Source organism: Sarcophilus harrisii, chromosome 2, assembly GCF_902635505.1.
Source record: "Sarcophilus harrisii chromosome 2, mSarHar1.11, whole genome shotgun sequence".
Taxonomy (NCBI): Eukaryota; Metazoa; Chordata; class Mammalia; order Dasyuromorphia; family Dasyuridae; genus Sarcophilus; species Sarcophilus harrisii.
In genome coordinates, this window is record NC_045427.1 from 409,724,344 (window position 1) to 409,796,432 (window position 72,089).

Consider the following 72,089-nt stretch of genomic DNA (forward strand, 5'->3'; position numbering starts at 1 on the left):
TGCTTACCTCTGTATTTTACTTGCACTGTTCCTAATATATGGAATGTCCTTTTTCTATATATTTTAAAACCCAATTCAGATGCTCCCCCATTCATGAAACTTTCTCTGATTCTTTTGAAAATAAATTCTCTTATTCAGATCTTAAACATTCCTTTGCTTTTCAGTCATCTGCAGATTTATCGGACAAAATTGAATATTGTGGTTACCCCAGCTTGTGCTGTAATGGATAAGGGAGAAATAGAAAGGGAAAAAATGTTTATTAACCCCTGCTATGTGAAAGCTTTTCCTTGTGTGCATCACTCATCCTCTATGGCAGATTGATTGAAAATTGACTTGACTTTTTCCTGAGTTTCCACCTTAGAAGTGATCAAAGCTTGATTCAGCTAAGCTACAAAGTCTATAGAAGAAGGCAGACCGATAGATAGGACACAGCATTGGACTCAGAGTCAGTTCTTACTGTTCAGTCATTTCATTTGTGTCTGACTTTGTGTGATCCCATTTGGGATTCATAGCAAAGATATTGAAGTGATGTGTCATTTCCTTCTTTGGCTCATTTTACAGATGAGGAAACTAAGGCAACCAAAATTAAGTGACTTGCCCAGTGTCACACAACTTGTAAGTATTTGAGACAAGATTTGAACTCAGATATTCTGATTCCAAATCCAGCTCCTCTCAAGCTCTAGGGTAGTGCTTCTATGAAAGACTGACAAGCAAGGAGGACTATAATTGCAGGATCAGAATTTCCTTCTAGAAAACATCTTAGGAAAGCACTGTTCCTTTGTCATATCCTCAGAATTTGTTGGTTTTCTTGAAATATTTTAAATCCATAATAAATTTATTATCAGAGGTAGTGCATCATAGTGTATAACATGATAGACTTGGAGTCATAAAGGTTTCAATTGCAACTAAGATAATAAGACAACATTGACAAATGTTTTCCTTATTTTTAAAGTGGGATGCAAATATTTGGTGGTTATTCTTGTTATTATTCTATTAATCTTTCACCAGGATGGAAGCACAAGACAACTCACAGATTTTTTTTAAGAGGGACTGAACTCTGAAAAGGTGTACTTAAATCTAGATCAGCAAGGTACTTATAGTTAAACATATACTTAGTACTTAGTATGGTGATGTAATGGTTGCACACATTCAGTGTGTTGTAGTGATATAATCATACTGAGGTATTTAAGGGAGCCTCAGACACAGAAGATTCTCTCAGCCACAGCTCTCAGCCACACACAAGAGGATGCCAGATCTCCATCTTTGACCAGCCATGTAGCCCTCCTGCCTCCTTCACTCCTCCACTAAGACCAAGGACTCAAGCTGATCCCAAGGTCCTCCAGAAAGCTAGATCGGACTTTACAGATTTCAATAAAAATAGTAACTTTACCTGACCTGTAAGATTTCTATAATCAAAGAAAGCTATGCAAATAGATGTAAATAGTTACATATAAACTATTTAGAAAAGTCACAAAATGATAGAATCTCAAAGTCAGAAAAGATCTCGAGACCATTAATCTCAACCCATACCTGAACATGAATCTCCTCTATTAAAAATAGTTCTTAACAAACAGTCATGTCTGATAGTGGCCATTTTTAGGGCAGAGAGTAGTTTGGGTAATGGGGAAGAAAAGAGGAAAGAAAAAAGAAAGGGAGAGAAAAGTTCCATGATATATTTATTGCATATTTAAAAGGAATAGCAAATTGGAAGAAAAAGATTTACAGTTTCATGTGCAATCATCTTTTTTTTTGTTCGTGTTATGAAAATGCTTGTTTTATTTCATAAAAATAAAATAAAATAAACAACAAAATTTTGAAATAAAAATGAAATAATTTTGATTAAAGTTGTTTATTTTCAAAACATATGCATAGATAATTTTCAACATTCATCTTTGCAAAACTTTGTGTTCCAATTTTTTTCACTTCCTTTCTCACATCCCTTCCCCAAGACAGCAAGTTATCCAATAATTAAACATATGCAATTCTTCTATACATATTTCCACAATTATCATGGTATACAAGAAAAATCAGGTCAAAAAGAAAAAAAAAACCAGGAGTGGGAGGTGGGGCAGAACATGGGGATGGGTTTCTATTAAGAGGGAGGTTCAGGAGTTTGAGCTGGCAGCTTGGGGATGGCAGATGCTTTCCATAGCCTAGTTTTAGCATCTCATCTATCTTCCTATGGAGAGAACAATGCATTATGGGCCATGTGAATGAAGGAGAATACCTGAAAGAAGGCAACACCTGGTATTACCTGGGAGATCCCCCTGGACTTGCTTGCCATGCTAAGACTGCCCTTTGACTGCCAAGGCACCTTTACTAAATATTTAATATTTATTGGAACCAAATAATGGAAAGGAGCCTAGCGTATGTGCAAACAAAAACTGGTCTAGACTTGGCAGAGAGGAGTTTATGGAAGGAGTGAATGGAAAGGTACAGGAAAGACTAGTTAGAGTTGGCAAATAAAATGTAGATTTACCACCTTTGGTGTTTGGTCCTAATTTCCTTCCTTTTTTGTCAATATCATGTTGAGTGGAGGTGTTCATAGGAACACCTATGTCATGTGTCTTATGAGTCTAGTGTCATGGCTTATACTACCAAAGGTCACACAAAGTATGCAACAGAATCTGATTTAACAAACTTAGTTTAAGCGTTCACTAAGTACTAGTTGTTTTGCAAAAATTTAGTGGTATTGTTTTCAGTCATGTCTGACTCTTTGTCACCAACCCCATTGGGGTTTTTTTGGGCAAATATCCTGGAGTAGTCGTCATTTTCTTCTCCAGCTCATTTTACAGATGAAAAAACTGACCAAGCAGGGTTACTCGACTTGCCCAAGGTCACACAGCTAGGAAGTGACTGAGGCTGGATTTGAAAGCAGGAAGATGAGCCTTCCTGATTTCAGGCCTGGAGCTCTATTCACTACATCACCTAGGACATGTATATACATATATACATATTTATATTTGCAAGTACATGTATGTATATACATGTATCCACACATAAAACATATCTAGACATATATTTAGAGATATAGATATATTATTAAAAAACAAATGATATATAACAACTTGTAGTTTCTTTTTTATTTTATTTATTTTTTTATTACTATAACTTTTATTGACAGAACATATGCAGGGGTAATTTTTCAACACTGATCTTACACTCACTTCTGTTCCAACTTTTCCCTTCCCTTCACCCTCTCCCCTAGATGGCAGGCAGTCCTATGCATCTTAAACATGTTAAAATAGATCTTAAATACAATATAGGTGTACATATTTATACAGTTCTTTTGTTGCACAAGAAAAATCGAATTTAGAAAGACAAAAAATAATCTGGGAAGTAAAACAAAAATGCAAGCAATCCACATTCATTTCCCAATGTTCTTTCGCTGAGTGTAGCTGGTTCTGTTCATCACTGATCAATTGAAACTGAATTGGATTCTCTCATTGCTGAAGATCAACTTGTAATTTCTTATATCTCTTTCTTATTCATTTTCATATGAATTGTTTGTTGACAATTACAATTAAAAAGAAAACTTTAAAAATGATCACCAGCAAGCGTTGGACATTCATAATACCCCAATGATGTGCCCTTGACTTGAAACCCTTAAAGCAAATGTTAGAGCCTCTTAGCCCAACTATTTTCTCAAAAATAGAGAGCCTCCAACACATTCCCACCCACACTTTCCATCCCCGCCTTACCCAGAGCTTTCTTGGAATATGAAGGTATGCAGAAAAGCTTTCCCAGAGTCAGTCTCACTGCAGGGGATCCCATTAGTCCACATTATGTACATGGAGAAGTCATTATTAACTGCACTAAGGATACCCAGTTATTTCTGTATCTTTTAGGGTAGGTCTTTTGCTGTTGGCAATCTTGGCTTCTTCCTCTTCTGATTTCCTAAGGTCAAGGACACTACCATGTTTTGCACAGCTTCCCTTTTATAGTGAGGGATGACTGCAGGCTATGAAGAGGGCAGCATGAAAAAATGAAGTTTAAAGCTCTCAGCCTTCAAAATTCAGCTAACTTTGTATTGGAAGGTGAAAAATGTCCTTCTGGAGCACAGCTTGTAAACTTTAACTCTAACAAAAATATTGCTGCATAGATGATAGAAATGCTTCTTGGTACCCAGCAATAATGCACAATAAAAAAATAGAGGCTTAATTTTATGTATATGTAAAAGGGGAGTATCTCACATGGTTGTTGTGGGGAAAACACTCTGTAAAACTTAAAAGTGTTTTATAAAATTTATTCATTAGTTTATATATTTATGTGCCAGGCGCTGTGGTAGATCAGGCTTCTTTAACTTTTTACACTCACAACCCTTTTTTGCTCAAGAAAATGTTATGAAAAAAATTTGACTCCAGTCATATAGGTTTATAAAACAGTTACACAAATCACACATTAACTGATAATAAATGACCCCCACATTCAGTTTTGCAATTCCCACATGAGTTTAAAACCCACAGTTTTAGAAGCTTTGTGCTAGATGATTAGGGATATAAAGGCAAAAACTAAACAGTACTTTTTCCTATGGACTGTATGTTCTATTGGAGGGAGGTACCATGTACCCAGATAAGTAAACATCAAATATATGCTCATCTGCTTTGATTATTTAATAATCGATCACCTAAAGCACCCATTCAAGAAATAATCTGGTATAATGGATGATTGTTGTCCTTTGTCCTTGAGAGAATCAAAATGACATGAAAAGTACATTGTACTTGGAGTCAGGGGCCTTACTATCTGTAACCTGTGTGATGATTGGAAATGAACTTCCATTCTCAGGCCTCATTTCTAAAAAGAAGCATTCAGATGAGGATGACCTCAGAAAGCCTTTTCAACCCTAAAACTTAGGATTCATACTTCTAAGTGCTTGGTGTCAAGTGCCAATGGCCCCTGTTATTACACTCATAGTATTGATAAAAAAGGAAAAAAATTAAAATAAAATAAAATAAAAAAGACTTGCAAAGTACACTGCTAATATTATTGCATTTAATCCTCAAAACAATCCTGGGACTTGAGGGAGGGGTATTATTCTTTCCATTTGATAGATAAGAAAAAGGTAAAAAAAATAAAATAAAAGGTAAACAGACTTGCACAGCTAGTTTGTGTCTGTGGCAGAATTTGAATTCAAATTTTCATAATTCCAAACCTAGAGACCTACCCATTGTGTCTACTGCCTTTTTTAAGGTGATGCTCTTATTTAGTGAAATAGATATTCCTATTAAAGGTTTTTTGAATATCAGAGCTGGGAGAACTTCTAACTCCCTCACTGAAGATGGGAAAACTAAAGCCTAGAATGGAAACCTGATTTATGGTCACCTAGGCCATTTGTTGCAGAGCTAGAACCAGAATCTAGATTTTCTGGAACCTAGAACTGGAATCTAGGTCCCTATTTTGGAGATCTTTATATTATATCATGCCTTGTTTCCTTTGGTTTCTTTTCAAGCTGAAATTGTAATCTGAGATGTAATACTGATCAGCTATGACCTCAAAAAATTATTTTCTTTCTGGGACTTATTTTTCTAATCTATAAAATGGAGAGTTTGGATTAGTTGTTCTCTTAGATCCCTTCCAACTCTTTGACTGTGAGACACAATCAGGAAAGACTCATCGATAGCTAAGAAAGAAAAAGAATCTGATAGTTTGCTTCACGTATTTCATTAAGCAAATGTCAGTCTTGAAATTTAAAAGGCTCTTTAAATAAGTTGCAGAAGCAGACCCTTTTAAGTGCCAGGAAATTCTTCCAAGTGACTTCAGATCCATGGGAACCTCTGAAAATTAGATGGACCAGACGCCATTGTTTTGACTTCACAAAGTGCCCTCCTAGTGAATAATGTCTCTGTTTGCCTAAAAGAAAAAGATTTACATTGGATCGATTTATGTTTAATATGAACAAAAGTCACTGAGGCTGAAATTAATCCAGGAATCTGAGTGAAGCATTGACCTTTTCCCTTTAAAAACACCTTAACCTAGAATTTGGTTCCTAGTCCTGAGTGTGCTTTGACATATAATGGTATGAAGCAAATCTATGCATTAGAATCCCTATCTGCAAAATAGAAGAAATAAAAATATAATAACCCTCATCATTTCTGCCATGAAGTTCCTTTTGCTACTGAATTACTATATGACCTTAGGTAAATTTTCTAGGCTTCATTTGCAAAAGACAAAGATTGATTGAAGTTCCCTGCTGGCCCTAAAAGTCTCTGATTCTTAAAACTACAGATCATGAGTTTATAGTCACAAGATGAGAACTATAAGGTTTTCCTTAGAATAGTGCTGATTTTGGACAATAAATACCCAGCTGGAAGTTCCAAAGAATACAGGTCAATGACACATTGATGTGGAAAGAGCGCAGCAGGCCTGGCTTTTGGCCCCTGTAAAGCTGAGTGACTGTGGGTAAAGACACTTTATCTCTCTGGGCCTCAGTTCTCTCCTCAGTAAAAAGTGATAACAATTATATCTGTCTACTTTTACCACCCTGGATTGTCATAAAGAACAAATGTGGTAATGGATGTGCAAGGAGGCCTCAGAACACTGTAAAATGATGGGAGAAATGTAGGGAACTATTATTATTATTACTACTCTCAGGTGGTTTCTTAATGATCCATATAGCCCTTAAATACTGGCTGTATTATTGGCAGCTTTTGCCAGTGCAGAAAATGTGTTGTGGGCCATGGGGATGTAATTATTGTCTTTGACCCTGAGAACCCAGCAATGAGACAGTTGAGCAAGACAGATCTTGCAATTCTTTCCAAATATACCTCCTGTTGTGTCCCAGCAACGGATATGACTTTTAACCTCACCTAACCCTGGCCAGATGTACTTAGTTTCAAAGATGCTCAACAGATTTTTCCCTGTTCCAGTTAGCATCAGTTTCTGGGGATGAGTAAACTCTCTTTGCCTTTTGAACTATGAGTTCCTGAAGAAAAAACATGTTTTAATCTAAGAACACTAGGCTCTCCCTTCTACCCCCAGTGCCAAGCACAGTGTGCTGCATGAAATAGTATCCCAACAGATCTCCTTGGAGGGAGGGAGGATAAGTATTATTAATTGTTCCATTTTTAAATTGTAATTTCTGCAGGTTTCTTTTCCCCCTATTCCTCTCTCTTTTGTGTTATTATTTCTTTACTCAGAGTAGAAGCTCCTAGAGTGTGTATACAAATTATCTTTGTATTCCCAGGACCTAACTCCACCTCTAATAGGCAGTTAGGATGTGTAAGTTAAATTGAACCCCTCACTAGTTCCCAACATACAATCCATACACCATTTGATGGGTCTTCTACAAGTCCCCTGAATGTCACTTACTCATGGTCTAGAGTAAATTCTACCTGTCCTTCAAGGACCATCTCAACTCCCACCTCCTCCAAGAAACCTTTCCAGATCTACCCAGACTATTATAATTATTTCCTCTAGACTCCTTTTGTACTAATTGTGCCACTCCTTTTAATTCACTTCAATTTAGATAAGGTCAACAAATATTTATTAATCATCTACTGAATAGACCCATTTCTCAGGTGCAACCCTGGAGATATATAGGTAAAAGCAACATAATCTTTGGCCTTGGAGAGCTGAAAATAAAATAGGAAGGTTACAACATGTATAGAAATAATTATGATATGAAATAGAATGTGATAAGAACAAAAGAGAGATCCAGAAAAAAATTCTCTAAGGAAATATTGGACAGAAATTTTGTTAGAAAAATATGGATAGACTTGCATTAATGAATGAAGAATAAATGAAAATAATGAAGAGAATATTGTATACAGCATGAACAATATTATTTTTAGAACAATTTGAGCAACTAAGTCATTTTGATTATTTTATATATATATATATATATATATATATATATATATACCCAAATTAACCACAAGGATTTATGAAAAAAGTTGCTATCTGCACCCAAAGACATGATAAGTAGAAGTAGATGGACTATGATATATATATATATATATATATATATATATTTATGTATGTGTGTGTGTGTGTGTACACACATGGATTTTTGTCTAGTGATAGCCATCTCTAGGGAAGGAGAGATGAAAGAAAAAAAGGGGGAAAATTTACATGATATATATTTGTCATACATTTAAAAGGAATAACAAGTTATACAAAATAAATTTGCAGTTTCCTGTGCAAAAATCGTTTTTAAAAATTCTGCTATACTATAGAAATGTTTATCTTATTTCATGAATTAAAAAAAGAAAATAAATTAAATTATATAAAAAAGAAAATATGGGGTAGAAAAGATGTCTCTCATCTATAGGAGATGGAATCAAGGAAGGCTCATTTGCTGCCTATTATTCTATAATGTCTTAATTTCCCATAATGTATGCTTCCTATCTCAGTAAGAGCAGCTATAAGCCCATTGGGAACAGAAACTGTCTGCCTTTTGGGGGCATACTGCAGTGCCTAATACAGTGCTATGCATGTAGAAGATGGTCAGTAAATATCTGATGAGTAAATGGCTATTAGTTAACTGTTTCCTATTGTGTCCCCAGAAATAATAATAATTGTATTCTCATGTGATTTGTAGTTTTTAAGTAGTTTCCTTATAACAAATTGATGAGTTAGGGAGAACATGTACAACCTCCAATTTTCTGGTGAGAAAACAAGGACTGAGGAAAATGAAGTGCCCTACCCATGCACCATAACAAGTAATGTTGGAGCCAACATTAAATCTCAGGTCTCCTGACCCTGAGGTTGGTGCTTTTTTTCTATTTTTTAAAATACCTAACACTTTATTACTTTTTTTAAATATTATTTTTGTTAAAGAATAGAGTAAGATACTTCCCTTGCCTTGTTTCTTCCCTCTTCAATCCTATCCTCCATTCAACTGTTAAAATGATTTTATAAAAGCAGAAGTCTGACCATGTCACTTTTCTGCTCAATAAACTCGAATAGTTTCCTATTACTTCTACTATCAAATATAAACTCTGTTTGGCATTTAAAATTCTTTTCAATCTAGTTCCAACCTACCCTATCCAGACTTAAGCAATATTCCCCTTCACACACGATGGCTCAGCCAAACTTGCCTTTTGACTTATTTACACAGTGCTAGAGGTCCCATACCCATACCTCTGCCTAGGCTGTTTGTCCCTCTGCCAAGAATGAATGCCATCCTTTCTTATGTCCACCTCCCAGAATCCTTACTTTCCTTCAAACCTCAGATCAGGTACTGCTTTCAACATGAGGAATTAAATGACTCCCCCAACTACTCTTTATAAATAAGTATATATTTGGTATATATTTTGAATATTTTTATACCTATTTTTCTGTGAACATTTTGTCTTATCCTATAGAATAGAAGCTCTTTTAGGACAGTAACTTTCATTTAGAAATTTATGTCCTTAATGCTTGAAGAGTTCTTGGAACATAGGAGGAATCTGATCTACTTGTCTTGATTGATTGATTGATTGCTAAAAATGAGCTTTCTGCCTCTTTGGTATCCACCTAGACAATGACCCACAATTCTTTGCACAGTAGGAGCTCACTACTTATTAGCTCAAATTGACCTAGTCCTCTCCAGAGATTTGGTTCATGTCATATATGCTTTTAGAAGGGGAAGTTGCTAATTGTACTCTATGATCTCAGTGGAGAGCTCCCCCCACACCCACCCCACCCCCATCTTCCCTGTCATGATGTTCTTGTTTTGCTCTGGGCCTTCTGACTCATCCTGCATCTCCAGATGGCTTCCTGAATTTTCAGCCTGCTGGCTGGGATGCAGCAAGAATCCTTGATATGGGACACTAACAGAAAATGATGTGAAACAGAGTCAAAATCCCACGATGTGCCTATTGTTGATTGTCAATGGCAAGGTTCAAAAGTGGCTGTAACTTTCAGTGAATCATCCCTTCTGCTTGGCTGACCTTGTTGCCTTGTCTCTCCACCTGCTCTCCTTTCTGTCCTTCTGCATTCCAATTCTTAGCTGATTTAGCAGCAGCACAGCTAAAGTAAGGAGATGCTGCTTTTTCCTTTTTGGACCCATCTTATGACGAGGTCCTAACTTATGAAGAGATAAGAGATATTTCCATAACCAAAAAATGACTAACTGTATCTTGCTGACATTGAGCTAGAGAGTAGGAAATGTACTGAACTAAGTCACGAGCATGCTGGAGCCAACTTGAATCAGCAGGCAAAAGAAGGTTAATAAATTTTCAGTGTGAGAATCATACCTCAGAAATCAGTGAATGCTACAAATCATGACTTGATATGTGGTTGTGTAAATTGCCTTGATTTAAGAAAATAATGTCAATAATGCAGATTAAATCGAAAATTATAATTGTGTACATTATTCCCCCCCAACCCCCAGAATAGGTTGTTAAATATTTATCAAGACACAGGGTGCTTCTAATCCATTTCTACTATTTTCGACCATTAGGCAAGATTTTTAACCTAAGCCTCAAATTCCTTATCTGTAGAATGGAGATAATGCCATACTTAGAGAATATAAGACAATAACAATTTGTGTTAATATTGCACTTAACACTTTGCAAAATGCCTTCTTCACAGCAGTACCATGACTGAGGAAGAGCTGGTAGTTCTAATCTTCATTTTATAGATGAGAAGACTAAGTAAGCTTCAGATAAGAGAGATGATTTTTTTTCCCCCATGGTCACACAACTAGTAATGTATGAGAAGAGGTTTTGAAGGCAGTTAAGTGCTAGACAATACTCTTTTGCGCTTCATGAAAGATCTGTAAGTTTGTCAGTATGGCCTGGAAAGATAATAATCACCACAACAAGTAAGGCACGGTATCCATTGTTCAGAATATTGATTTGGAATCTGAAGGCTTCTTTTCAAATTTATTCATGATAATATCCCTGACTGTGGGCATTTAATTGTTCTGGGCTTCATCTTGTAATTTTGACTTTGACATACACTGGGATAAGAAGTGCTATAGATCAAATGTTCCCAGTGTCACAATTATTGATCTACTGATTTGTGCTCAATATCATTTAGTTTGAAAACTATTGCTAGAGAAATAAGAACTTTAAAGCTGAAAATTATAACAAATAAAACACCCACAGTTATACCATTTCCCTAGCCTGTATTTGTCCTTGATGTTCGTCCAAAAGGGCAGGTTTGATTTACTTCCAAGGTTCTAGTTGTCATACTAAAGGTGGGTTCCAGTATTACTGCTTATAAGCCCCCACTAATGATCTTCTGATGATTACTGGCTTGTCAGATTGAATTAAGATTTAGCAGTATTTACTGAGAAGCTACAGTGAGATTAGTATTCACAGAAATATGTGCCCTCCCTTCCCCAAACTGGAGGCCTATTATCCTTCTATATACAAGAAATCCCTATACAACAAGAAGTTGGGTCAAACTTAAGATACAATGGCAGTGAGGCACACTGTCTTTCTGAACCTGAATTCCCTCATCTCTAATACAGAAATTATAAAAACCAGCTTTATTTCCCTTGTGGTGGTGGTGTGAGAAAAATGCTTTGTAAACAATTAAGTGAAATATTAATATGAATTGTTCTTCTGATCTGATCTTCCTGACAATACCAAGAGTTTGGTAGGGAAGACATTATTTCCATTTTACAAATAAAGAAACTGAGGTTCAGGAAGTTGGGTGCTTTTTTGGTGGGTCACATGGTTAGAAAATGGAATAAAAAAAGGATGAGTAGAGAACATATTGGCCAAAGGGATACCTCACAAGTGCTAGTAACTAGCAGTCATTTTCTCCTTTCCTAGAACCCACTTGAAATCTTGCCAGTTGTCTAAAGCTCCCAAGGAGATGGTCAGTATGTACAGTTAACCAGTCGTACTCTCTCTTCTTGGCCCATTTAAAGAGCAATCTTAGAGGCTACACGATGTAGGTAGTCTTGTTTACACATTCTAAAAACCTAATCATATCTGTTGATGGATTGAGTGAAGGGGGAATGACAAGCTTCCTCCTTTACACAGGTATAGCCCTGTGTGCTTCTGTCATCAGATAACAAAAGAATGTTCTCATTAGAATTTGTGTAGTCTCTTCTAACCTTGGCCCCCTAGGAACAAAAGTTCTTCCAGACCTGTATGTGAGATCACAGATTTAGAGCTGAAATAGTATTTTGAGAACATTTACTTCAACCCTCTTATTTTACAGGTGAAGAAACTAAGGTCCAGAATTAGCTTATGTATCCAATGACCTGTAAGTAAGTAGTGGAGGCAGGACTTGAATCCAGGACATCTGACTCCAAATCTAGTATTCCTTCCATTGTACTTATATTCTAAGAGCATCTTATAGCAACAACAACATCAACAGTACTTATAAATATAGTAATTAAAATTTTATAAGAGATTTCTTTTATAAAAACATGTAAGCTAAGTTGTATTATTATCTCTATTTTATAGTTAAGAAACTAAGATACAGAAAAGAACATTACTTATTCTGGACTCTTGACATATAGAATACACCTATAAAATAAATTTTAAAACATCAAGTTCTTTCCTCCCAGAGAATTTTTAGATCTTAAAAAACCTGGACAGAACAGTGGTCCATTCATTAATCTTCCTATCTTTCCAAAGCAATTCTTCCTTCAAGTAATCAAGATTTAGTAAAGGCTTATTATGCACCAAATCCTTTGCTAGATTCAGGGAACTAAATATAATAGGGAGAGAGCTCCTGCCCTCATTGAGCTTACATTCTACTGTGAGGATACCATATATTTACAGATAATAAGAACAGGTTACATACAAAATAAATACATAGTAATGATCATGGGCAGAGGACAGGGGGAATAACCATGGAGAATCAAGAAAAAACTGTTGAAAAAGTTGTATTTGAGCCTTGAAAAGAATTAGGACTTCTCAGAGAAAGAGGTAAGGAGAGGAGCATTCTAGAAAAGTATCAATGAAGAGAGAACATTATCAGTGGAACAGATTAGGGACTCAAAATCCAGAAGTAAATAAATATGGTAGTGTAGTATTTGATAAATACCAAGATCCCTGTTACTCAAGGAAGGCTTCACTCTTCAATAAAAGCTGCTGAGAAAACTAGAAAATGATGTGACAGAAATTAGGTTTAAACCAAGGTATCACAGTATATATTATAATAAAAGGATATATGACTCATATATTAAAAAATCATATCACATTCTAGATAAACAGAGAAGCAGAAAAGATAAGGGAAAAGTTCTTGGCCAAGGAAAGATTAGAGAAGACTCTAGAAGATTAACTCAATAATCTTAATTACAGAATTAATTACATTTTTTCGCTTGTTTTATGAAAAAAAGTTTTTTTTTTGTTTTGTAACACAAATTAATGCAGCTAAAATTCGAGAGCAAACAGTAAACTAGTGGGGAGAAGGGGAGTCCTTGCAGCAAATTTCTCTGATCAAGATCTGGTATCCAAGATATAGAAAAAACCAATCCAAATGTATAAGAACAAAAGTCATTCTGTAATTGACAAGTTGTGAAAGGATATGAAGAGACAGGTTACAAGAGAAGAAATCCAAGCTACAAATAACCACATGAAAGAATATTCCAAGTCACAATAATGATCAAAGAGCAAGCAAGTTAAGAAAACACTAAATTTCTAATTAATACAAAAATGATTTTTTTAAAAAAAGAAAATGACAATTGTTGGAAGTCATGTGGAAGGAAAGGCACATTAATGAACTGTTGGCAGAGCTGGGAATGGCAACTATTCTGGAAAGCAATTTGGACCTATTCTTGAAGATTCAATAAACTGTCTCATCTAGTATATCACAAAGAGATTTAAGACAGAGGGAAAGGATTCATGTGTAGAAAAAATCTTTTCACAACATTTCTTGTAGTAAAGAGTGGGAAATGAAGTGAATTCCCATAAGCTGGAGAATTGCTAAAATATTATGGAATATGAATATAATGAAATTTATCGAGCTTAAGAAATGACAAGAGGGATGAATTCATGGAAATCTGGGAAGATTTATAAGGAATAATATTATGGGAATTGAGCAGAAACAGAAGAATCACATATATAGAACTATATAATACTTATCAAAAACATCTTTGAAATACTTAAGGATTCTGATTATTCAATGATCAGCCCTGACTTCAGATGACTGAGGAATTATAGCCTTTCAGACTGAGAAATACATTTTTGGATATGGTTAATGTGATTTATTATGCTGGACTATACTGACTTATTGAAAGGAAGGTTTTTTTTAGGGAGTAGTGATAAGAGTGCCAAAAAGGGATGACATCTCTAAAAATCATTTAAAGAAAATGCCCAGAAAAGACCAGAAAGCAGTTGAAAGGACATGACCAACGGAGACAAATTTAGACCCCAGGTGTTTAACTGAGCATATATTTAAAACCCAAAACAAAACAAATTGTACATAATAAGCTTCACACTTTCATATACAATACTCTTCTTCCTCTCCTTCTTTGCATATGTAAATGTTCACATTTATTGGTTTTTATGAAGTTCTGGACCACAAGACATTTAAGATTAAAAAGAAAGAGCCCACAACAAAGTTCTGGAGTACACCCAGAGGTACATTGGTAAATATTTAACAACTGACTCTTTGGGGGGAAATGTACTCCAATACACACTTTTAGATTTAATTTACATCATTAACACTTTTACCATCACTTTATTAAGTCTAAACAATTAGCAAGCCAATCAGTCCAGCCCTGACTTGTAGCATTTGCCAATTTTCAAGCCATAAACACTCATGTTGAAAATTTAAATAATTAGCTCTCATGAAACAGTTTGATGTGACTTCATCATATTATCTCTGTACACCCGTATATGGGGACAAGACATGAAAGAGAATCCTGATATCAAGACTGAGAAGAAACAGTCAGGTAGATAGGAAGAAAACCATGAAAGCACAATGTCATGAAAATTCAGGGAGGACAGAGCATTCAGAAACAAAATTGATATTACAATATTAAAAAATATTACAAAGAGGGAAATAATAACAATGGTTAGCATCTACATAGTGCTTAAAAGTATACAATATGTTTTACAAATATTGTTTATATTCCTATTCCTCATAGCAATGCTAAAGGATAGGTGCTTTTATTGTCCACTTTACAGATGAGGAAAATGAGGCACACAGAGGTTATGTTATTTGTCTATTTAGCAAATATCTGAAGCAGAATTTGAACTCGGGTCTTCCTGATTCCAGAGCCAGAGCTCTATCCACTGAACTGTTTAACACAGAAGGAGAAAAAGATGAGAAAATCACTGAATTTAGCAGTTAAGAAATCACTGGACCTTGAAGAGGGAAGTTCCAACTGAGTGGTGGAAAAAGAAGCCAGATTTCAAGAAGTTAGGAAGTGAGTAGGAGGTTCAAAAAGTGGAATAGCTTTGTTTTTGAGGAGTTTATGAAAGGGAGGAGAGATATAGGACATTAATTGGTGGGGGTAGTAAAGTTCACTGAAAGTTCCCCCCCCAACCCCAGTATGGGTAATTCTGTTCCTTAATAATAGAATTTTAGAACCAAATAAGATAATTTTAGAAATCAGCCCTCTAACCCATTCATTTTAAGAGTTCCAGGAAAGTGAATTAACTTCTTAAGCTGCTCAGTGATAATGCCTCCTAACATTATCCTCCTAGCATGGAAGTCTTTTGACTTCAAGACCTATGTTGTTACACCCAGAGTAAAGTCTATACATTTAGTTAGTTAAGCATAGGTGAATTGTATTTAAAAAATGCCAGTCATAAACTACAGGAAAGCAACCTTGCAAGACTGTTTGCTAAATCTAATCAGCCTGTTTTTCCTAGCTGAGGACATGATGATGTTTACAGCTATGATTGGTTTAGCACAATATGTACAAAGCCCCAGCGGGTTCCTTATCCATCAATAATTAACTCAAAAGTCACCAAACAGAGAGACCTAGGACTCAGGCCCATTCTGTAACCTAGGTCCATTACCCCATGGGTTTGGAAGTGTTCCAGAGATTTACTAGAGTTCTTTCCGTTATCACAGATTCACCATTGGCTTAACCAGCTGGTTAATTAGTATAGAATGGTCTATTTTTAGAGAATGCTTTCTCCTATAGAATAAGGGTCAGTCTTGGAGACTTCTTAGCATTAACAGAGTCCAACAAGAGCAAAATCTTTGACTTTATAGTATAAGAGATAACATTTATTAGTGATAAATGGGAAGGATTTGATCTCCATCTCTTGACAACATTTATACTCTGACCACGTCATTTTTTTTCCAACAAGATACTTATTTTGTATTTAAACAACAAAACCTGATAAGTACACAGTTGATACTATTTTCAACCAAAAAAGCTTAGAAGTTTTCTTCTTGTCTTAGAGGTAGCTAGGCAGGACAGTGGTTTAGGGTCAGGGAAGACTTGAATTCAAGTCCAATCCCAGACACTTACTGTGAACCCAGACAAGTCACTCTATTTACCTGTTTTGTTAACTGTAAAATATGAATACCACTAACCTTGTAGGGTTGTTGTGAAAATCAAATAAGATGATATTTGTCAAGTGCCTGGTATGAAAGGGTGCTAAATACATGCTTATTCCTTTCTTCTTCCTTAATGTTCTCATTTTGTCCCATTCATCTATTTATTTACAGATTATAAAATCTGTAAACAACAATCTCTTAATACTCATAATTGGTGGGTTACAATGACACTGACTAGGAAATTATTAAAGAAATATAAAGTTGTGGGTCACCAAAACAACAAGGGAAAGTCCCATAGTGGGTGCTAGGAAGATATAAAAAACACAAAGTTGTTTTTGACTTTTGTTCTTGGAGATTATCAAAGAAATGAATGCTTAGAAAACAATGGGGGGTAGGAGATAGCCTGTGAACTTCTTTGTAGAGTGGATCCTTAATAGAAGACATCTTTCCTAATACTTTATCCTCCTTATCCCTCAATCTATTCTACTTCCATGACCTATTCCTCTTCTTTAGCTCATCTATATACAATCTTAACATGTTTACTCCTAAATGAATCACTTCAGCTCTTATCCTCTACCCTTATATTTCTTAGTCCCTAGTCCTACCATTGCTCATGTCTGCCAAACTCCAATGCTGAATTATTCCCACCACTTGTCCCACTTGAACATAGCTGGAAGAAATCCAAAACCTTTTGGGTTGGGTCCACCTCCCTAATTGATTCTCTCCTTTAAAAATAATATTTTATTTTTCTCTAATTGATTTTCTATTCAATTTACTACAGGGACTGTTCCAAACTTTCTCAGCACCCTTCAAGCATCCCACAGCATTAATTTTCCCTACCCCTCAGCTGAAAACTTAGCCTCCTACTTCACCAAAAACAAAAAGATCAAAACAATTTACAAAAAGTTCCCTCCTCCTCTCCTTTTCATTTTACATCCCTTGTGATCACTCCCCACTATTTCCTCATTCATTATAGTCTCTGATGAAGAGGTGACCCTTTCTGTCATTGCCAATCCCTTTGTCTGTGTGTGTGTGTGTGTGTGTGTATGTGTGTGTATAAATATATATATTTATATATATTATATATATATATATATCCTTCATGTCAATTCCTCCTGTCTTTTTCAAGAGATTGCTCCCATTATCACCCACTCTTTCTAAAATCTTCTGTATCTTCATAACTGCTAGTTCCTTTTCTGTTTCCAGCAAACACAACCAAGTATCCTCTATCCTTAAAAATAAAACAAACTACCTTTTCTAGATCTTACCATCTCCATTAATTATAATCTTACATCTCTCCTCTCCCTTTTTAGTGAAACTTGAAAAAACTATCTATACTCATAGTGTCTATTCTTACGCTCTTCTAAATTTTCTACAAACTGGCTTCTAGTTCAACAGAGACTGTTCTAAATGAACAACAATCTCTTAATTGCCAAAGTAAATGGTCTTTTCTTAGACCTATCTTTCTGTATAGCATTGACACATGGCTCTCTCCTTCTAGGCATCTGACTATACTTGCTACTCAGTCTTCTGAGCTTGATCAGAGCTACAATGGATGTACCACAAGACTCTCCTAAGCCTTCTCTTTTTGCTCGGTACTCTCTTGGAGATCTCAATCATTTTAATTATTGTCTCTATACAGATGGTTCTCAGATCTATGTCTAATTTTAATTTCTCTCCTGAGCTCCTCAAATGAGACACAAAATGCCTAATGGACATTTGAAACTGGATGTCCTGTAAGCACCTCAAACTCACTATGTTTCACATATAACTTATTATCTTTCTCCTCAAACCTACTCCTCTTCTTAATTTTCCTATTGTTGTAGAAAGAATGACCATCCTTTATGTCACTTATTTTCACTTCACTATCATTCTTGATTCCTCATTTTCCATATATTTAATATCTACTCATTCCACCTATCCATCCAGTTGCCAAATCCTGTCATTTCTTTCTTCAATCTCTCAAACTTTTTCTCTCTACTCACATTGTCCCCACCTTAATTTAGGCCTTCACCACTTCCCAGCTGGGCAGCTAGGTGGTACAGGTGGATAGAATGTATGTCCTAGAGTCAGAAAGACTCCTCTTCCTGAGTTCAAATCTGAAGGATGCTACTTACTAGCTGTGTGATCCTGGGCAAGTCACTTAACTATGTGTGCCTCAGTTCCTTCATATGTAAAATGAACTGGAGCAGGAAATGGCAAACCACTTCAGTATCTTTGCTAAAAGACCCATTATCTTGCCATAATTAGCCAAAAAACCCCCAAAAACCCAGAATCTGGAAAAAACAAACAACTGAAGAACAACACATTACAGCTGGACTACTACAAAAGACTTAAAATTGATCTTCCTGCTTCAAGTCTTTCTTCATTCTAATCCATTCTATACTCAGCTATGAAAATGAATTTTCTAAAGTATAGATCTGAATATGTCACCACCTGTCTACTCAATAAACTTTAGTGACTTCCTATCATATTTAGGATTAATTATAAACCCTCTGGCATTTAAAGTTTTTCACATCCTGCTGCTTTGATATCCTTGCAATCTTCTAACATATTACTGCCTTCCACACATAGCCTAGGGAAAGGAATAAGCATTTATTTAGTACCTATTATGTGCCAGGCATTGCATGAAGCAATTTAAAATATTTTATGTGATCCTCACAGACAAATCTGCAAGGTAAATGCTATTATCATCCCCATTTTACAGTTGAGAAAACAGGTTGTGACTGGCACTGGCTTATACAACTGGTAAGTTTCTGAGTTTACATTTGAAGCCATGTTTTCCCAATTCTAGACCCAGCAGTCTATTTACTGTACTAACTTAATAGCCCAGTCACATGAGCCTGCTTGCTATTTTTCACACAATGCAAATTTTCCAATTTTTTATCTTTGCATTGGATGTTCCTCTATTGTCTCCCTCTTTACCTCTACCTCTTAGAATATCTGATTTCCTTTAAGAATCAGCCCGTGTTACCTTCTATAGGAGGTCCCACTAATGCCTGTCCTTTAAAGTTACATTATGTGCACTTTGTATATATCCCATGATAACCCACACATCATATGTTTTGTGTGTGCATGTGATACATATTTCCCCACATTACAATGCAAGTTTCACAAAGATAGAGATAATTTGGTGTGGGTTTTATTTTTGGCATTCCCATCTCTTCGCACAGAGCCTGGGATACTATAAGCATTTAAAAAATACTTGTTGATTGATTAATTGATATGGATAAATGGATAATAGTCACACACAATGAGAAAACGTATGTTCTGGTCCATGTCATTGGTAGACCTCCCCTCAGTGATGAGATCATAGTTCTCATGTAATCTCAAAGTATAATCATAACCCAAGTAAACACTTCCCTAGGACTTAGAACCAGAAAAAGATCTCAGATATCAATTAGTAGTACCCCACCTTAATTTTATAGATTAAGAAGTTAAAACCCTGGAACATTAACAGACTTTTCCCAAGGCCACCCGGGTAGAAAATACCAGGGACTGGTGTGGATTCAAGGACCTTTGACTTCAAAACCAATGATCTTTCCACTACTTCTGGCTTGACTTTCTTTACTTCTGGTTACTCCATATGCATCTTTCCAAATTTCTTTATATCCTGAAGTTATTTTAATAGCTTTATCATATTCCATTTTATTAATGTAAGTTAGTTTATTAAGCCATTTACCATCTATTAGAGATTTAAGATATTTCTGGAGCTTTTATAACTGCAAAAAATGTTGAAAAACAATATTTTCCAGAGATAAATAGTTTAATTTTTCTATTATTCATATGCATGTGTACTTCTATGCACAGATATAGTTATTTGCATACAAACTATATATGAATATATATTTGGGGGACAAATTCCTAATAATGTGATTGTTGTTCAAAGTAGGTGATGATTTGGGGTTTCTTTCTATAACTTTTCCAACAATGCTTAGTCATCTTTCATTTTTATTTCTACTTTGGTAGCTGTGAAGTAGCATCTAATATAGCCCTTGGTTATTATCTGTTTTGTTGTTATTCTTAATATATTCTCTAAGGCCTGTCTTCTCAACTGGATTGTAGACTCCTTGAAGGCAGAGTCGCTGCATGTGCAGAACTGTATTTGCTCTATGTAGTCTTGTGAAAGGGACTCTTGTGATCTGAGTTGGAGTCTTGGTCTCTCATCTGCCAGCTCTGTGACCACAAGTAAATGTATTCACCTCTATTTTCTTACTGGTGAGACAGAAATAATAGTACTTGTTTTGCTTTCTTCATAAGAGTGTTGTGAGAACCAAATGAAATGAGATGTATAAATGCTTTAATTTAAATACAAGTTTAAATTATTTTTATCTACATCATCATCTTACACTATCCAAGACTTTTTACATAGTAAGAATTTGACTTTGCACATAGTAGTAGCCCTTCTAAAACTTATTAGTTGGCACTTCTCCAGGACTCTGCTGAAATCAGCTCAAATCTCTTGAGAATTAATGTTTACATCTTTGGTGTGAATCTTTACACCCCAGAAATCACTACAAATCAGAACTTGATTTATTACTTTATTGATGGTCTAAACTTAAGAAAATGATTGAAAAATATTTTTAAAAAACAGATTAAATTTTAAAATGTCCCGTTGGAACTTTTTTCCCTTGTATTCTCTGGCACTATTGTTCTTCAACAACTAAAAATCGATGATTTCATCCACATGAGTATTCTCCTCTGACATGGATCACAGCCACTTTATAGTTTACTGATTCCAATGTACCTTCCTATTTTCTCATTTTTATATTACTCTCCATAATGCATTTTATTTGGGTTAAGGTGTTCCAAGAGCTGGGCATTTTATCTTCCACCATTATACACTAGCACAGGCTGCACTTCATACTTGGAATGGGAATACATTCCCTTTTCTCCACCTGTAAGTATTCCCACCTCCCTTCGAGGGTCAGTTCAGATATTACCTTCTAAAATCTTTCATCCAGTTATTAAGAATGCCCTTTTCCTCCACAAATGACTTTGTATTTATTTTTCTGTCTGAATATTTTTCCTTTTAGCAGAATGTAAGCTCCTTGATGGCAGGGACTCGTTTCATTTTTGATTTTATATTCCCAGCACCCAGCATACTGCCTTAAAAAAGATAGTGCTAATAAATATTAAACTGATGCTATTCTTCAGTTTTATTTAAGTGGTTTTTGTTTTTACAAGGAAGTATACTATGGAATTTTGAGTGTGGGTGGGTGAGTAGGTGGTACATATTGGGAAACAACTATGCATAAATAAAAGGCAAAAAATCAATAAACTATTTTTAAAAAATAAATATTTGTTCAATTGAATTTAACAGACTTTTCATGAATTGTATGTAGTGACTGAAAACCACCATTGTCTGGTGGACCTCTTTGAGGAGATGGGCTTTTAAGTTCTCATACATTGCCTCATTGAAAGATGCACAGGCTGTTGTTGGACCAATACTTGAAAGTTTTGTTTTTCTAGCTTAGTAGGACATGGAAGTAGTTATAATAATCTTCAGGCATAGTCTGGGACAGCCTGGAGTACACCATAACAAGACATGGGAGAAGAAATTTAGTGGAGAGTCAAACCATCACTAAAAATGATAAATACACTTCTTTATACCCTCATTTGGGTTTAAAGTGGCTGGAGGGAAAAAAGAGAGAGGTTTGCTAGAGTTTCTCAAGGCAAGAGTTTACATTCCAGTCCAGGGGGCACTTGTATCTTTCAGGAAGTTAGAATTCCAATTCTGAACCTTTGAAAAATGTTTTCCCATCATCTAAGGGTTTGTGAGACACCCCTAAGGAATGCTTTCCAAGATCACTTAGCATAGATAGGCCTTCCAGAGATGCATATAAATGACCCTTAGAGAAAAAACAGCTATCCCTGGGTACAGGCTGGTCAGAAAATGGGTACTCTCAAAGTAGAGGTTATAAGTGATAATGTGAAGAAATTATCATAGAGCAGGGATACACACTGCATGCCTGCATTTTTAAAAAATCTAATTTAGCCAAATAACTACAGCCAGCATCAGAATGAGCCACAGGCATATGGGAACTACCTGAGACAGCTTCTGTGCTATGTGGGAGAAAAGAAAATTAACTATTTTCTAGGATCCCAGAATCCTTTCCTTTGTTTTTGTCTTTTCTCTCTTTCAACAAGATCCAGCCTCCTTTGCCCAAGTTGTAACCTATCTGGATATCTCTAATTCAAGGGATGTGCCCCTGAGGATCATGATGTCATAGATTTTGATTTGCAACATACCTCAGAGGCCATCTCATGCAATCCCCTCATTTAACAGATGAGGAAACTGAGACCCAGGAAGATTATGTGGCTTTTGGGAGTTCACATATGTATCAGAGGTAGAATTTGGGACCTGGCCTTCTGACTACAAAATCAGTCCTCTGTCCACTATATCAATCTTCTGGCAAATTTTTGGTTGTTCTGGGTTTTTTTATTTTTGTTTGTTTGTTTGTTTTGTAAAATCTCTTCCTTTAAGAGCCTCCTATTTATTTCCCTGTGAGAGTAAATACCACCTCACAAATTTAAGTCTCTAACATCTTATTGATTATTCAACTGAATTACTCAGTGCCAACTCTAAATCAACACATCTCAAACTGAACCCATTTCCTGCTCCCCTAAACCCACCACCTCTCCTAATTTCCCACCTTCTGCTGACATCACCACCATACTCCCAATTATCCAGGTTTAGAACCTGAATCGTCTTGGTCTCTTTTCATTCTCTGTCTAGCACTCTCCCCTGCCCCCAATTTAATCAGTTGCTGAGTCCTGTTGTTCCAACCCCCACAATTGTTTTTTTTAATGTATCTCCTCCTTTCCATTCCCATGGCAACCAACCTAGTTCAGGACCTCCCTTGTTCTCACATAGATTACTGTAATAGCATTTTAACTGCTCTGCCCAGGATCTTTGCATCCCACTCTCTACACTGATGCCCCACTAATCTTCCTCACAAACCCCATTGATCTTATCACTGCTATATTTGAAATGTTTCAGTAGCTTCCTGATGCTTACTTCGGCCAAAAAACATTTTCCTAAAGTGCAGGTCAAACCATGCGGGCTCTCTTATGCAATAATACAGTGTCCCTATTCCCACTAGGATTCAATACAAGCTCCTTTATATACTCCACTGTCTAGACATACTGGCTTTCTTCCTGTTTCTTATATATAGCATTCCATCTCTCCTATCTCTACCTTTGCACAAGTAAATATGCCCTTAGCTGGAATGTGCTTCCTCCTTACCTCTCCCTCGTAGTATCCTTAATAATCCTATCTAGGTCTTTCCTGATTCCCTCATCCATTAGCATCACCTCCTAAAAGAAATCTCACATTAATATTATATATATTTTGAATATGCTGATTTATTCCTATAGTTTCCTCCCTATGGAATATAATTTCCTTGAGGGCAGGATTGTTTTACTTTTTGTTTTTATATCCCTAACATCTAGTAAAGTATCTGGGACATAGGATATGAATAATGAATTCTTGTGGATTGATTGCTAAGGGTAAAAGCATGAGTTCTTGATGCTAGCATTTAAGGCCCTCTGCAATCTGACTCTATGGATAACTATCCATCTAGCATTATTTTATTTTACTCCCCTTCACACTCAAATTTCTTGAGAGAAGGAACTTAAAAAAATCATCTTGATTCTTCCTTCATAGAACATAGCACCTTTTACTAAGTATGAACTCAATGTTGCCTGAATTTCTTTTTATTTTGCTCCTTCTCCTCATCAAAATCACACTTCCTAATGAGTTCCTGAGCACAGCAGATGTTCTGAAAAACATATTTTCCATTCTCTGTTCTTGAATGAATGAAAGAAAAAGCATTTATTAACCACTTTCAATGTGTAAATCACTGACTTATGGAGTAAGGATACTGAGAAAAAATGAGATGGTCTGTTTTCAGGGACCCTCATACTTTAGATGGGGGGAACAATAGATAAAAGGAAATTCAGCTGCAAAACTCATTGGAAGAATTGTGATAGGGTAAAAGGCAAGGCCCAGAGATTGTTAGCTTACTTCAACAGATCAGACATGACAGTGTCAGAGGTCTGGAGAGTATACAGGCAGGGCAGATGGTATGGTTTGAAAGACCTTAGAAGGCAGGAGCAAGGAATGTGTAAGTTCTGGGAAGATCTTTCTTCTCATCAGAAGTGATAACAGTTGGTTACTCCTATCTCTCTAAACAATGCAAGCAGTTGTGCAGACCTAATGGGTACTGGGGCAGCCTCAGACCTTGGAAGAAAGCAAGGAGGAAATTCTAAGAGGGCAAATATTCTTTCGGTGGTGGCCTTTGTTCACTTCTACCCAGGCCTACAAGGAGCTTCCCTTTAAAAAAAAAAAAAAAAAAGCTCTTTTTAAAAATAATAATATATTTTCTGTTCAATGCATATTTCCCAATTACATTTTTACCATTCATTTTTTTAAAATTTGGGGTTCCAAATTCTTTCACTCCCTCTTGCCCCTTCCCCACCCCAAATGAAAACAATATGATGCCAATTATATATGTGGAGTCATATAAAACATATTTCCACATTAACCATGTTTCAAAGTAAAACACACACACACACACACACACACCCCCAAGAAAAATAAAAGTATTCTTCAAGCTGCATTCAGAATTCATCAGTTCACTCTCTGGAGGTGGATAACATTTTTCATTATGGGTCCTTTGGATTTAGCTTGGTTCATTATATTGTTGAGAGGAGACAAGTCTTTTACAGTTAATAATCATTATAATACTGCTGTTATTTTGCATAGTGTTCTCTTTTCTTTGCTCACTTTACTCTGTATCAGTTCATATAAGTCTTCCCAAGTTTTTCTGAAATCATCCTAATTATCATTTCTAAGAGGAAACAATATTCATTACAGTCATAAATCATAATCTGTTCACCCTTTCCCCAATTCATAGATATCCTTTCAATGTTAAATTCTTTGTCAACATAAGAATAACTGCTATTCATATTTTTGTACACAAAAGTTCTTTCCTCTTTTCTTTGATCTTTTTGGGATACAACCCACATCTATCTCTTGAAAGCTCTCTCTTCTTTCAAAGCCAGATCAAGTTCCCTTTTTCTGTAATTCCCTTCTTGATACTTATGAGATGTAAAGTGATTTCTCCTCTTCAAATTTCCCATAGTATTTTGCCTGAACCTTTCCTGTCCAGTTGTCTCATAAAGGCTCATAATTTTGTTAACTAAATTATAAGCCGTCTTGAAAGAAGTAAGTAACCCATTTATCTTTATGTTGAGGAAGCAAAGTACCACAATGGACAGAGTACTGGGACTAATGTCATGAAGATATGAATTTAAATCTGGCCTCAAACACATGTTAACTGTGTAACCCTGAGCATGTCACTTAAACTATTAGTTTCAGTTTCCTCATCTAAAATAGGAATAATAATAGCATTTACCTCTCAAGGTTGTTGTGAGAATCGAATAATTGTAACATGCTTTGCACATTACCTAACATAGAGTGAGTTCTATATAAATGTTATCCAAGAGGTGAAAATGAGTTTTCATACATTATACTTTGTTTAGCATACACTGTTGTTATTGTTGATATTGTTTCATCATATATGACTCTTTGATACCTCATTAAGGGTTTTCTTGGTAAAGATACTTGAATGATTTGCCATTTTCTCCTCCAATACTTTTTACAAATGAGGAACTAGGACAATCAGGGTTAAGTGACTTGCCCAAGTTCACACAATTTATATGTAATCTCAGAAAACTGAGATTAGTATCCAAGTCCTCTGATTATAAATCCAGTTTTCATTCTATAAAAGAGTCATCATGATGTATTCTAAGCCTTTTCCCATATTCTATATCCCATAATTCTTTTTTCCATGAAAAGAATGAGGCAAATTCTTTACTTGAATGCCAAGGTTGAAATAGATCATAGATGTCATCTGCTTCAATCTCCTAAATTTTCAGATAGGTAAATCAAGGCACAAATTGAAAAAGTGATTTGTCTAGGCCCAATCAAATGCCTCTAAGGAAAGAAAAAAATTATACGTACATATGTGTGTATATGTATATATACACACATGTGCATATATGTTTGTATACAAACACACACACATATATATATTAGCTCAAATGAAAAGGGCATGTTTCTCTACTAGCAATTAATAACAGAGGGAAGAATTGAACTCATTGTCCTCTGACTTCAAGTCCATATTTTTAAAATTAAAATTATTTGTGTCTTTCTCTTTTCTTCTTTACTAGATTGTAAACATTTGAGAACAGGAACTTTCCTTTTATTCATATTGGCTCCTCCTCCACAAAACATAGCACCTTCCACAGAATATGTCCTTGGTCAGTACTGTCTGCGTTTCTTTTTGTTTTCATTCCCTCCCCTTGTCAAAGTCACCCTTCCTAGTGAGTCTCTGAGCACAGCAGATGTTCAGAAAACAAACGCTCCCATGCAGGTCAGCATTTCAGATGAAATCTCTGTAACTTATTTCTCTGCTCCTTTTCTCACAGTCAGAGTGAGAGAGGCCAAGTCTTTGGGGAACCTAAAACCTTGTTTCAAAGTACATATGGAGAGGAAGTGTGACTGGTGGCTTGGTTTCAAAGATACTAGGAATCCTGCTTGGCTCTGCTATGCATTAGTTGTGTGAATTTGTATGAGATGTTTCTCCTGCTTACTCATCTTTAAAGACAGAAAGCATAGGTATTATTATTTCCATTTAATAGATAAGAAAACTGAGGCTCAGAGAGATGTGTATATGTATGTATACACATATACACATTATATATATATATATATATATATATATATATATATATATCCACTCACACACACACTGATTAGGTACAGCCTCAGTCAAGCTGAGACCTGTTGAAGACCTTAGCTTAAAAAGGCTGAGGTCTCCCACTGCATCTGGGGCCCTCTCCAGTCCTCTTGATCTATATCTGGCCACCGGACTCAGATGGCTCTGGAAGGGAAAGTGACTTTGCCCATACCTGTCTCTCTTAAATTCAATTCACTTACCTGTCATGGCCCTCTTGGAGAATGAAGGACAAGCAATAATATACATACTTATCTTAAGTGTCAAAACAATTAGGAATCCAACAGTTTTAAATTTTGGTTCTGATACCTAAATTAATGACCTTTGTGAGCCTCAATTTATTTATCCATATGATGGATATAATAATACCTTCATTAACAGTTTTCCAAAGTTTTAGTGAAGAAAGCACCTTTAAAAACGTTGAAGTACTTTAAAAAGGTGAGTTCCTCTTATTATTAGTGTTATCTTTGCAACTGTTACAGACTCCAGGAATACTCATGGAGGTAGGAAATACAATAAGCCTAGGTTCTCCTAAAGAATTGCTTTATGACCTTGTAGAGAAACTTTTGTGTTTCATCTTCCATATCAATAAAATGGGTGTAATATTATCTGTCACATTCCTCTTAGGTAAGCTATATAATCAAGGAATGCATTAAGCACTGAGGAGTCCTTTGAACTCCTTGGCAAGGAATCAAGAGGGACAAGATAGTAATTGTGTTAATACTTAGTTCTGAAAAAAAGTGTTCTAAAATAAAAGATAAAGAAGATGGGGCACAGCCAGGAGAGGGGTCCCCTTTGTGAGAAGGAGCCACTGAATGAGGAAGGCTCTGGAGGAATGGAAAATGGAGACAGTTTTTTTTTTCAGGAAAATTCCATCTTGACTTCTAATTTGGTAATGAGGTCATTTCTGTGCACAAAGGAAACTGGGCCAGATAAAGGGACGAATGCCTTTTCATAGGTGCAGGAGCTGCCAGCGTTCAGAATTTTTTGTTCCTTATATTATCACTGCTCTGAAACCAAAGTACTTCCAAGAAAATAAGTATTTTGGCTCAGGTAAGAAAAGGAATGTTTCTCGACCAGGGTAGAGACACAGCTGGATTTGGAGTCAGGAGAAACCATTTGGAATCTAGCCTCAGACATTTATTAGCTTTGTGTCTTTGGCTAGCTGATTAACTTCCCAGTTTCTTCATATATAAGAAAGAGTTAATGATGACCATAGTGTCCACCCTCAGCAAAATTTCTATGAAAAATGAATGGGATAATGTATTTAAAGTTCTTGATATACTTTAATCTCCTTGGTAAATGTCAGTCACTAATAGTGCCAGTGAGACTTGGGGTCCCCTAGCACTGTGGCTCTCACACCCTGACAAGGCATTTGATTATAAGGAAGCCATTAAAAACCCAGATTTTTAATCAATAGAAGACTCTGAAAGGTACCAGCAACCACAATCTCCAAATCCTGACCCAAAGATACATTGTCCAAAAGTTCCAAATTTTAATGATAACCCTCCTTCTTTCTCCATTCTTTCTGAGTCAGGAAACTAGGATTCTAGAATCAGCCTCCCATAGATTGTCTGATGACTTGGAGCAAGGTAAGTCTGTGGGCCTCTGTTGCCTCACCTGTAAAATGATGTCTAAGTCTTATTCCAGTTCTTATTTTCTCTTGATGTCATCTAGTCTCTTCCATCTCTAATATTTTATGCTTTATATTCTCAGATCTCTTATAATACTGATGTTCTATGTTCAAAGCCCTGTTCCCGATTTGTCTATCTTCTCACGTCCCATTTAGCTCATATTTTATATTCTAAAGTATCTTCTAGCTCTTCTATTCCATGTTCTTTTTTTCCCCAAGTATCTACTGACACTAACATTCTATGCTTTCTGATATCTTCTAGTACTGAAATTTCCTTTTTCCAAGGACCCTTCTAGCCCTAACATTCTACATTCTATGTTCAAGTCCCTTCCAGCTTGAAAGTTTTTGTTGTATGTATGAAGAGGCTTTCTGAGTTCTGAGATTCTGTGTTATTGCTTTGAATTAATATTAGCTTCTGACAATGGTGTGGCCATTGTGAATGCCCAGCTTTTAAAAAATTTATATTGGCTCCTTGGAGAAGTTTGTTAGGTGACAGTACCTATGGAGCTGTGATTATCTAAAAAGATTAGTATTTCTGTTTCATTATACAGAGATTGTTAAAGTTTTTATTTGTAACTTGGGCTTTTAAAAGTAATCAAATCCTGAACAAGTTGGCAGAATACAGGTTTGCTGGTCTGGCAAGCCCTTCATTATCTGCCTTAGGCTGTCCTCATTTACACCTTTGCAAGATTTGAAAATGCTTGGCCTGCAATCAGGAGCTCTAAAAAATAAGTAACTAAACAAAAGCACACTAGCACTGGGCCTCACAGTCCCATCTGACCTCTTCATAGGCTGTTCTGGGCTTGTCAGTTCTGCAGGGGCCAAAAGAGTCCTAACCAGAGCAATTCCAGCCAGCAAAGATAAAGCTCTGGTCTTGCCACTTCTGTCCCCTTTCCCCTGGAGCTTTTTGTGTGGTGGTTAAAATAACAGCTTTGGTGTCAGGTTAAACCTGATTTCTTTTTCCTCTTTGCCTCCTTCCCCTCCCCCTTCTCTCAGGCTGATGGCACACACAGTTCCGGCTGGGAGCCCAAGCCAATGGGAACCCCGAGGGCCAGTGGGTGAGGCTGCAGACTTTGCCCAGGGAGCTAAATGGGCTATTAGCTTCCAGTTCTCCTCTTGTGAATCCCTCTCATGGAGTTTGCCCTTCTTTGGAATCTATTCCATATTTCCAGGGCAAGGAAACAGGGGCTGAAGGTGGGTGGGTTCCCATCCCATATTTTTTTTTGAAAGAGGACTTAAATCCATATAGTTGTCTGTACCTGAGAAGCATTCTAGAATGTCACTTTTTCTTACACTTTACTCCTTTATCCCCTCTTATCAAAGAATCATAGGAATTGAGCTCAATAGGACATTAATGATTATCTGGTTAAACCTGATTTTAAAGTGCAAGAAACGGATGGTAAGATTATAGGAAGTGACTTGTCCAAGTTCATAGGAGTTGTCAGGATTGTTTCTTAATTCCTTCCTTCTCCCACTCATCTCCTCTCTTCGCAAGGGTCAGAACATGGGGATTAAGGCTTATCATCCTCCTGTCCACCCACAGTATTTCACCCATAGTTGTTGCTTAATACATTCTTCTTGAGCTAAGTTAAATTAATACAAAAAATAGATAAAGTTATAACCGGTGGCAGAAGCAAAGAATAATAGAATCATGGAGTTGGAAAGAATTGCAAGATCATAGATTTGAATCAGGAGGGTGGAAGAAGAAGAAGAACAAAAGGGGATAAAATTGAAATTTATATGGTAACATTATTTATTTAAAAATAAGTTGTACATGATAGATTTGCATCTTCATGTACAATCATCTTTTTAAATTATACTGTGTTATGGAAATGTTTGTTATATTCTATAAATCAAAAATTAAACAAAATTAAAATTTAAAGTCATTTAGTTCAATCTTCCATTTTATAGAATCTGAAATACCCAAAGAGATGAAATTATCAAAAAGGTAGCAAGCAGAAGAATCAGGATTGAAACCCAGTTCCAAACAGTAGCTTGGAAATATAATGCTTTTTCCAACAAGAATCAATTCTACAATATTCCCAACCCAATTCCAGCCTCAGTTTGAAGACTTCCAGGGATAAAAAAGTTACTCTCCTCAGAGGAAGCTCTATTTCCTCTGAAGAAGCTCTAATTGTTGAATGATTTTTCCTTAGGTTAAGTTCAACAACTACCTCTCTGAAATTTCCTACACACTGATTTTAATTTCATAGTTAGGGTCAATACAAACAAAACTAATTCCTCTTCTACATGACTGCCCTTTAAATATGCCTTTGAACATTTCGAGGCAGCTAGAATTCCTTAGTTCTTTCTGCATGATCTTAAATTCTTATCATCCTGATCATCTTCTTCTGGATATGTCAGAGAAGGTCAATGTCAATGTCCTTCCTAAAATGGAATACCCCCAAATAAACAGCACATGTGCATATGTGTATAGAGATAGATAGAGATTTATACAGGAACATGTATGCCCACCCACATACAACACAACTGGATAAATTATATGTGTATATATATTTATAAATTATATATTATACATATATACATTATATACATATGTTTATGCATGCTTATGTAAAATAAAATGTTTATTTTATGTAGATAGGGAGTTGACAGATTGGGAGAGAGAGTTCATTTGGGGTCATTATATATATATTTATATTTATATATTGACATATAAACATATACACTAGATAATGTTTGATCATAACATAGCATAATAGGGAACTATTACTTCCCTCATGGGCATTGTTCTTCTAAATAATGTTGCCTAATATTGTTTGGCTTTGGGGTCACATTGTTGTATGTAATCCAGAAGGCAATATGGCACCAATATAGCCTTTGTCATCCAGTCACTCTAGGAATTTTCCCAAAGATCCTGGATTCTACCTTTTTCTCCACAAGCACTTGACCCAGAGGAATATTGAAATTCTGGGAAACTGAGTAGGGCAGATGCTGATTAGTAACATCTGAGAGATCCTAGTGCTTGAAATGATCCAGAGGGAGATAGGATTCTAGAGTCTCCCATCAAGTACAAATCCAGATAACTATGTTGAATGTTATATAAATGAATTTTTTGATGTTCAGTAATTTTTGTCATGTTTGATACTTCATGACCTTATTTGTGATTCTCTTGACAAAGATAATGAAATGATCTCCTGCTTTCTTATCCAGCTGATTTTACAGATGAGAAAGTTAAGACCGGCATCCTGACTCCAAACTTGGAGTTTATCCACTGTGCCACACAGCTGCCCATCTTCAAATTAAAATAGCCCAAGATACTAGAGAACAACTGATAGAAGAAGAGAAAAGAAATTTACCTTCTGCTTGTTGTCTCAGGTCCCCTTCCATTCTGACTCATCCTCTTCCTACAAAATATTCTCCCTAAATGCAAAAAAATCTAGAAGAAAAGAAAAGGGAAGATTTACCAGAGAGAATGCTTTGCACTCAAAGGATGTCTTTGGATCAGCATTGGCTCAAATACAGGGAATGAATGAATAAGTAGGCAGAATTCATTAACTTATCTTGGCCCAATTGGTAATAGTCACAACTAGAAATCATCTTTTTACTGATGGCTTAAATAAACCTTTATTTTGGGATAATCAAAAAGTGCCATCATCTTTTTGCTGATAGTTTATATGAACCTTCTGTTCTGTGGGAATCAATAAAGTAGACATATTGAAGCCATGTATTTTCTATAAAAGACCAGGTTCTGGTCCTACCTTTGTCACCATTCCTTCTCAAACTCCTCTGCTAGATACTGAACTTTGTTACCCCCACTGACTGTTGTTCTACCAAAATACCTTGACATGAGCCCTCTTTTTTTTTTCTTTTATACTATTTTACATGATGATCTCCTCAACTTCCATGGGTTCAGTTATGATCTCTGTGAAGATCATTCCTAGATCTCTTTATCTAGTATTAATCTTTCTCCTGATCTCAGTCCTGCATTACCCACTACCTACTGGACATTTTGAACAGGATTTCCTATAGGTATTTCAAACTCAATATATCCAAAATTGTCATCATTATCTTTTCCCCAATTTTTCCCTATTGTTTCCTCAACTTTTCTATGACTATCAAAGGTATTATTCTTCCAATTGCTTAGATTCAAAGCCTTGGTTTCATCCTTGATTCCTTTCTCTTGGTTACTTTACAAATACAAATAGTTGTACAATCTTTTAAAAAAATTATTCTATTTTTAATTTATGGAATAAAATAAGGATTTCCATTGTATAGTAAAATAAAAAGATGATTGCATATAAATCTGCAAATCTAGTATTTATAACTTGATATAACTTTTAAATATAAAGTTATCCTGTACATTTTCCCACTCCCCTCTCCTTTAATTGTTTGACCTTGTAATTTTTTTCTTTATAATATTTCTTACATATGAATCCTTCCCCTACAGGATGTAGCTTGGTCACCTTTGTCACCTCTCATCTGGACTATTATAATAACCTCCTCATTGTCAGATCTCACCAATCCATTCTCCACATAGCTATTCAAGTGACTTTCTTAAAGCACAGGTTTGAGCATGTCACATACCTGCTCAATAAATTCCTTCTTACCTCTGGGTAATTCCACTGTTGGATAGTTAAAACTCTCTATAATCTGAACCCTTCCTATTTTCTGCTCTTAATAATACATTGCTTTCCTCCACTAACTCTGTGGTCCAGTCATACCATCCCTCTTGCTGTTACTAACACATGACACTCCATCTCTATGTCTTCTCATTGTCTGTCACTCGTGCCTGGAATATTTTTCTTTCTTGTAAGATTTTTGCCTTCCTTTAAGACTATGCTTAAGAATTTTCTCCTGTAGGAAGTCTTTCCCTTTCTCCTTACTCTAAGGCTATCTTTCATTCATTTTGTATTTATCTTGTATGTAATAATTTAAGTACATCGTCTTCCTCACTAGAATTAAAACTCTTTGAGGGCAGGGACGACTTTTATATTTTCTTTGTATTCCAAGCATTTAGTACAGCTCTGAACACATTTTTATAGCACTTTAAATAAATGCTTGTTTGTACATTGTAACTTGGTAGATAATCTTAAGAGTTTCTGTGGCTAAAAAAAAGTATAATCTTCTGACCAATCTGGTAATAGAAGTCTCAAAACTTGGACCAGTAGATAAAGCCCATTTCTGGGTCTAAACCTAAAACACTTTTAGCTTATTAGGACCTTCCAGAACTTGTATTATGTTAGCATGGATTTTAAGAATTTATAGTAAGGGGGCAGCTAGATGGTATAGTGGTTAGAATATTTCCTGACCTGAAGTCAGGAGAACCTGAGTTCAAATCTGATCTCGGACACTTACTGTGACCCTAGACAAGTCACTTAACCCCAAGTGCCTCCTCAAAAAAAAAAAAAATTATAGTAAGGCAATGGAGGCAAACTTCAATAGAGGAATAAATTCATTAATTAACAGATGTAAATTATGCATGAGGCATCCTGGCATAGCAGAGAGAGGGCCAATTTTTTTTCTTTTTTTATTAGTTTTCATTTTTTATAACTCAAAAATAAGCAAGCAAATGCAGACCATAGTTGCTGATCTCTAATCTAGACTTAAGCAGGGAAATGGGGGAAATGTAGATAATGAAAATTCAATTTTAAAAAGTTTTGTTCACATTTTTTTTTCAGAGAGCTGGTTAGGTCCATAAATACTGTAAGTGTTTGGAAGTTACAAAGTTGTTATGGAAGGATATCATAAGCCATGGAAGACATCATAGACCATGGAAGACATCATGGAAGAGGTAAGACTTGGGCTGGGCCTTCAAGAAGGATAAGAAGTTAGATAATAATAATTGTTATTATTATTATCACTTACATTTATATACCACTTTAGGATTTAGAAAGAACTTTCCTCATAATAGAATCATAGTTGCCTATCCAAAGTTAGTTAGGAAGAAAATTTTTTCACCATATCATATCCTATATCTTTTCACAATTCCAAACTGAACTCATTATCTTTCTTTAATAACCTTCTCTTCTTAACTTTTTTATTTTTTTACCTTAGCTCCATTAAAATTTTTTTAAACAATTTTAATGGAGCTAAGGTAATGTTGCATAATGATTAGAATCTCAGAAAGGCCTATATTCAAATTCTTACCAAAGTTAATAAATTTCTCCAAACCTCAATTTCCCCAAATAGAAAATAGTGATAATGATGTATGTAGTGTCTATTGCATACAGATATGATAAGACTCAAATGAGATGCTATATAAGGAGACCTTTGCAAAATTTAAAATGTATAACACATTGCCTGGTATGTATTTGGTGCCTAATAAATATTTATTGATTGAATTGAATTTATTGATATTAAAATTAGTTGCAGTCATTAGGGTAGTATTCCTTATTATTGTTGAAGGCATCACTATCATCCCAGACACCAGGGCTTGTGACTTAGGTTGCAAGTCAAGGTCTTGACTCCTCATACTTCCTCACCTCAATATCCTATCTATTACCAAATCCTGTTGATCTACCTTGTATACATCTCTCTATATACACCTCTTAATTATATCTCTCTAACTCCTTCTATACTGCCTTCATTCTTGGGCAGGCTTTTATCACCATACACATGACCTGTTACAAGTCTTTTAGTTATCCTACCTTCACTCAACTATCAAAATGATCTTCCTGAAGCAGAAGTCTGAATGTGTAACTTCCCTCTTCGGTAAACTCCAATGACTCCCTATTATCTCCAAGATCAAATGTAAAATCTTTTGGTTTTAAAACCCCTTCAGAATTTTGGCCTTTGCTTACCTTTACAGCATTTGTATAGCTTAGTCCCTTTTTCCTCCTCTGTGATCCAATAATAATGGACTCATTGATGATCCTCTTGCAAGCACTCCATCTCCTGACCCCATATATTTTCACTGACTATTCTACATAGTTGTAATTCTTCTTCTTTTCATCATATTTATCTAGACTCCTCCAAATCTCAGTTAACATATCACTTTCTGTAAGAAGCCCTTGTCAATATCCTTAACATTAATGTCTTTCCTCTGAGATGGACTCCAATTTATCTTGTAAATATCTTTTTTTGTACACAGGTGTGTACTTTTTACTACCATGTTTCCCCTACCTCACCTCCGTTAGACCGTAAACTCCATGAGGATAGGAACTGGTTTTTTTCTTTTTTTTTTTTTTTAGCAGAGTATCAGACATAAAATTGGTGCTTAATAAATATTTGATGACTTGACCAGCAACAAACTCTCAACTCAATTTCTCTTTAATGAACAAAGCTAATTTCATTTTAAATATAAGGACTGATCAAGGTACAAAGTAATGTGGACTCCTTATTAAAATGGCATTATAATTGTCCATTTTTTAAAGCAATGATTTAAAAAGAGCAATAGATTAAAAATTGACCAAAATATTCAAAGAGAAACTTTACTAAGCTTCTTCACCCATTCCAGTCCTGTAAAGAAACACAACCAGAAGATTCTAACATTACAAGGAGCATTCCATCTGAGGGATGAGGGATGAATACAAACACAAAACAAGACCAGAAATATTCATTAGTGCCATGCAAAAAAATGCCTTAATTAGAGAAACCTCAAACAGAAAAGACTTTTCAATCTTTTGAATATGGAAACACTAGAATATATTGAGACTGCTAAGCCAGTTGATCAAGGAAAATCCAAGGAGTATAAAACCAATCAAATTCCTGAAAGGAGAAATCCCAGAATAAGAGGAATGATAGAAGCATTTTATTTTGGGAAGTCCTGGGAAGGAACAGAAGATCCCAGAGATCATAAAAGCCCAAGAAAAGGGCGAAGCAACACCTCTGTGAAGTCCCAATAGAGAATGGAAGACTACCCAGGACTATGACCTGGGAAGTCCTAGGAGGGACAGAAGACCAAGGAATATTGATTGGTAAAGAACAAATGGTAGACAGATAATTTACACAGGACTCTAAAGAGTAGAGTGATCCTTTAGGCCTTTGATCAAGGAAGCACTGGAGGAATAAAAGACCATTTTGTACCCTGATCAAGGAAAAATTCTCACAGGAACAGAAAGCACCCAATTCTCTAAATCAGGGATAGTCCCTCCCCATAGAGTTCTGCCCAGGCTCTTGAACCTGCCAGTGCTTAGCACACCAAATGAAATAGAAGGCAACATCAGAAACCCAGGGAAGTAAGGAAATTAAAATTAAATGGGAACTGATTATTCCATCCAGGAATTGGAGTGAGCAAAGTCTATCCCCCTGGTGCTGTCTCAACTCTAAAATTGAAAGTAAGATATAAAAAAGCAGAAGACATTGAGAACTAGGAAGAAGTAATATGGATAAAAGTGTAAGCAGTATACTTAGAAGAAGAGAGAGTAACTGAAGAAAAATTACAGGTGGAATTACAGGAAAGAAGGTATTGTGGTCAAATCACAATACCATGAAAATATCTGAAATATATGAATCTAGAGATTAAACTATGGAAGAAATATTTAGGAGATAAATTAATGGTTTAGATAGAAAGTGATAAACTAAAAAAAAAAAAAGATTACCAGAAAATTATAATAGATTGAACAGAAGTCAGACTCCATGAAACAACTAGAATCATTAGAACAAAATGAAAATATTGGGTGGGGGGAGCTAGCTCTTATTTTAAAAAAAAGACACATGACCTAAAAATATTCAGGAAAAGCTAGTTTAAGAACAACTGAGCTATCTGAGAAACAAGACCAAAGAAAAGCATAGATGTCATATTTCAAGAAATCATAAATGAAAACTGTCCATATCTATATCAAAGAGCAATGGAAAAATGGAAAAAAATCATCAATCACTTCCTGAAAGAAACCCCAATTTTAAAACTCCCCAGAATGTCACTGACATAATCAAGAGTTTCTAAATTAAAGAAAAATTGCAATTAACACCTAAAAAGAAAGAATTCAAATACCAAGGTACCATAGTAAAGATCATAGAAGATTTAATGGCCATCACGATAATTGGAATGCATTGTACCCAAAGGAAAAAAGATAAAGATCTACCACCAAATTTTTTTACCCTGAAAAAAAAAAGCAACTGAGCATAATCTTATGGAGTGAAACAAAACAACAACAACAACAAAACCAAACCTAGACCCTTAAAAATTAAAAAAAAAACTTACATACATACCTGATGAAAAAAAATCAGGACTAAGTAGAAACTTCAAAATTCGAACACAAAACAAATATGTGTGTGTGTGTGTGTATCATTCATATATATATATATATATATATATATATATAAAAAGATGTGTGTGTGTGTGTGTGTATCATATATATATATATATATATATATATATATATATATATATATTTAGAGAGAGAGAGAGAGAGAGAGAGAGAGAGAGAGAGAGAGAGATTTGACTGGAAGTGTAATGTTTTTATAAGTCTTAAAGAAGACAAGCAGAGGATACAGGGATAGATTTGTCCTGTTTTGAAGCTTAGGAAAGAAAAAAAAAGAGAAGGGAATTAATTGTATTAAGAAAAAAAAGAAAGAAGGAGGGAAACAATATTTTTTTCACAATTGGCTACACAAGAAGAGTATAGAAACATCAACTTGTACCACATGACCTCATCCGTATTTGAACCTAGAAGAAAGTTGAATACGTGCACACACACACACACACACACACACACACACACTCACACACACACACACAATTGAAATATAGTTAGGGAGGAAATAATAGAAGGATCTTTGAGATCAAGTATAGTATCAGTGAGGACAGAGTCAAAAGAAAAACTAAACTTTTAATTTAAAGGATGCACTGCAAAAGAGGAAGATGGGTAGAGAGAATCAGTTATCAGCACTGAAGCAAAGGAAAGAAAAGAGAAGCAATAAAACTAAAGTAGATGCATACAATTGCAGATTAATCACACTTCTCCTTTGTCATCTTTGCAAAGAAGTATACCAAAGAGAAGGAAAAAATAAGAAAAAGTACAAGAGGATGAGATATAGAAAAATACATAATTGACAGTTATAACCATGAGTGTAAATAGGATAATCTTATTTATTAAAAAGTAGATAATAGAATAAATTAGAAAGCAGAATGCAAGAAAATATCACTTACAAGAAACACTCTTGAATCAAATATTCACAGAGAGTTAAAATGAGAAATTTGAGCACAAATTATACCTCTTGTGAACTAAAAAGTTAAATTAGAAATCATAATCCCAGATAAGGCAATAGTAAAAAATAGAATGAAAAGAAGTGAACAAAGAAAGTACATTATGTTTAAAGGGATCGTAAACAATAAAATAATATCAGTATTTTATATGCATATACACCAAATGGCATAGCATCTAAGTACTGAAAGAAAAAGTTAACTGAACTGCAAGAAGGAATAGTCATGATAACTATTTAATTTTGTAATATATTCTATATAATATATAAGAATATATGTATGTATGTGTGTACATTTGTGTGTTTCTTTGTGCATATTTACATAGATATTTGCATACACAAAACTAAAGTGGGATATCTTAGAAGGAAGGCATTGAGAATAAAAAATATGAGAGTTCTTTTTTATATTTTTGATCCCCCATTGGACTGAGAACTCCTTGAGAATAGAAAATTTTTTTTGCCTTTTTTTTTTTGGTAAGCCTAGAAATAAGCATAGTGACTGGAACATAATAGACATTTAATAAATGCTAGGTTACCGACTATAATATTGTAGCAATGGATCATTAGGAATATAAACATTTATTAGCCTTAAAAGTCCTTTTTATAAAAGTTGACTGTGTATCAAAGCATAAAAACCTCATACTTAAATTCAGAAAAGCTGATATATTAAATAAATTCTTTACTGATAACAATTTAATAAAATTATAGATCAAGCAAGTATTATGAAAAAAAGATTCTAATTTAGTTGAAAACTAAGTGATTTTATCCTAAACAATTGGTAGGACAAAAATTACAGAAATAACAGATAATTTTATTAAAGAAAATAACAATATGAGACACTGAAAATGATCAATGAGACAATATGCCAGAATGTTTAAGATAAGACCAAACAGAACTTAGAGGAAAATAGCTTATTCTGATCACTTTCATCAGCAAAAGAGAAAAATACAGGGGGATTAAAAAGAAAACTAGAAAAACAAATTAAAAAAAAACAACTAAATACAAAAATTGTGATTGTTAAGGAAAAGATTTACAATATTGAAAACAAAAAAACATTGAAATTACAAATTAAGCCAAAAGCTATTTTAAGGCAATTTAGATAAACTGTTTATCTGATTAAAAATAAAATAGAGAAAACTCCAATTACCAGTCGTAAAAATGAAAAAGGAAGATTGACAACAAATGAAGAAAAATAAAGGAAATTATTCAAATTGGTTTTGCCCAATTATGTGCTAAAACATTTTGTGGTAATATTGTAATCCAATTTCAGGAATAGAACTTGCTTAAATATCCTGAGAAGCGGTATAGTTCAGTGGAAAAAGCAAAGATATTAGAATTAGGGGAGAGTTGGTGTTATTTAGTGAATTACTAGCTGACCTTGGAGCCAGGAAGAGTTAGATTAAATTCACACTGGTGACACATACTTGTATGCTCGTGGACAAACTACATAACTTCAATTTTCTAAACAACTGTCCAAAACTATATTTTTCAGAGCAAATGACAATCTTCATTAACAGATTAAATTTCCTATACCAAAGAAATTACAGATCTGTCAAAAAAAAAAAAGTGAGAGTGGGTCCCACCTCTTATATGTGGACATGTCTTGCGTTATAGATCATATTATATAGAACTCCAATGGAACTTAAAAAGCAGATTATCTAATGTCTCCATTTTGCAGAGGAGGAAACTAAATGATTTTACCAGGAGAGGCTAAATAACTTTACTAGGATCACATAGGTAGTTAGTAAGAAGAAGAGTCAGAATTTGAATCCAGGTCCTCTAAAGCCAAATAACATTTATTTTCCACTATATCAATCAAGCTCCTTGTGCTAGTTTCTTTATTTGTATGTAAAATCAGAATGACAACACTTATACTATCTATCAAATGAGGGGAAAGTATTTTTATAGTTTGAAGCACTTTGAAAATATGAGTTATTAATGTCCAAGCTACTGCCTATTCTTTTATCAAGCTGAGCATTTTATCATCATCAATACTTCTTATTCAAAAACCACGAAATTATTATTGAAGAGTGAAGATTCAGTCTCCTGGCTACAACCATGGAACAAATTACTTGCAAAGGTTTCACTACAGTGAAACAGCTTTCAATATTTGTGGGAAAACAAAAACAAGACATGCTTCTACAGAATACAATCCATTTCTCCTTTTAGTAATAGGGCAAGCAGGATGGCATGGTGGGGAAAATAAATGAATGGATGGATGGATGGATGGGTTGATGGATGAGGGAAAGGAGGGATGGAGGAATAGAGTGAAATGACATTTAGTGAATTCTTATTATTTATCAAGTACAATGCTAAGTACTGAGAAGATAAACTTAAGAGCTAGTATTTCTGGTCCCCAAGAAGTTAATATAGCAAGATTCTGAAATTATGGGTCAGGGGAAACTGTTTTGGTCTAAGAAGTATTGAGATTAGTGATTGAAATAATAGAGTAATCTATTAACATACTTTTCAAGTGCTAATTTGATTAAAGTTCTCAATGCAAGAATAGGAAAGGGACAGAGAAGAAGGGCAAGGCAGAAAATAGCACAGTGTTAAGATGAGGTTGCGTCATCCCTGGGATTCATAGCTGAATGACTTAGCTCTTGGGCATGTTTCATGGATGTCTGATTTGGAGGATGGAGCAGCAGCAAAAATTTGAAATCCCAGATATCCTTCTTGACCCCTGTGCAATCTTGAGCAAATCACTTTTCCTTTTTAGTCCCCAGTTTCCCCAACTATAAAAACAGTAAGGTTGGACCAGATAATCCTTAAGACTCCTGTTAATGCTATGATCCTATGAACACCAAGCTAATATAATAATATATAACCAGATCCAAATAATAAGAAAATGTCAGGCATTTGTGTCAGTGCATTATTACTACTTTGAGGATTGTAAAAGTCTTAATAGATCAATAGAACAAAATATGCCCAAAAAGTCATTGGCAGCTCACAGTGCTATTTTTTGATTCTTGGGGTGGGAAGGGCCATACCTAATCTAACTGTCTCAGCTAACTTCTAATTCCTTTCAAAAATGTTATTCTTTGACTCAGCAATACAATGATTAAGGACAACTCTGAAAGACTTATGATGAAAAATGTTATCTATCCCGAGAGAGAACTGATAGAGTCTGAATACAGATTGAAGCATATTTTTTTTTACTTCATTTTTCTTGGGATTTTTTTGTCTATGTTTTCTTTTACAGCATGACTAGTATGAAAATATGATTTGCCTGACTATACATGTGTAACCCATATGAAATTACTTGCCTTCTTAATGAGGGGGGTAGAGAGGGAAGGCAAGAATTTGGAACTCAAAATGAATATTTAAAATTATTTTTATATGTAATTGGGGAAATTAAATGTTAAATAGATATTTTTAAAAGAATGGAAAAAATTATTCCTTCATACATTGTTGTATAGTAAAATACTCGTTTTAATAATTATTTGGGTTCAATTCATAATTCCTGTTAGATTATTCCATGGTCTTTAAGGTTCCTTCCAGCTCTAAATCTATGAACCTTTAATTTATAGCTTTAATTCAGTTAGTTCAACAAGTATTTATTAATATTAGGTGCTATGCTAGAAGCTGAAAATACAGGGAAGAAAAAAAAATAACTCTTGCCCTCAGGAAACTCAGATTATAATAGGGAAGAAGGGAAAAGGAGGGAAGATATAGCATGAAAATATACAAGTGAAGACAACTTAATATGAGGAGGAAAAAAAAAACATTACAAAAGAGATCAGGAGAGGCTTCAGGTAGGAATCAATAAGCTTTTCTAGGAGTGAGTCTAAAATGAGCCTTGATTCTAAGAGGAAAAGGTGATGAGAAAGAGTGTGTTGGTTATGGAATTCAGCTTGTACCAAGATAAGGAGTAAGAAAATGAAATACAGAATTTAGGGATTAAATTAGATCCTTTTGACTAGAATCTAGAATATGTAATAATGGGGAGGGAGGAGTGTGGGATCACATGAAATAAGTTTGGGCACATAAATTGTGGCCCAATTATGAATGCATACCACAAATGACATTAAGAAAATGGTTGTAATTTATCTCAAAGACAATAAAAGTTCCTTAAGAACTTAGAAAGTGGAAGTAAGAACCTAACCAGGAAGAATATTTTGGCAGCTATATGGAGCATAGATTAGAAAAAATTAAGGAATTAGAGAATAAAAAAAAGTGACCAATTAGGACACTGTTGCAATAGTCTAGGTCAGGGGTGGTGAGAATCTGAGGTAGAGAAATGTTTCTATGAATAGAAAGAAGGAAGTGGGTAAGAAAGAAGCTATAGACATAGATAGAATTGACAAGACTTGGCAACTGATTGGATAAAAAGAGTGGAAAAAGCAAGAGACAAGAAGCAAGATGACTTTGAAGTTACAAATCTCAGTAACTAGCAGCATGGTGGTGGCTGTTACAGAAACAAGGAGGCTTAAAAGGATAGGATAGATTTAGAGGGAAATGTAATGAGTCTATTTCAGATATGCTGAGGTTCAGGTGACAATGAGATTTCTTAGTAGTGATATCCAGCATAGCACTTTATTTGCCTCTCTAATGTACTTATTATATAATATTCTCCCTTATGGCAATGTGTAAATAAATATCAAACTCCTATAGTATAAACTCAAAGAATGGAAGTACAGAGTCTTATTTAAACTTTGTATCTTCATCAGAGCTCAGCACAGCAATAAATCATTATTAAATTGTCTCTTGAAACATAATAGGGTTTTTTTAAGTGTGCATTTTTGTTTTCTGGGAGGAAAAGGAAATGATGAATTTTTTTTAAAAAAGGAATTAGACTCACATGAACTAATACAAAGTGAAATGAGCAGAACCAAGAGAGTAATTTATACAATAACAGTAACATTGAAAAGACAAACTACTTTGAAAGTCTTAAGTCAATGCAATGACCAGTCACGCTTCTAGAGGCTCATGTAGTTATGGTTGATCATTTAGTCGATTAGACTGTTAAGTCTTTCAATATTATTCATTTTTATAATATTAATGTATTATAATTAATTTCTCTGGCTCTGATCATTTCACTCAAGATCTCATTATGCCTTTCCATTTTTTCTCTCATTTCTTAAGCATATTAATAGTATTCTATTACATTTGTAAACCAGTGAACTGCATTGTCAGCTTCACTGGCAATGTGGAATTGAAGTTCAGAAAAAGAGTGGGATTCTGTGTGTGTGTGTGTGTGTGTGTGTGTGTATGGGTGTTTGGAGAACATCTGTGTAGTTGTGATAATAAAGGGCTCCCAAGAAAATTTATTCAGTACCAGATTGAATGACTGCATTTTCTTTCCCCCTAAAAATAACAATAATAACAAACATGCAAACCACTTTTCTAGCATGGCAATGAGGAAAAAAGATAATATTTCAGGAAAGAGATTATCCCCTTTTAACATTTGGAAGAAAGATGCTACTTCAGGTTTTTTTCAGAGCAAATCAACAGATATACAGGATTGAAGAGATCTAAGATCTAAACTGAGACTACATGGTTCTCCCTTCTAGCTCCTAGACTTGGTAATTGATCATTTGGGTCTGTAACAGATCTAACTCATTTTCAATTAGACTTGTTTACCAATACTTATGGCTATTATATTGATTTTCACCTCAGATAAACAGGATAAAAAACTTCTATCCATTTCTGATGGACTTTCTTTGGTTTGGTGTCAGGTTCAATTAAAAACAAATTCTCCAAGCTTGAATATATCACAAGTGTCTTTTAATGGATTTCATAACTGTGTGCATTTTGCTGATTTCAAGAGTAAGAAGTCATATTTTTGTACCTTTTAAACCTCTTAGAAAGTAGCTGATATTGTGACTGGTTTTCAATGGACCTTAATGTCTTGCTGTACTTAGACAAGATCAGTTAGTATATATATTCCATTATAGGCAAAGATAATTTCCATAGAAACCTATGAAACAAGGAAGGAAAAAACATTTATGAAGCTCTTACTATCATCTCTTTGCTAAGCCCTGGTGATACAAATAGAAAAGCAAAAGAATTCCAGCTCTTAGGAAACTCAAATTCTAATGGAGAGAAGGCAGAGAGAGAGAAGATGTTGGAATCCTTACAAAGTGTTAACTCATTAGAGGTGATAGAAACAATAATTATCTAATTTAGATGATTGATCTGATCTTACAAGGAGATGTTATGGGCCAGAAATTGAAACAAGGTACTAAGTGGAACTGATAGAAACAATGCTTGTGTTCATACCTTTAGAGAGCTCATATAAGCAAGAAGCTTTTAGGGCCAGAGGCACTCTGGGACAGACACGGAGCACTCTGGGAAGAAACCCACAAGCCCACTCTCGGAGGTGGAGTCAGATTCATTCCAACTTTCACCTTGGTGCTGGCTGGAGATATTTGGAAGGAGAAGAGCTGAACCTGGCAGAGGCAAAAGATTAGAGGCAAGAGCTCTTGGAACCAAGCAGAGAGATAGGCCTCTAAGAAAGCTAACCGGGCCTAAGGAAAGAGATAAGAAATAAACGTTTGGATTTTTATCAGCTGACTGTATTTGAAGTGATTATTACTCTGAACCGAAATTAAGGCTGCCTCCAGAAAACCTCCCCGAGAAGCCTGCTCCCAGAGAGAACCATTATATTTTAAAGAAGAGAGCAGCACAGGAAGACATATAGGAAGTTATAAGTCTAAATTAGATAGAATGGACCAGTGATCCTTAAGACATCTACCTATGGATTACTAGTCAGTCACCTACTATCAATAAAAGAAATATAAAGCGCAATAGAAACCCAGACTTAAGCTTACTGACTAAACCTCAGCCCTGTTTTATGAAGTTGTCATATGCCAGGGTGAGGGAAGGGCACTGCTTTTCATGGAAAATGTACTGAGAGAAAGCCCCATGTCACAGAGGAGGAATGAAGAAAGAAGTAGTATCACCAATTTAACCAAAATGTCATGGGACAAGGGATAACCTAGGCATTAGTAAGAATTTGTAAAGGTTTGTTGGGAAAAAAAACAGGGCAGATTTGTGCACATTCTATGGAGTTACATAGTACAACCCCTGTTACATACATTAAATGATAGATAGAAGACCCACACAAGTAGATATAATTCACCAATTGATTGATTGATCAATCAATAAATATTATTAATTGCCTCCTGTGTGTCAGCCACTTTGTTTAAAAAAAGAGCAAAAAGACCTGCCTTCAATGAGCTTACAATCAAATGGAGAAACAATGATTGTTAAACAATAGATATAAACAAGTTTTATATATTAGATAAATAGAATAGTATAAACAGAGGGAAGGCCATAGATTTAAAAATTGTTGTGAATGGCTTTTAGATTTTGTTTTAGTTGGGACTTAAGAGAAATTAGAAAAGTCAAAACATAAGAGATGAGAAAAGAAGACATTACAGGAATGGGGGACAATCAGAAAAAAATGTCTTGTGCTGAGAGATGAAGTATCTTGTTCATGGAATAACAAGGAGGCTACTGTCATTGGATCAAAGAGTATATGGGAAGAAGCAAGGTGTACAAGAACCAAAGATCGAAAAAGAGTCATCAAAGTCCAGTGGCAAGAAATAGGTCAAGATGACTGGTGATGGCCCAAGACACAGTGAGAGTCCTTGACCTTTTAGGGAAGAATAGAAAGTTTGCTAGACTGCAATGAAGACCCAGTTGAACTAATTGGAATACTATAAATTTGTAGTGGAGATATTCAATTTAATTTCATTATTTGTTCAAGTATTCAGTTGCATGTGAATAGGATAAAAGAAGAACAGTGAGAATAATCCAGAGTTATGTTTTGGCAAGATGTAATTAGTTGTAGGACATGGGAGTCAGGGATTTTGAAAGTTCAAGGCAGTGTAGGATTGAACTGGTTCATCAGAAAGGGGTTGAAACTAGAAAGAGAGGGCAATGTAATCAAATAGTTTGGGAAAATACAGAGGAGTGGAAGATTTGAAGATCACAGTGAAGATAAAGATAAAATTTAAGAAGAATAAGAGGGAAATCTGGAATGATAAATAATACAGTAAAATAAAGATTTCAGAATTATTGAAAATGGGTCATTTATAAGTGATGGCAAGATTGAATGTTATAAACTTGGCTTTATTCAGACTGTTCTGATGCTTTAAGTTAGGAACTGAAATAAAATGAAAAACATTTAGATCTAGTCTACTCATCACAAACTTGAGGGAGAAAGAAGTTCCTGAATCATGGTTTTGTACTTAGGCCATCAGTAAAATATGTTAATGGTTCAAACCTTAGTCTCTTTGGCCAATTAAGTCTCAAAGACAATTTCATGGTCTTTTAAGGAAGAATTAACCAAGCTACATGGGACAGGATTTTAGGGTATTATTCCTACCACAAAGGGCATATATAACCTGATCACTATGTTAGCCATAGTGTAGTAAAGGAGTAGGTCATAGAAATTGGACAGATGTACTGAGGGAAATTGGGGTCTTAGAAGGAACATCAACATGTGTGTGGAATTCTCCTACTATTATGGTAGGCATTAGAGCAGAGGGACTGTGAGCTGGATACTGAACTAAGGAAGAAAAAGAGGGGAATGGCCAATAGGATGTGGATTGGGTGATTAACTTAGAAAGAGTTAGTTTTAAAGAAGCCATTACCAAATGAGGAGAATAAGTAGACTGGAAATGGCATCAAAGAGCAAGAAGTATTCAAATTTCTCTAGAAGGATTAATGAGTTTTCAAATTTAGAGGTATGAAAGAATGTATAATCTATACAATAAAGGATGACCAATGATTTAGTCATGATAGGGAGAGGAAGCAGCAGGCCTCAAGGAGAGTCAGATAATTGAAGGAGCAAGAAAGGAATAAGTCTAAGGTGAAGAGAAGTTTATTAATTATAGATGGAAATTCCTGAGGGCATAGTAGAAAAGGTAGACGGATCATGTAGGACATTTTAGTATAGAATTAATTTGAGTTAAGTGGGACTGAAGGAGCAGAGTTCTGGGATCTAGGAAGGTAGTTTATTCTTTGATAGAACGCATTAGCTATGTACCAATCTATAAATATAACTATCTATCTAATTTTTCTATCCAGTAGGATGTAAACTCCTTGAGGTTAAGCCAGTTTCATTGTAGTTTTTGTGTCTCCCATAGTCTCATGAAGTGTCTTGCATCATAGGACTATAGGAAAATAGAATCATAGACACAGAACTCTAAAGGACTTTATAGATCACCCAGCCCAACCTTCTTATTTTACAGATGAGGAAACTGAGGTTTGGATACCTACTTTCGGTCACACAAATGATAAATGACAGAGACAAAATTTTAACTCAAGTCCTCTGAAATATACAATGCTCTTTCCACTATGCCATTCTATAAATATTTGTTGAATAGAATTGTATCTTTAAGAACCTCTCTATTTTCATTGTCTTTGCTTCACATGGTAAGTGTCAAATGAATTGTAAAGACATTAAGTACTAAAGGAGTCAAGAGGAGAGAGATCACTGTGGGCAGGCTGGGTAAGCTGGGTTTCATGGAGAGAGTGGGATCTGAAATAATCTATGAGGGATGGGTACAATTAAAGTTAGAGTATACCAGAGGAAAAATCATTGGACCTGAAGTAAGAAGACCTTAACTTGAGTTTCTCTAATTAGCAAGGCAGTTTCTCTTACTAGCAATCCCTCTGGGTATCAGTTTCCTTACCTGTAAAATGTGAGGGTGTAAGGAAGAGGAGGGAATGGATGATGTCTAAGATTTCTTACAATTTTAAATCCTCTGATCACTTGATCCCTTCCAACTCTGAAAGTCCATTGAATTTCCTTGATTCTCATCTTTTCCAAGGAAAGGACCTCTTGAGATTCTTGTAATTACCTTTTATGAACTGCCTATCAGGGATTTACTATGGATTTCAGTGAAACAGGCAAAGGCTGGGCAGCTAGAATTACTCCTTTCCATTCTCAGCTTTTGGGGTGCCCTTAGTGGTGACACATTTCCCAGAATTGACCGATTGAATAATGGGGATAGTAATATTTCCCTTGCTTTACAGGGGTGCTCCAGTATCTTAATGAATGTTTTGCAAACCCTTTGAGATCCTAAGCCAGAAAGTGCAATATAAATGCTAATCATTATTAGCTGGATATTTCTCTTGTCACATGCTGAATGAGCTGTAAAATCCCCATACTGTGAAGGGGAAGGAGTGGCTTTCTTCCCTCAGTTGAGGACATAGCTCCATCCCCCTTCCCTCCTTTCCACTCCCCTCCTTTCCTTTCCACTTCTCTTTCCTCCCCTCCCCTCTCTGGCTAGTATTTTTCCTTCCAATAATATGGCAGGCTTTCCTCCCTAGCCTGAGCATACGGGAGCATTTCCCTGAATCATCAGGCAGCTTCATTTTGTTGCCACGGAAATTGGACCCTTTGATTGGAAATGATACAGAAAGATGTATTTTCTAATCCTCACCTTCTCTGTGATGTTTGTTCACCAACCAGCACCAACAAACAGGCATATTGACCTTGCCTGTTATGGCTTTAAATGCCCTGTTACACTCCAAGCATGGGAATGAGCTAGTCACATGGAAGGTACTTAGTCTCACATGGACTGTTCATGTGCAAAGATGGAAAAAAAAAACTACGCTCACTTAAAAATGCAATAATCTTTGCAGGAATCTCCCTCTCCTTTACATTCACTTGAGTAATACAAGGGAAGAGGCAAGATTTTAAAATATTTTTTACTCTAAAGCAAAAATAAAGTCATTGTTCTAGATCTCTTATATTGGGGGTGGGGAAAGAAGGAATCAATATTTTATTCTGCTTAACAGCTGCAGTAATAACTTTGTCACAGCAGCGGGGCTGGTGCTTAATTACACAACTTGGACCTTTAATGCTTCCTGTTCTGGCTCTGGTACGTGGTGGGGATCTGAGTTCCCTGATGGGGGAGCTACCCAGCTCTCAGTTCCAAAGCTAGTCAGGGGTGAGGTACTTATTTGCTGCTGCTGTTCTCACTGGAGATCTGGGTGTGACAATGGAGGTTCTGGGTAGAGGAGGGGTAGAGCTATTCAAGGCAACAGTGAATTAAAGGGTTTGGGGATTTAGGGATTATATACCCACATGCCCACACACCCACACACCGCCTGGCACTACATGACCCAGCAACTAGGTTTCCTCATGTTAAGGGGGCACAACACAAGATGCACAAACTGTAGGCTCACTGAAGCCAGTGGAAGAAAGAAATGCTCTGAAATACCTTTACAAAACCTATTTCTCTTTTTGTATTAGATAAAGAGAGAACACAGTAGGGGATAAGATCACTGTCCCTTGGGGATGATATGTTAATTGCACCTGTTCATAGTGTACCCTGTGAATCATATGTAGAATTGCAGGATATCAGAGCCAGAAGAAACTTAAGAACATAGAATGTGGGAATGGGATGAGACTTTTAGGACAAAATATCAGAGCTAGATACACCTTTAGAACAAAGAATCTCACAGCTGAAAGGGTCATTCAAACATCACTGTCACATTTGGTTCATTGGATTATAAAATCTAGAAGTAGAAGGGAATTTAAAGGCTCTTGCTCCTTCCATTTACAAATAAGGAAACAGGATTAGAAAGGCAACCTTATCTGTATTCACATAAGTAGTAAGGGACATCAGCCTTTCCTTTCCTTAGATAGTATATACTCTGTGCTTTGGACACAGTCGTTGCTTAATAAATGCCTATTGATTTATTGATCATGGAACCTAAAATACTAAGTGTCAGAGTTCTTTCTCAAAGCTCATTTCACTTAATATCTTCATTTTACAGAAAAGGAAACTAAGAATAGAGAAGTGATTTTTCTAAAATCAAAAAGGTCATTATAACAGAGTCAGGACTAGATCCATATTCTTTTTACTACTCCACATTGAATCTTTATGACTTTTAATCAAATTTCTCAATTTTCATAAACTGGAAAAATTGATAAAATCTCATGTGATATATCATATGCATAATAGTGTTTGTAAACCATGGGATTTTAATAGGATATGAAATATCCTATTAATAGGATACTAATATAGGATTAATAGGATAATAGTCAACTGCATGTATGTGAAGCAATACTGAGAAGACTTGGTCCTTTGAGAATAATGAATCTGTGACAACTTTCATTCATGTTGAAATTGTGTGATAAACCAAAGGTGGTTCCCTTGGTCTTACTCCCCACTCTCAAAAATTGGAAAGGTGATGGAATGTTATTTTAAATTAATTAAATTGTTAAAAATTAATTAAATTTATAAAAACCTCACTCTGTCTCTCTATCTCTGTCCCTGTCTTTATCTCTCTGTCTTAATCTGCCTGCCTGTCTGTCTTGGTATGTCTGTATGTCTGTCTCTCTCTCCCCTTCTGACTCTCCAGGGTGGCTAGTAGCTTTTATGAAACCAGCTTCCTCAACAATGCCATATGTTCAATTGGTTGAGCCTGGCCTCTGACTGCCTTTTTGGATTTCTATGTGTTTCCTTTCTGAAGTACCTAACCAAACATTATTCTCAAAATGGATCTACCCTGTCTTGGAGGTGACCTTACAGGTTTGGAAGATCAGGATGTCCTACAAGTGGAGCTGATTAGCAACAAAATATATTTTCTTTCATAGTGGTTACCATTAACAGCAGAAAGAAGGACCCTCAGTCCTGGGTCAGACTTTCGAGAAGACATGGAATTTCTTTGGAATTTGAGAGAGACTACGTAGAATTGTAGATCCAAGCTGAACTCTAAAATAACCATGCTTTCACTCAAGCCCGGATGGTTTTCCTGAAGAACATTGCTGTGACCTGTACTATGAATATGTGAGGGCATTCTATTACTGATTGGCTAAGAGAATGCTAAGGGCAAAGCCATGTACTTACCTCAGGGGACTTAGTTCTCTCTCCACCAACTGGCTGGAGCTCTTTTCTGCATGTGTATTTTGAGCTAAGTCCCTTGTGCATCTATGTAGTTTCACACTCAGCATTCTTTTAGACAATCAGGAGTCACATCCCTTTATACATACCATGCAGGTCACAGGACATACCACAGGGTTGTCCCTTAGGAAAACTAGCCTGACTTTAGTGGAAATAGAGTTACAATAAAATGCCTAATCTGCAATCCAGCAAACTGTCTCATGCTTAGATGTTTTTATTTTATATTAACTTCTCTGAGAGTATAACAATAGTTTGTACTTCTTATGTGTTTCTGTCAAATGTGTTCCTATGGGTATTCTGTATTTATTGTTTATTTTGTGTGTAGGAAATAGATATTCATCCTATATTTGATACAGTATGATTTTCCTCCTGCTTTGAGGGAAAGACTAGAGATAAACCAACATTTAAGCTTTTAATATTTTTTCTTGGATGCAGAGGTGGGTGACATAGAAGCTAGAAAAGGGAACCAACCTCCTCTCCTTAGAAATCAGTCTTTCCTACTCTCCAAACCAAACCTGAATCAGACCACATGTGAGGGTCCAAAGCAGAGAAATCCCTTAGTGAAGAAGGGACTGTAAAGTGCCCTGGCTTTGGGCCTAGCAGAATTTCTTTGTTAGACTTGCATAGAAATACATCAACTGGAAAGAGAGTTGCTTTGGGAGTCAGAGAATGGTGTTCAAATCCTTATTCTATCATTTATTATCCTACCTATGGGATCTGGGAAAGTCATTTGCTCTCTGTAATTTGTACAATGAAGGATTCATAACAGAGCACACCAAAGGGCTTTTCTAAATCCTATTGTTGATTGTTTTTATTGTTGTTCAGTTATGTCCAACTCTTTGTAGCCTCACTTTTGGAATTTTCTTGGCAAAGATATGGGAGTGGTTTGCCATTTTCTTCTCCTGATTATTTTACAGATGATGAACTGAGACAAACAGGTTAAGTGACTTGCCTAGGATAATATAGTTAGTAAGTGTCTGAGGTCAAATTTGAACTCAGAGGCTCCAAGCTCAATATTCTATCCACTATGCCACTCACTGTGTACCAGTGGTTGAATAGTTGATTTAAAATCTCTGGATTGTTAATGTTAATGGACTTTCTTGGATGTTCTATTTGGTTAATAATGCTGAAGTAATCGAAATGAACACTAACATTGTATTTTTTGTGAAAAAAGTGAAAAGAACATTTAGTAGCGTTTGGCTACTGAACTCTATTTTTCCCCCTCTCTGGAATGAGATGAATATAATATCACAGAAACTAAAAAGTATTTTTAAAAATTAAAACAAATAAACAAACAAATCAAAAAATACAATGTTAGTGTTCATTTCAATCTGGACTTTGGAGTTCTAGTCAAAGATCTCCCTTTAACATTCTTCATGATCTTGGACAGAATAGATACCTAAGCCATTCATCCCAATTAAGAATTGATTAAATTTTTCTTTAGGCTCAGAGGGAGAGTGAAATACTTGGGGTGATATCAAGTTTAGCAAAGAGATAGTCTTTATTCACCTTCATGGGAGTTTATGGTCTAGTGGGATGATAAGACCCCATCACAGATATCTATAATGTACAGAATTTTAAGAATATACATTTAAAATAGAAAGGGAACTGGGAAATCATCTAATCCAATCCTCTTATCCTACAGATTTTATAAACTGAAGCCATAGCAGGTTAAGTGACTAGGCACAGGCCATTTAGGCAAGAAGTAACAGAGCAGAATATACACAGATTCTCTGAATCCAAATCTAGAACTTCTGCATCAGTTCACCAGGGAGGTACAAAATACAGTGTTATGTGAAATTTACAGAGGAAGGCTGTTGCCAAATGGGAAGGAAAGGAAGATATCAAGGAAGACTTTTTGAAAGAAATAATCTCTGAGGTAGACAGAAAAATCAAATCATGGGACATACTTGAGGCTCAATGAGTGGTCTTGAAACTCTTAGAAGAAAGCAGAAGCCAAAAATGTATTTTGACCTTTTCCTTGGGAATGCTAGTCCTCACATCATCTCACATATCAGATAACCTCCTTAAGGACCATGTTCTCAAAGCTGCTTCATGAGAATGTTAATCACACATGAATGGATGTCAGGGTGATATAATTACAATGAAATGTTTGCCCTTATCCTGGGAAAGAAACACCTGTAAAGCTGTTTCCAACAGTAAACTGTTTTCTTTAGGTTTGAAAAAATGCTATTTCACCCCATGAACTTTCACCAAGCTGTGGGTACAATCCTTGGCACTCCGATAAATTTCTTTGTATATTGTTCCAGATGCCTTCTTGTGGATTGAATGAACCAACTTTGGTTCTTGTTAGCTGAACTACCATGAATTATAAAAATTTCCAAAATAGCGTAATGTTCATTTATGAATTGTGTAACTATATCATTGAGCTTTTTCAATTTGTAGGGCCAATTCTAGAAGTTTTCAAGACCTTGGGCACATGAAAAGCTGTCTTTTGGAAGAAAGATCAGAGTAGTTTTTCACCCTAGCAGATAGAACAATAAGTGATGGTTCAAAATTGTAGAGCATTTGGTTTCTGTTCCATGTAGAATGTAAGCTCCCTGAGGACAGGTATTATTTTATCTCTGTTTATCAATGCCTGACATGTAGTAGGCTGTAAGTAAATGTGTGTTGGCTGAATTCTTGATTGATTATAAGAAAAACTTAATCACAATCACAGCTTTCCTAAATTAGTATAAGATTGTTTAAGGAATTTAGGGGAAGTCTTCAAGGAGAATTTGGATGAGGATGCTAGGGATGTTATGTTGTGAAAGGCATTAAGACTGGTATGAGTGGGACAAGGTGATCTATTTGAATTTTGACATTGTAGAGTTCCATGAATCACTGGGTGGGTGGCCACTCTATGACAATTCTCTCTCCCCCTAAAGTTTTTTAAGCAAATGAAATCTGGTTTAAACAAATTATTGAGTGGTGTGGTAGATAGAAGCCTATGGGAGATTTTGATTACAGCAAGATTGCCTGCTTTAGTCTGGTCAGATAGAAGGAGACATGGAGAGGAACGTGTTAAACGCTGACAACAATTATTTTTTCTGATAGTTTCATATTTTGTTGTACTCAGTCTGGCTTTCTATCCTCTACCATCTCTTCCTATACCATCTCTTCCTCTTTCCCTTCCTTCTTTTAGCCAGCTTATTTCCCTCTACATGAACTGAAAATTTACTGTATCAATAACTGCTGCTAAATGCAAAGAATATGACTCAATTTTCACCAAAATCAAGGAGGCAAAAAGTCACAGAGGCGAAAACAATGAAGAGAAAACAGAGACTCTTTGAACTTTAATCATAAGAGAGTAGCAGTATATTGCTAAAGTAATGCTAAACTTGGGGTCTGAAGACAGGAGGTTCAAATTCCAGCTCTGACACTCTTTATGTGACCAGGGACAAATCACTTAAATACCTTGATCTGTTAGGATCCTCGTCAGTAATAGGAGGGTAATGATATTTACACTATGTACATCACAGGGTTAATATAAGCAAAACACTAGATAGTCACTCAATCAACAAGTATTTATTAAGCAATTCCTTTGTGCCAGACACTGTGCTAGCTCCTGGGGTTACAAAGACAAAAACAGTCAGTCTTTGCCCTCAAAGATATAAAATAGGAGTTGCTGCTGATGTTGGGTTTTTTTGTTTGTTATTTTCATCCTCGAATATTCTATCACAGTTATGTTCACCTTGCTTCCTCCATTTTCCACCCCAAACTTCTCTAGATCATAATTCCCAAGTATTTTATTTTCTTCCTATTATTCTAGCCTAAAATATCCTACATTTTTGAACATCTGTCTCCTAGATTCCCAGATTGAAATGACATACACAGAAAACAAATCCTTTAAAAGGGCTTAGCCATATGAATATATGGATCCTAAACCAAGACTCAGGAGAGCTTGATGTATGTACTGAATTGGACACTCTTTTGCTATATGAGACTTTGAAAAAGCCATTTTACTTCAATGTGTTTTAATATCCCCTATATAATGGAAAGGTAGTAGAAAAGAGAACAAGAATTTAAGTACCTTATTGTATGGTAGACACTATATTAAGTACTTTACGAATAGTATGTCATTTGATACTCACAACAATCTTGAAAAGTAATCCTATTTTACAGCTGAGGACTTTGACATAGAGAGAGATCAAATGACTTGCTCAGGATGACAAAGCTAGTAAATATCTAAGTGAATTCAGGTTTTCCTGAATCTAGACTTAGTGAGCATTCCCTACATCACACCACCTGGTTGCCTAATAGGGGCCACGTGAACTTTAAACTCCCTTCAGATCTGTCATCCTATGTATCAGTGTCCTTCCCAGTCATAATATTTTATCTGAAGGGCCCTTACATCTCTTATACTATGTTCTTTGTTTTAAGGTCTCTCTCGGGTGCTCCATTTAATGATTCTATGATTCTTACAACCAGCAAGTGTTAGAAAAGATCTAAGGTCCTCATAGTCCTTCAATATCTGCAGCACAATTTCAGGCTGCCTGGCAACCACCTTTCTCCATCCTTCTGCATTGCTTCCCCCCTACAAAAACACATACACATGTATCTGAACTAGGGAATATAAGGAGAGAAGATCATAGAGGGGAGATACTGTGAATATTGTTCACTTCTTTCTGACTCTTTGTGATCCCATTTGGGGTCTTCTTGGCAAAGATACTGGAATGGTTTGCTATTTCTTTCTCCAGCTCATTTTAGAGATGAGGAAACTGAGGCAAACAAGGTGAAGTGATGTGCCTAGTGTCAAAACAGCCATCTGAGGCCAAATTTGAATTCAGACAGATGAGTTTTCCTAAGTCTAAGTCTGGCATTTTATCCACTGAGTCACCTCACTGCTCCAGAATCAAAAAAGTTTGATGACTAATTGAATCAATGGATTAAGGAATAGAGGAGCTGAAGATTATGCTGGGATTTTAAGCCTGGATGACTGAGAGGATGATATTATAATGAATAGAAATTAGGAATAGGGAGGAGGGATAGATTTCAAAAGGAAGATGATGAGTCCTTTTTGGACACATTGGGAATGGAATATCAGAAGGATACTAATGTATAGAACATAGAGAACATTAGACTGGAAGAAAACTTCCAAACTGGAAGTTTGTATTTCTCTAGTCTTTTGTATTTCTCTAGTCTTTTGTATTTCTACCCCAAACTTCTCTAGATCATAATTCCCAAGTATTTTATTTCCTTTCTATTATTCCAGCCTAAAATATCCTACACTTGTATTTCTCTAGTCTTTTGCCACCTGTTTCTTCACTGTCTTGTAGAAAACACAAACAGTAGTTCAGCAAGCATATTGACCAGTTATTTCAGTATCTTGGCATGTAATACATTTGGGTTCCATGACTTGAGATTAAAGGAGATAAGAGCTCTCTTATTATCTCTGTACTTATTCTGGGTGATTCTTCACAGTAATTTTTTGTTTTGGCCTTTCTAGCCACAGGATCATGAATTTAGATCTAGAAGAGGCCCTGAAGGCCATTTAATTTAATTTGCTTATTTTATAGATGAGGAAATAGTGACTCACCAAGTTGAAGTAGCTCACCTAACGACATAAAGATAGTTAGAATCAAGCCCTTGATATAGAAAATCAGAACAAAATAAAGTTGAGTATATATCTTATCTGTTATCACCATCCTATCTATCATCTCTCTTTGATTCTCCTATCACTCTTACCACATTCTGAGAATTAGCACTCTTGTTCCTATTTTTACAGAAATACCCCAGAGTACAGATTCAAACTCTACTACTTCCTTTCTTTTCCCTATAGGTTATATATATATATATATATATATATATATATATATATATATATATATATTTAAATTGAAGCTAATAGATGAGTTTTCCTATGCATCCATATCATACAATTTCTTTTTTTCTTGATTATAGCAATTACTTCTGTTTGTGTCTTCAGAATTTGTCCCTGTAGAACATTAATCCAAGATCCTACCTATCCTTTCTCTGACATCTTAAATCTGCTCTCCAAAACCTAAGGTGTATTTCAGATGTTATCTGACTTTTTTGTTTTTCCACCATTAATATTAAGGATAGAGTGGTCAGTTCCCTCCAAAGTTCTGTTCAACACCCCTTTTGCCCCAATAACCCATTTTTTTCTTGTTGATGAAAATCAACAATTAAACACTTAAAGGATGAAATCTTCATTAAATAAAGTCAAGACCAATTAGCAGCTTTTGGAAGAGAGCTCCAAGAGATGCTTATCTAATTGAAGTATCCCTCTAACTTGAACTTGTGATGTGTTTTCTGATTTTTTTCATCTATTTTTCTTTTCTTTTCTGTCCAAGTAGTCTGTAGTATACTCACAAAATAATCTTGGCCTCTTAGATTCTTTGGCTTCCTTCAAATTTTAGCTAAAGTTCTACCTTCTACAAAAAATGTTTTTCTGTTTTTTCTTGTCAGTAGTCCTTCTTTCTGAGACTACCTCACAACCCCTGCAATTTATCCACTATATATCCTTTATGTGTATTGTTTGTATGTTTGTAAACACACATATATGTGAAGCTATACATACACATACATACACAGATACATTTTTGATATATCTATATATTATATACTTATATGTATAAATAGTTCATATGTATGTGTAGTTCATTCACTAATTAGGATGCTTGTCAACAACTGGATATATATCTATGCATATGTACATGTAAAGAGAGAGTTTGTATGTATATATTCATAAATGCATGTGTGTATATATGTATGGTGTGTGTATATGTACACTAAGGCCTTTGGAGTTCTGACCAAGGCCTTTGATACTGTCGGTTGCAAGGGCTTATGGAAAAGTTTGTCAAAATTTGGTCACTTAGAGAAATTAATCAGTATCATATATCAATTTCATAATAGCATGTTTAACCAGTTTCTGGATAATAGATGATACTCTTATGTTTTCCCAGGCACCAATGGAGAGAAATAAGACTGTATGCTTGCTCCCATGCATGCTTTCATGTATGATGTTTTCAGCCATATTGTCAAATCCCTTCAATAAGGATGAACATAGCATCAAAGTCATCTTATTGTGCTTATTATGGTAAATTCTTCAACTTAATAAGTTTATAAGCCAAGACTAAAGTGGAGGGAGTGCTGTCGCATGTTTCTTGTTTGCAGATCATTGTGTACTCAATGTAGATTCTGAAGCTGAGATGCAACAAAAGATGAATTGATTCTTTGCCTCATACTAATTTTGACTTAACATTTAAGATCAGAAAAACACGGGTGCTCCATTAGCCAGCCCTACACCATCTACATGTGGAACTATTGGTTACAACAAATGGAAAGGATTTGAATACTGTGGATAAGTTTACTTACTTTTGCATTCACTTTCCAGGGATGTCCACATGGATAATGAAGTTAGCACACACATTGCCAGAGATGGCTCAGTGTTTGAGAAGTTCTAGAGGAAATTGTTGGAGATGAGAGGTATTATGGAGGTGAGAGAAGAGAGGTATACCTATGAAATTAAAGGTCTACAGAGCCATTTTGCTGACCTCATTGCTGTATTCCTGTGAAACTTGGACAGTATACCAGCACCATGCCAGGAAACTGAATCATTTCCATTTGAATTGTCTTAAGAAGATTCTGAAGATCACCTGACAGGATAAGATATCAGACAATGAGGTCCTTTCTCAAACTGAACTGCCAAGCATTCAAATTCTACTGCAGGGAGTGCAACGCCAATGAGCTGGCCACATTGTTCAAATGCCAAATGTATGCTTGCCAAAAATACTTTTTTGTGGAAAACTCACACAAGGAAAGCACTCACATGGTGGTCAGGAGAAGTGATACAAGGACATTCTCAAGGTCTCTCAAGTATTTTGGAAGTGTGACATGGGAGACACTAGAACAGGACCGCCCAGCATGGCTTGCCCTCATTAGAGAAGGTGTTGTCCACTTTGAGAAAAGCAGAGTTGAAACAATTCAAAAGAAACATGAGATAAACAAATTTAGAGAATTCACCCCAAATGTTCACATGGACTATTTGTGCCCACCAGAGATCCTATTGGTCTCATCAGCCATAGTCAGGCACACTGATTCTAATGTAATGATGTGATTTGGATTTCCACAACAACCGACCAACATGTGTGTTCATATACACATACATATTCACACACATATATGTACATATAGATAGGCAGGTACATATACATATGTTGTGTGTAAATGTCTATGCATATTTAGATAAATACTGTTACAAACACATATACACACACACATTTGTTTACATGTTATTTCTCCCATCATTAAGGAGCCTTTCTTTGTATCCCCAGTACTTGGCAGAATATCTGACACATAACAGATGCTTAATAAATGTAATTAACTATTTCTGTTTTTCTCTTTATTGATCTTTATGTAAATACCGTCCACTATACTGTCCCTTGGGTTACCTCCCTACCCCAATCCCCAATCTATTTCTGGATTTCTTCATATATAAATATATTTTTTCAGTATTATAAAGCTACTTAAATGATCCATCTTATATTTTCTAAATCCCATCTAACCAAATCTTAGTAATAACCATTAGGTCAAATTTATCATCTTGTGATAGGTTTGCTGGTTTACCTTATGTGTCCCCAGAGGTTGTTGTGAGGAAAACTCTTTGGTTACCTTATGCTGGTATATATGTGAGCTGCCATTTATTACTAGCTGTAGAAGTAGGGTTAAAAATAATAACAATTATATTGTGTAAGTTAGTTAGGATGCAAAACTACCTATGGACTTTACCCTTTCAGAGCTTTTTCTGGGCTGGCCCCAGTTCGTGTTTGTGTTTAATAAGCATCCCCCAAGCTTGCCCTCCTTGGAGAACATCATTCACTTGCTAAGCAGTTTTGGCTCAGATCCTCTCAACTTTTCAGCTTGGGTTTTGTAACAGGCCAAATTCCAAGCCAAAGCGGGATAAACAAGATTGCATGGCTAATGATTTGTGAGCCTGCCCGGAATGCAATTTACTGCAGAATTTCAGCTGAGGAGACTTTGTAACCCAGTAATAGAGCACTGTGCAGTAGTTCCAACAGGACAGATTTCCCAGGCCCTGCAGGGTGGCTGTCTGCTAGCTTTTTTTTTTTTTTTTAAATCCTGTTCATTCAGGAACTGGGGCCCTTGCCAATAACTGAGAATTTTTGCTTTAACCTGCCTTTTTCATCCATTCCTAAATTTAATTAAGAGATAATGTCTTCACCGTGGATGTGAAGTGTTGAGGCAATAATTGAGAAAACTCAGGTGCAAATATCATCATTTGGAACTCAATAAGCTTTGAGATTGACTTAGTGGCCCACCTGCTCTGCTATGGCTATGGGCATGAGGTTGTAGTGTAGTTAGTATCTTATTGCCACTAAGAGTAAACTTCTCCCCCTCCACTCCTATGCAGATGAAATTTCTGTACCCATTCCTTGCTATATTCCCCTTCTTTCTCTTCCCATTCTCAGTTACCACCAATATTAACAACCTACCTGGACTATTTTAATAACTGTCTAGTGGGTCTTTATAGGCAGGCAAATGACACCATAGTACACAGAACACCAGGCCTGAAATCAGGAAGATTCATCTTCATGAGTTCAAATTTGACCTCAGATATTTATTGGCTGTGAGACTCTGGGTAAGTCACTTAATCCAGATTGACTTTCTTTCCTTATCTATAAAATAGACTGAAGAGGAAATAGCAAACCATTCCAGTATCTTTGCCAAGAAAATCCCAAATGGGGTCAAGAAGAGTAAGACACAACTTAAATATCTAAACAACAACAGTAATAGGTCTTTCAATTTGCACTCTCTCATAAGCTCCAAATCATCTTCAGACAATGTCAAGAAAATCTTTTTCACCCATAGAACTGATTAATTATGATTCTGCTCAAAAATCTTTAGGGACCTCCTTTTGCATACTCAGTAAAGCTCAAGCTTTTTTTATTATGACATTCAAGATCCTTCTTTATAACTAATCAAAACTGGTCTTCTCTCATAAATTCTTGCCATTGCAAAAGATCGAGAACATGCTGAAGTTACCTAACTCTATACCATTTTTACTTCTGATCATAATCTATTAATTTCTATTCATCTTTTGAAACCCTACTGAAATTGGCATCTCATCCAGGATGACTTCTTTTATTTGGCAACAATTTTTCTTTTAGAACTTAGTGCTTTGTTATACCTTTCTAACATGCTAATCATGTAATGTTATATATTATAGGAGGCAAAGGGACATAAGGGAAATTGCATTGGGTTTAGAATCAAAGAATCTGACTTTAAATCTTGATGCTTCTATGTGACATTGTGTTACCTTACTTGCTCTGGGCCTCATAAGAAATCCATAAAACAAAGCGGACTCATTAAGATCCTTCCCAGCTTTAAATTAGTGATTCTCTCTTTCTCTCCTCACCTTTGGAACACATTCAGTTGGCATTTATGGCAAGTGAATAGAAATTAAAGGTAGATTTGTTTTGGAGTGTGCGTGATGGAGAGTCTCTTAGCCCACTTTAAATTTTGTGCAATATTTTCTTTCTAGTTTCTATCCAACCCATTGAGGATTGGAGAGCCTTTTTGCAGTCATAATTAACTAGAATTGTGGAATGCCAAAGAATCTTCCAGATGATCGATAGGTCAAAAGAACATCAAAGAAGATGAATCAGACCTGAGTATATAAACAAAAAGTAAAAATAAAGCAGAGGATCTTCCATTCTTTTGCTTGACAACTTTACAATAGCAAAAATGCTTATGAGCCCCTCAGCAAGGATGGAGATCTCCTCAACCAGCAACTGTAGGTTCATGAATGCATGGTGTCCCTGTTGCTTTGTGTTTATTATTTCCTAATATGGGCTGAATGGCCTTGTGAGCTTCTAAAAGTTAAACACAGTTGGTAGCAGAGACCACTGGAGATACTGGAGCAGCAGGACCTGAGTCTGATGAGGAACCAGCACAGCAACTAAATAACCAGCTTGACCTAGGCCACTTAAGCAAGGGTAGGCATAAATTCATTACCATTACTACAACCCAAAGTGAACTTAATGAGTATTCTTCAAAGAGAACAAGTTAGGACAAGTAGGCTAAAAAGAATCTCCTGTCCTATATGTTCCTTACATGTGTGTCTCACTGCCTTTGTGATTAATATTTTGTTTTTAATAGTATTTTTTTTTCTAATTGTATGTCAAGATAATTTTTAGCATTCGTTTTTACAAAATTTTGAATTCCAATATTTTCTCTTTCCTTCCCAAAATGATAGACAATTTGATATAGATTATATATATATAATATAAAATATATTTCTATATTAGTCACAGCTGTGAAAGAAGAGATTTAAAAAAGCATGAAAAAATAAAGTTAAGAAAAGGATGCTTTCATCTGTATTCAAAGTTCATCAGTTCTTTATCTGGATATGTGTAGCATTTTCCATGGATTGTATTTTTCTTATTTCATTGTGTTACTGAGAAAAGCTAAGTCATTCATACTTGATCATACAATGTTGCTGATAACTGGAAACAGTGTTTTCTTGGTTCTGCTCATTTCACTTTGTATCAATTTGTGCAAGTAGTTCCAGGTTTTTCTGAAATCTTCCAGTCATCAATTCTTATTGAACAATAGTATTCCATTACATTCATGTGCATTAACTTGTTTAGCCATTCCCCAGTTGATGAGCATCCCCTCAATTTTCTTTATTTTGTTTCCACAAAAAGGGTTGCTATAATCTCATACATGCAGGTCCCTTTCCCCTTTTATGATCTCTTTGGGATACAGATCTAGCAGTGATTTTGCTAGATCAGTTTAGTTTCCCTTTGGGCATAGTTCCAAATTGCTCTCCAGGATGGTTGGATCAATTTCTTTGTGTTTAATTTTGAGCCCACTCTCTCCTGGATGCTTTTATAACCTCTGTTCTTTCTATATTTTTTCAGTAAACAAACCTTTATCAAAGCTAACTGATTTCAACTAGTTCATTAATATGGGAGAAAAGAGTTATACCTAGATTCCAAAACGTGAAAGGAGTTAATCAGTCTTTGAGGACCTAGTTCACTAATGCAAGTAGGAATTGAGGACATGGCCCTAAAGAAAGTATCACGCTATAATCTGTATTTGTGTCTTATATCAATCACTACTAGACTGAACTTTGTGAGAGTGAGGGCAATAGAAAGTAATTATTTTTTGAATGAATAAATGAATATTGAGAGCAGTGACTTTTTCATCTTCAGGGTAAGGGGAGAATGATTGAGAAATCTCTATTTAAAAAAAAATTGTTAAAGATTTTTTTTTTAAAGCTAGGTTGATCTCTAAGAGGCCTTCCAGGTCTAAATCCCTTTGAGCTCCTATGCTCTCCACACTTTCACATGCCACAGCCCAGGAAAAGTATCCCCAATACATTTTTATTCCCTGTTTTACAGATTTAAAGCAAGACATTTGAAAATCTCAGTGTAGAAGAAAAGGTAAATGATATGAGGAAGTATGATGTGACATGGCATGGCCTAGTCAAAGACTCAAGAGATCTGTATTCAAGTCCTAGTTGTGTCATTAATTCACTTGTGATGATCTTGATCTTGAACAAGACATTTTCTTTCTTTAGCCCTCAATTACCTTATTTGTAAAATGGGAAGAATAATAACTATGACATAAACAAAAACTTTAAAATGTCCTAATCTCGTTCTCTGGCTGCTTTTACCACAGTGAGCTAACAGTTGAATTCACAAAACATCCTGGTACAGAGGCAGTTTTTCTCCCTTCTAATGCAGGAACCCAAAACTTTAGAGAAAATTATTAACTTATCAGAGAACAGAAAAAAACCTTAATCCTTTTTTTTAACCTACTGTTACTGAGTTTCTCTGTTGTCATTCCAACTGTGATTACTATGGGAGAATCCTGCTGATATAAGACAGAAAGAGATGGCAAACAATCCCTAAATCTTGAGCCAGAGAATCTGGGTTCAAATCTTAGCTTTGCTATTTATTGCCCATAAGCAAATCACTTTACCTCTTTCAGCATCGGTTTCCTCCTTTGCAAAATGAGGAAATTAGATTAATTGACCTCATAGATTCTTCCAGATCTAATTTGTGATTCTATGTGTTTTTTTTTTCAATTGTTCTAAGACATTCCTCAAATGTTTCTGTTTTAGGAAAACTCAAAGTATTGAGCAAAAGCATGGCATATTTTTTCTTCCTTCCTTTCAAATCTATGTGCTCATTATAGGAACAAAAGGAAACAAGCATTTGTTATATTCTGAGAGCTATGGTAAGCGCTTTATAAATATTATTTCATTTGTTCCTCACAAAAAAACTTGTTAAATAGGTACTATTATTATTCCTATGTTACAATTGAGGAAATTGAGAAAGGAGTTAAGTGATTTGCCCAGGATCATGTAGCTAGTATATTAAAGTTATCACTGTCATAGTTATTTCATTTCCACCTTTTTTGATGCAGTTCAGATAAAAATGATCTTTAGACAAGTCATTAACTTGGTATCTTTACACTCATTGGTCTATGAACTACTGTGCAAGTAAATAAAATAACTTCTCTTTGTTGTTGAATAAAAAGGACTAGGATATAAATTTACTCCGTAGATTCTTTGAAAACATCATCAGCACAACTCCAGAAGGAGCCAAGACTAGAGACAATGTAGATTTGCTGTTTTCACATGATTTTGGTTTCCTCAGCCAAATATATATAGTTTGGAGATAATGAGTATTGGGGATAGGGACACATATAAAAACATTTTTCTCAGGATTTTTTTGTGAGTAAATTTTATATCTGGGTGATTTTGGCACCAATTTGGTATATGATAATATTATTTTTCTTTCATTAAACTTATTGATTGAGTTCTCTAGCATATTTTGACATTTGTACTTATAATAAGGAGATTTGTCATCTATTAATTCATAAAACACATATGATTCTAGCTATTTGGTCATGAGTTGCTAGGTGTTTGAGGGATGATAAATTTTTATAACCTGTAGTGATGTGCTACTTTGTCTCCACCTTTTTCTTGCATTATCTACTACGATCACCTAACCTGGGATCCTTAATGTTAACTCTTCCATCATTTCCTGTAGCAATCTCCTGGACCTAGATTTCCATCATAACCCTTCCTTTTCCACAAATAAATCTACATGATACAGACATTTGGTCCATGTTTCTTTATTAACACATTATTGGCTGAGATCATGCAGATGTTGCATGTAGAAGATCTTTCTACTCCTATCTTAGTCATTTCCTAAGCAATACCCAATAATCAGCCACTTTAATCTACATCATCATCATCCTTTTAATTATTTTGCTTTTGTTGTTTTTATATTGTTCTTTTCATCATTTTAGCAGGGTTCAGATATAAACAGTTTAAGAATGAGTCATTGTTATCTTTTCATATTTAATGTTCTGGTAATTATGTCACAGGTGGATAAGAAAAAAAAGATTACCTTTGTAACTGAATAAGAGAATTGAAATATACACTCATCACCTATAGATTCATCATCAGGATAACCCCAGTTGAGGTTGTGATCACAGGAATACATGTATCCTGTCAATACCTCACATAAATAATAACTGAATTTCTTCTCCTAAGTCTTTATACTTTGAAAGTTTCTATTCCATATAATTAATAAAGTATGAATACTTAATATGACAAATCCCATTTAAAATGTAACTCTTAATTTTCATGTACCATTTTACATTTGAACTTTTTTCCCTTTCCAACTCCCAATTTTTTAATCTTTAAAAAAAAAGTTATATATTATGTCAAGAACTCTGGATGATAGGTCAGAAGACCTCACTTTGAGTCTAGATTTGTCACTTATGTAGTCATCTAAATCCAAACAAACATAACAAAAAGAAATGTAACATGAAACATTAATTTAAAAAAAAACCTCATGTTAAAATACTGATTTAACTGTTCAAATGCCAGTAGACTAATCACCTTAAATACTTACTGTGTTACTTTGGCTAAGTCACCCTCCTTATCTCTCTGAAAAATGAGATTGGTATCTAGTAATTTTTAAGGCTCCATCTGACCTTCATAATCATAGATGGTGAGTACACAAGGAACAAGATATATCACTCAGACATTGGCATAAAAAAAACCCCAAACTAGAAAGTAGATATTTCAGTGTAGAAGAAAGAAAGCTGAATTTTAATGCCAGGGACTTGTGTTTGAATCCTGACTCTTATGTGTTACTTGAGTGACCTTCCATCCATTAGGGCCTTGGTTTCCTCCTTTGTATTATGAATGGATCAGACTAGATGATCTATAAAGTTCCTTCCCATGACTCTCCTGGCCATGCTAAGAATCTAAAGTACTTGGGTTTTAATAATAATAACATTAATGATAATAATAGTATTTATATAGCACCTATGTGTCCAAAACTATGCTAAATGCTATATTAAGTTATCTCATCTGAAACCCAGAACAATGGCGGAAGATGGGTGCTATTATCATTCCCATTTTGCATTTGAGGAAACCAAAGCAGACAGAGATAAATTGACTTACTCAGGGTCAGGCAACCAGTAAATATCTCAGACTGGATTTGAACTCATGTCTTCCTGACTCCAGATCCAGTGTTCTATCCATTGCATTCCATGAAGGGGGGATATCTGAGCTTTGATGTTTTTTATTATACCACAAAATATCCTTTGCAAAGCAGGCACTGGCTGACACTGGCAAAGTGCTCTCAGTTCTTACAATGCCCTGTGTTAGATGTCCTCTAAATGCCTCTATCTGATTCCCAGAGACACTATTGAATCAAATTCTCTGTTAGCCCAGCCTAGCAGAACGATTGTTCCAGCAGTGAATGTGCCAATAAAAATGCAAGCCTCACCCCCACAATGGCTGAATAAATTGTGATAGAGCCACATACTGTAATGTGGTGAAGAATGATAAGCTTAAGACCACAGCCAGAAGCAGCTGGGTGGAAGGCAAAGAGCACTGGACCTGAAGTCGGTAGCTGTGCTTGAATCTTAGCTCTAGATTTACTGTCTCTATGACATTGCATGTCAGTGTGTGTGCCTCAGTTTTCTTATGTGTAAAGGAAAATGAGGGAAGGAACAAAACTGTTATTATTGATAGTCGTACCCAGTATGTGCCAGGCACTGGGCTAAGCACTTAACAATTATTATCTCATTTCATCCTCACAACAATTCTGTGAGTTAAGCACCATTACTCCCATTTTACAGTTGAGAAAATTGAGGTAATGGTTAAGTGACTTGCTCAAGGTCAAAAAGCTAGTAAATATCTAAGGCTAGATTTAAATGCAGGTCTTTTTTACTTCAATACTCAATAAAATGAGGAATTTAGATTAAATGAGCTCTATAGTCCCAACTAATTTTAAATCTATAATTCTATGGCTATATGATCTCTAAAATTCTTTTCTAAATCCTGAAATTCTAGAAGTGTGGAGAACCCTGGGAAAAAAACATGAAACATTTCAAAATTTATTTTTATTGTTAGCCTTACAAAGAACAAATAAAATGAGCATTTTAATATTAGTAGGACAGAAAAAGAAGATTGTACAGGACACTGCAGATTCCTCTTAATGTATAACTTACTTCTTTTTAAATATAAGAAATTTAAACTACATCTTTCAAGGGTCCTTCTTCTCTATGTTTCTTTCTGACATCCCTTTTATTTTCTTCTCTGCATTTAAAAAAAAGATACTTCAATGACTCACTTTAATTTTTCTTCTTTTTTTTTATATTCTTACCCCTATTCTTCTTCACTCTCCCTCCCACCATCTAAGGACAAAGAGGAGTGGGGGAAGGGAAATTCTTGACTCCAATAAGCACAGTCATCCAAAACAAATTCCCACATTGTTTCCCAAAATGTATGTTTCATTCTGCATCTTGAGTTGATCACCTTTCTATAAAAAGGTAGATACAATATTTCATCATTAATCCTTGGGAATCATAATTGGCAAATGTATTGGTTGGAGCCCTCAAAACTATGTAATTCCATGAATTGTTCTCTTGGTTCTGTCCATATTCTGCATGAGTTCACACAGGTCTTCCCAATTTCTCTGAAGTTGTTCTTTTCATAATATCTTATAATGCAGTATTATTTATGTCATGATTTGTTTAACCATTCTCCAAGTTTCTACTATAGTGCTATAATAAGAAGAGCTTCTAAAAATGTTTTTGTACATAAAGACCCTCTTTGTTTATCTGATCTTTTAGAGGACATTGGTCTAGTAGTATGAAATGATACCAAGAAAGAAAATGGGACCAAAAGAATAGAATACATATTACATAAAAGAAAAAATTGTAGGAATGAATCAAAAGAAAAACAGACCACGTACAAAGGGAGAGATTGACAAGCTGTTATGGATATTTTATGTGTTGAAATTTATTTATTCAAATGAAAATAGTCACAAAGTCAATTTAATTGGTTATGTCTGGTAGTAGATTAAACTTAATCTTATAATAAATCATTCACTCATTCATTTTTAAAGGAAGAAGAATCAACTCTTAAGACTTAGATTTTTCTCATGCAAATTAAGACAACTCTGAGGTACCATTACACACCTTTCAGATCAGCTAATATGTCAGGAAAAGATAATGACAGATGTTGGAGGGGGTGTGAAAAAACTGGGACACTAATACATTGTTGGTGGAGTTGTGAATTGATTTTGGAGAGCAATTTGGAACTATGCCCAAAGGGCTATCAAACTGTGCATATCCTTTGATCCAGCAGTGTTTCTACTGGGCTTGTTTCTGAAAGAGATCTTAAATGAGGGAAAGGGATCCAAACGTTTGTGGATATGTAGCAGCCCTTTATGTAGCAGCAAAAAACTGAAAACTGAGTGGATACCCATCAGTTGGAAAATGGCTGAATAAGTTATGGTTTATGAATGTTATGGAATATTATTGTTCCACAAGAAATAATCAGCAAGATGATTTCACAGAAGTCTGGAGAGACTTACATGAAATGATGCTGTGAGATGAGCAGAACCAGAAGATTATTATATTATTATATTACATTATATTTTATTTTATCATATTATATTTATTATATACAGCAACAGCAAGATTATATGATGATCAATACTGATGGATATGGCTCTCTTCAACAATGAGGTGATTCAGACCATTTTCAATGGTCTTGTGATGAAGAAAGCCATTTGTACCCAAAGAGAGGACCGTAGGCACTCAATGTGGACCACAACATAATATTTTCACTCTTTTTGTTGTTGTTTGCTTGCATTTTGATTTCTTTCTCATTTTTTTCCCTTTTTGATCTGATTTTTCTGGAGCAGCATGATCTTTGTGGAAATATGTATAGAGGACTTGCATATGTTCAACATATATTGGATCACTTGCTGACTGGGGAAGGACAGGAAAAAATTAGAACACAAAGTTTTGTAAGGGTGAATGTCCAAAGTTATCCATGTATATATTTTAAAAATAAAAAACTTTAATTTTTAAAAAAAGACTTAGATTTATCTCATAGGTGAAATACTTTACCTCCCTTAAATTGGCAAGCACTAACCAGAAATCACTGAGCATTGTTAAATTTTTATAAAAATATTTAAAGTGTTCCTTCTAAATTTCAGAAACTATACAAATACAGACATCAACAAGCATATGCATTCCCAAATAATCCCTCAAAGATAACTGATATTGGACCCTTTTTTCACAACTTAAAATTCTTTTGTTATTGAGATTCTTGTTTTGGGATTTAGCTGAGTACACATTATCTATACTTCTCTTTTAGAATGTCTAGTAAATTTTAGAGACACCCAAAATCCTAAGTTGATTGACCTTTTTTTTGGATAAATACTCAGGAGGACAAATGTATTCAATGGTGAATTTTTCTTTCAAGCAATGTGGAGTTGGTACCATTACAAATATCTTGTAAAAGAAAAAAAAAAAGGGAGGGGTTAAGGTGTACGGCTTCAGTCCCTAAGAGTTTTCTTTTTATGTGAAGCACATTTGCTATATGAAGAGAAATCCTTAGAATAAGGTTAAATCTGTGACATCCAAGGTGTGGAATCAAGTATGTGAAGTAGGATAAAGTACTTGCTCTGGTTTTTTAAGGCTATGCTTTGTTTGGGAGCAGACCAGAAAATCTGTATGGCATGGGGGAATGTGACAGGAAATCTTTAGAAGTTTTACAAATAGATAGAGTCACATAGAAAAAGTATGGATGAGGTCATGATTTCTCCAGGTGGAAAGAATATTCTCATTATGATCCTGGGCCCATTGACATACAATTTCTAAACTATTTTCTAGGTATTGCTTTAGGCTGGAGCAGAATTTATAGTACCTTACCCAGAGTACAAAAGGCAAGGATAGTAATCTTAATCTCAGACAAAGTAAAAGTAAAAACAGATCTACCTAAAAGAAATAATCAAAAGAAATAAAAAAATGTAAAAAAACAACATTTTGTTAAAAAAAAGGAACCATGGACAATGAAGTAAAATTTTTAAAATTTAACACAAATTTTTCTGATAAAGACCTCTTTTTTTAATCAAATAAATACAGAACTAAATCAAATTGTAAAAAATAAGAGCCATTCCCCAATTGACAAATGGTTTAAGATTATGAATAAGATGTTTTCAGGATAGGAAACCAAAGCTATTTCTAGTCATATAAAAATATTCTAAATCAGTATTGATTGGAGGAATGCAAATTTTAAAAACTCTGAAATATCATTTCACATGTATCAGGAATGAAAAATTCTGGAAAAAAGAAGGGAAAATAGACACCCTAAACTATTGGAAGAGTTGTGAATTAATCTAATCATTCTGGAGAATGATTTGGAACTATGTCCAAAGGGCTATAAAAATGTGTATACTCTTTGACAATATCACTATGTATCCCAAAAGTAACATATCCCAAAGAAATCAATATTAATTGATATTTGGACTATATCCCAAAGAAAACAAATATATCAAGAAAAAGAAAAGGATGCATACATACAAAAATGTTTATAACAGCTCTTTCTGTGGTAGCAAAGAATTGGAAATTGAGGAAAATCTCCATTGATTGGAGAATGGCTCTATAAGTTATAGAATATGCTGTGATAATACACTATTATACTATGTAAGGAATGGTGAGGAGGGTGATTATAGGAGGGGAAAACATGGGAAGACTGATATGAACTGATGCAAAGTAAAATCAGAAGAACTGTCATATCGTTTCACATTGTAGCAATAATAATGTAATAATGATCAACGGTGAAAGTCTTGTCTACTTTAATCAATACAATGATCCAAGACAATTCCAAAAGACTCATTTTTTAAAGTGATATTCATTTCCAGAGAGAAAATGGATGAATTCTGAATGCAAATTCACTTAAGATTTTCTTGTACTCTGGGTTTTGGTGATATGTGA

The 72,089-nt window shown here is 35.2% G+C and overlaps 1 long non-coding RNA gene across 1 annotated transcript; it reads right to left on the bottom strand.

Moving 5' to 3' along the window:
- Positions 1-3,436: 3,436 nt before the first annotated feature.
- Positions 3,437-49,384, bottom strand: LOC116421676. Its single transcript, XR_004232158.1, has 3 exons — positions 49,299-49,384; positions 32,112-32,191; positions 3,437-5,850 (listed from the first exon to the last, which is right to left on the bottom strand). It is a non-coding gene; the product is annotated as an uncharacterized LOC116421676 (long non-coding RNA).
- Between the last annotated feature and the right edge of the window lie 22,705 nt (positions 49,385-72,089).